At 37.2% G+C, this 60553-nt stretch overlaps 1 protein-coding gene across 1 annotated transcript; it reads right to left on the reverse strand.

The window, feature by feature from the left end:
• Nucleotides 1-9816: 9816 nt before the first annotated feature.
• LOC128247569 (uncharacterized) lies at nucleotides 9817-32923 on the reverse strand. The gene is made up of 3 exons (XM_052967001.2): nucleotides 32575-32923; nucleotides 30240-30452; nucleotides 9817-12432 (listed from the first exon to the last, which is right to left on the reverse strand). Exons 1-3 carry the CDS (start codon nucleotides 32651-32653, stop codon nucleotides 11108-11110), a joined length of 1617 nt encoding a protein of 538 aa, XP_052822961.1. The 5' UTR covers nucleotides 32654-32923; the 3' UTR covers nucleotides 9817-11107.
• Between the last annotated feature and the right edge of the window lie 27630 nt (nucleotides 32924-60553).

The following is a 60553-nucleotide window of genomic DNA, read 5'->3' on the forward strand; positions in this document are numbered from 1 at the left end:
TAATTTCCTGTAATTCAGGCCGCCTCATGATCCCAGCAGATGAAATGGAAAAGACGATGCCTCGGAGGATGGCGAGGAAGATGCGCTGGAACAGCCATTCTGACTCACAGGGCTTGCACTTGCAGATAACCATCAACGCTCTGATAGGATAGCGGTGTGCGGGGATATGGACTGGGAAGCCATATCCTTGCTCTTAATGATTATCATCAAATATTGATAGAAAGGGACAACTTAACACTTGCTGGTGATTGTTGGTATTTTAACGTCTGCTCAAAAGAAACCAATATTTTACTTTTATAGACGTATAATTCCCATATCAGCTCGCGTATTGACTTGGCTTCTCTGTCTTGTCCTATTCGCAAAGTTTGCTTTATTATGTTAATTCAATCCTATTTAGTTTCATGTACTCATTTGCAATAAAATCAACTTAGTTGAAATTCCGAATGGATTTTTTAACCCGTTTATAGTTCTCAAAGGGAAAAATAATGTATTAAAAATAAATGCTAGTTATTCAAATATTGCTTCAAATATTCAAAACTTGCAAAGACAACATAGTTTTATTTTCGTCGGATAGTCATAAAATATAAGAAGTAAACAAAACGTCTTTCATAGACGATTAGAATTACAATATTTTTATGCGTGCACGTATTTGTGTATGTGTGTGTGTGTGTGTGTGTGTGTGTGTGTGTGTGTGTGTGTGTGTGTGTGTGTGTGTGTGTGTGAAAGAGAGAGAGAGAGAGAGTATAGATAGATAGATAGATAGATAGATAGATAGATAGATAGATAGATAGATAGAGCTTTATTCAAGATAGATATAATTCTATTCATTGTTCTTACCAAAAATACATCAGAAAAAATATTTTCCAGTGATATATTTTTTTATTTAATAGCATTTATTACATTTTTATTCTTAGATATTGAATATTAATAATTCCAGCAGTTTGTTGCAGACTATCGAAAACTATTACGTTTGTTGTTGTTGTTGTTGTTGTTGCTAAGAAAGATATCTATTCGAAAACTGAGACTTATTGTTGAATTTTGTTGTTTTAAAGAAAGCTATTTGCAGCTTTGTTGTACTATCTTGTTAATAAACCGACTAACAGCCTCTGAGACTAGTTGGTTTTGTTAACTTTTCGCCCTTCGGAGTTGAATTTGTATTTTTGCTAAAAAAAAAAATTTTTTTTAATGAAATTTACCCATTTTTAAAAAGTAACAAAACATGGTGTCGAATTTTTCGGCAAATACTGAGGAACATAAAAATTAAAATTGGAAAAGCTGCTTCGACAGGTCAGTTGGGCATGTTACTCGAACCCGAGATGTGTGTAGCTTTTCAGCAGCACTTCACTCAGCTATTCGGAACGGGTATGAGGCCGGATTGCATTGACTTCAGTGCCTACCTCGACGACGTGTTATGACTCTCAGCAAAAGCAACGGAGTGTTGCGAAAAGCCGATACTCGCTGCGTAAATACGGGAAGCGATGGTGGCTACACGGCAGGAAAACCGGCTGGTTTGATGATTTGCGATTACGAGCTTTTCTTGTACATGCCAGTCTTATTTAGAGACCTCTTAGCAAACGTTTACTGCAACTGGTAACAAAATAGGAGAATCCTCCGTTCTTTGAGTCGAGGAACGGTGACACTGATAAGAAAGGACCCAAACAAGGGGTATCACATAGACAACTTTAGGTCATAACTTCGCTAGTCGCAGTTTTCAAAATTTTGTCTAAGGTAGCAGCTAAAAAGTTGGCACTTTTCATCGATGGTCTGATTGGGGATGCGCAACTATGCACCATACCAGAAAGATCAATTCACGACAACCTTCACTTCATGCGATACATCATAGAGAGTTGAGTAAGTAATCTGGTATTAGGAGCCCTGATAGATTTAGTTCATTCGGAAGAATTCAATAAGGTCGATCACCAATACTTGGCTGTTGTTCTCACGGTAACCCATTTCAACCCCTTCTTCTACAGATGGATGCCGCATTGTACAGCCATATCTGCTTAGTGGTTAGAATGAATGGCCACCAATCGAAGCCATTCAGTATCGTAAGTTCGATACGCCAAAGCTGTCCCGCCTCTTGCTTTTTGTATGCACTGAGCCTTGAGCTACTCCTGTGGAAACTTGAGACGTTAAAGATCATTTCGCGTGAACTGGAATGCGGAAGTATCATGCCGGTATACGCGGACGACATCACTGTGTTAGTGTCGGACACTAAGCACATGGAGGTGATCGACGTTGCTCTAGGGAACTACGAGGTGCGACAGGAGCAAAAGTTAAACACTAAAAGTCAGTAGGCTTGTTCTTCGGCACCTGGAGAGACAGATCTTTGTCATCCAACAGCGTCATAATACGTTGGACAGATGAATTGGTTAAATTGCTCCGGGCCTTTTTGGTCCAATTTTCCGAGCGGAGAAGGACTAGGACGAAGCGGCGAGAGGGTGGCCAGTCTCACTTGCAAATGAGCAGAGAGAAGGCTATCCCTGAAATGTCGGGCGGAGGTGGCGAAAGCTTACGTTGCCTACGTCATATACCACCGCCTGACCGCCCCAGTTTACATCTGACCGAACTGGAATGTCTGGTTTTCTGCGGCCTTTCTTTGCCTGTGAAAGACAGGAAGTGTCAGTTATTATAGGCACAACCTTTACTATTCTCATGCTCCAAATTCTTCCTATTTCAAACTTTCTTTACGATCTTGGAATCAAACGGGTATGATGGGTCGGTAAGTAAACAACTTCGCTTTTCCTTACCTACAATCGTTATATCTGGTCTGTTATTTTCTAATTTCTTGTCCGTTTAGATAGGAAAGTCCCACGAAGTCTTACATTTCTCCGACTCCAGTACTCTTTCGACTTGATGATTGTAGCATGTATTTCCAGCTTTGAATACCCATTTCTGGCAAAATTCCCAGTGTATAACTTTTACAATCTGGTCGTGCCTTCCATTTCTTATATTCTTTCTGTGCCAACTTTGGGCATTCTACCACAATGTGCACCACTGTCTCGTTCCAAATTCCATAGGGTCTACATTTTTTGACACATTCTTACCATTTATATTTTTTCTCAAGTTGTTTGTTTTTATCGTTTGATCTTGGGCTGTTACAATTAGGTTCTGTTTCTTTTTTTAATTACCCCTTTTTTACCAAAACCAAGATTTTGTTTCACATACGTTTTTAGTGGACCACCAAAATTGGCCATGCAGGGGTTTCTCATCGATCTGTCTGACGGGCTCTCTTTGTATTTCGTTCTTGTCCGTTTCTCCTATTACGCGCTTCATCATCTGTTCGTTATTGACTGTTTTTAGATTTTCTGTGCTTCTCTGTAAATATTCTACTAAACATTTTCTTTCCATCTGTACACATTCTTCTACTACTTTTAAGCCTCTTCCACCCAGGTCTCTCCTCAAGTAAGGCCGGTTGATACCAGCTTTTGGATGGTAGGCTCCATACATCGTCAGCAACTTTCTAGTTTTTTATGATCCTTGAGGCATGGCAGCGTTCGTCCACTTGTCATATAAGCAGGAACGTGACCTTGCTGCAGAGAGTCATCTAGTTGCGCAGCGATCCCTTCATGCAATTGTTTAAAGTTCTTCATCTGGGCCTGGTCCTTTCCAGTTTGTTATTCTTTTAAACATCTGTCTCGCTGTGTATAGATTAATCTTGATGCCCTTTTGCCTTAGTACATTTTCAAGTTGTCTTTCCACCTTTGTTAGCTGCTCCGCGTTTTCTCTATGTCTCGCTGGCCTGTTCCACAACCTTCCCCAATACTCTTTACTTTCTTCCGCATCTGGAATCAGTTCCTAGTGTTGGCCGCCCTCTATTTCCTCAAATAGACGCCTTCTATTTGATTCGAACAGTCTATTCTGTTCGACACCTTTGCATCTAGCATCATATCTTTTCAATTTGGCCTTTAATGTTGTCGCCTTTTGTGTCAATTCTTCTTGTACTGTTTAATTTCACCTTTCTTTTAACCTGTACTGTCCATTCAATTTTCAGATTACTTCCTTATTTTTGAGCTCTCCTCTCATTATCCTATTCAATTGCCTCAGTCGTTTCTGTGTCTTTTCCAGCTTCATTCGTATTCTTTTCCTCTAGTTTGGTTCTTTCTTTTCATTTGCTTTTATATCTTCAGTTTTTTGCTTGTAGTCTACTATGTTAGCTACGACATTAGCAGCAGCTATGATTAGCTGGTTTGTTTCACTGGCGTTTTGTTTTAATCAAGCTTAAAACGCCATTTACTTTGCCAGTGTCAGTTAGAAGTTCTTACGATCCGATAATCTTAAGATGAGCTTCTTAACAGAGAGGGATAGAGAGAGATAGAGAGGGACAGAGAAAGAGACACACACAGACAGACAGTCAGACAGACAGTGACAAACAGACAGAGAGATAGACAGATTTGCTGGAGAGTTAAGCAAGAACTCACTAGCAATACCCTCCTATGGATACACCGACATGAATATACATGGCTTACCCGTCCAACCAAAACCTTCATCAATAGCTCCGTACAGACACGTGCTGTTGACACTCATCACGATTCCGAATTCATGCCGATCACCTATTTCTTCATGTGAAATCGTTGATAATCTTGAAAGATAGTAAGAAAGTGTATCTTTTATACTGCTTCAAGTATAACTTTTAGATATGCAGGTATTTTATCCTCGAGGGGTTGTCTAGGTAAGATACAGTGATTGATAATGCTTGAAGCACAATAAAACTGCGTACTTTAATAACTCCAACAAGGATCGGGAATTGTAGCGGGCCACGCACTTAGATTGCTGTGAATAAAAAACGATAGAACGCTATGGCAATATATGTGTGTATTAGCAGTAAACGTAGTAATAAAATATACAGATGTCGCTCAATTATTTCATGTGATCTTCCCATTGTATTGAATACTGCCAATAATTGTCCAATGGGGATGAAAGCACAAATACCACTATACAATACCCTGTTGTTGGAAGTGAGCACAGTAAATGAGCGTTCGTTGTATGACAATACTGAGTTTAAATCCACCAATGGATTAAATCCGTGTGACCAAAAGTTTGATTGCAATAACAACGGAGGTAGTAGGAGTCTCGTATCAGCGTCTTGCCTCAAACTCTTATTACATAAAATGCAGCAGTACTAGAAGCACCAGGAGCCAGTGTGTTTTTTTTTTTTTTGCTTTTGTTTTTTGTTTTGATTTTGGGGTGGGGTTGCACATACACTAGTATTTTTGCTGTGAGCAAAGGAACAAATACTAATGATGTAGGAAGTATTGCAACGCCAAAACGATCTAATTTTAAAATATACTATTGTCTCTCTTTACAGACTAACATTCTATATCGCTATATCTTTAAATATACTGTAACACAGCATTATTTGATAATCTTATATCTAATTATTTTACAGAACTCTTTGTTTAACGAACACACAATAATGTCGTCTCGGGATATCTCGAGTGTTTTTCCAAGTATGTGTTTCACCAATAAGTGCCAGGCAATGACTCACTAAGTTGGTGTTTACTGTTTTAACTCTTCTATTCAACGTTCTCAATATTCAGGTGTTTTAGGCCTTAAAAAAAAAAATATCTTTGTCTTTATATTCAGTGTAATTTCTTTCCAAGTACCCGATGTTCAAAGACCAATGAAGTATGTGACAGAAGTGTATGATACAATACTGAATAAGACAATTTATATTTCTAATGCGGTTAAAGAGAACAAGTCATTTTCGTTTATCTTGATTTAATTTTTTTTCTTAACGTTTAATTCCAGATGTTTATTGGGGGGGGGGGGTTCTCTCAGAAACATGTCATTGTTATCGACCCTCTGTATCCACATCTCTAACAAAAGTACACCTACTCATCTTAAAAGGAGAATGACACATTGTATAATATATTCTTTGATGTATGCTGCTTTACAATACACGAGGTATTCACTGCTGTAATACTTTTGATAGGACTTCTCAGTGAGGTATGATCTTGAGCAAAACAACAACAATAACAACAACAGAGGTTTATGAATAAGAGACAAACAGGATTTATCCTAATCTTGAATTATCTTTTATATTTTTCACATTAATGTAATATTTAAAAAAATTTTTTTAGACATTAATCAATATTGTTACTATCGCTTTATGCTTTGTTTTATATTTATGCTTTGTTTTTTAAAGCTATTTATAGAGATTTGGTCAGACCAGAAGACTATCTGATGTAATTTTTCACCGTTATTATTATTATTATTATTATTATTATTATTATTATTATTATTATTATTATTATTATTATTATTATTGCCTTTGCACAGCTTCTAACGCTGGAGGTGTATTACAGTGTTAGCTGTTAACTACCAGTGAATTAAGGTAACACCTCTTATTTTTCGAGCACCATCCGGAGTATTCGAGCGGTTCCAAGCAGTTCTGTTCTCTGCAAGTGCTCCACCCTTATTGCAGCCCCTATTTGTTCCACGTTCTTCTCGATATTTTTGCTCACTGTTCCCAGGGCTCCGACAATTATTGGTATTACTGCTACCTTATTCAGCGACCACAACTGCTTAACTTCCCAAGCTAACTTGTCATATATCTCGACTTTTCTTTCTTCCTTATCGCATACCTTGTTGTCAGCTGGGCATGCTATATCTATGATCCAGCATAGTTTGTTTTCTTTCTCAATTAAGACTATGTACGACTTCCTATTCTCTATCTCATGATCGCACTGAATCGTAAAATTCCATAGGATCTTTGCATTTCCATTTTCGACGATGCCTTCTTTTTAGTGGTCGTACCAATTTTTTGCTCCGTCAAGTCCATATTTTTTGCAAAGTATCCAATGGACAAGCCTGGCTATATTGTCGTGGCGTCTCTTATATTCCTTCTCGGTTAGTGGTGTACATTGGCTGGTAATATACCATACGTTTTCACCGTTTTGCCCACAGATTCTGCACTTAATCACTTTCTGCTGTGTCATCTATTCTGTACTTTATGTAGTTTGTTCTTAGTGCTTGCTCTTGGACAACACAGATTAGAGCCTCCGTTTCCGGTTTTAAATCACTTTTAGTCATCCACAGCCATCTTTTTTTTCTGTCTGTCTTATCTTCAACATCCCTATGAAATTGACCATGCATTCTTTTCTTTACCCGCCTATTTTCAGTTTCATTCGTTTTCAATTTCTTGTATAGTGCTTTATCTTTGCAATCTTTCATTCTACACAAGCCTGACCTTCTTACTTCTAATAATAGCGGTTCTGTGGCATTTTATACATACCGTGCTATGTTGTTTTCTTCTACTCTAATGCTGTGCTCGCATCCAATAAGTCCTCTTCCCCCTCTTTTTCTTGATACATACAGTCTGTCTGTGTCACTTTTTGGGTGGAGTGACCCATATCTCGTTAGCAACTTCCTTGTCTTTCTGTCTAAGCTGTTTAGTTCGTCTACTGTCCATGCAAGTATCACTGCTCCATATCTAAGGATTGAAACCGCCCAGGTGTTGATAACTTCGATTTTATTCCGTCCGTTTAATTTCGACTTAAGGATCATTCTCTGTCTTCGCAAGTACTCCACCTTAAATTTTTCTGTTATTTCTTTCTCCATCAATTTATCCATTTTCAAAATCCCCAAGCACTTATAGCCCATCACTTCTATCTGCTTCATAACCCCCCCCCCCCCAACGGTATCGTTAGCCCATCCATACATTTGATTTTGTCTCTCTTCAAGACTAACACACCACACTTTCTCAGTCCGAACTCCATTCTGATATCAGCACTGAAGGTATAAACCGCATCAACGAGGGAACTGACTTGGGCTTCATCTTTACCATAAAGTTTGAGGTCATCCATGAATAACAAATGGTTGACTTTTTGTTGGCGGCTAGTGTTAGTGATATCAAGCACAGTACAAAGATCAATGGGGACAGGCAGTCCTCTTGCAAGATGCCCCTCCTAATTTCTACTGTCCCTAAACTTCTTCTGTATGCTGTCAGGTCCGTCCTCAAATTCGCCATACTTTTTCCAAGCAATCGCTCAACATTCGATGCAATACCAAATAGATTCATACACTCCATAATCCAAGAATGTGGGATCATATCGTACGTCTTACGATAGTCGATCCATGGCATGGCTAAGTTACTTTTCCTCCTCTTGCAATCTCTAAGTACAGTCTTGTATATCAGGAGTTGATCCTTGGTACTTCTGCATGTACGCTTGCAGCCCTTCTGCCCAGGTGGCAGGACTCCATTTTTTCCAGATGTTCATACATTGATTATTCGAGTCAATAACTTCCAAATAAGTGGCAAACAGGATATCGGCCTGTAATTGTCTACTATATTGCCTTTTTCGATGTTTTTCAGGCACAGCACTGTCCTACCCAATGTCAACCACTCTGATGTTACTTGGTCGGCATTTAACAAGGTGTTGAGTTGCGCAGCTGTTCGTGCATGACATTCACCGAATCTTTTGATCCAGTTGCCTTGAACTCCATCTGGTCCTGAGGCCTTCCAGTTGCTCATTTGAATGCTATTTGAAATGAGTTAATTGTTAGCTTTCTGCAATAGGTTCAAATACTACTGACCTTGCATTGGAAGTATCCATTTTTCTTGTGTTGACATAAAAGGTAAGCAAAACGTGAGTTCCCAATATTCTCCACAACACAGGCATCCAATTGAAGGACAATCATACTAGACGACATAGATAGTTTTCTAGTTATAAGATCCTAGATTTGGTGTCTTAATGTGCTTAGTTTCGCTACAAGACAATAAACTCTTGGGAGAGTCACTACACTCAACTAAGTCTTTCTTAAATTACGTCCTACCGTCTTAAAGAAAGGAAACACACACTTTCTATATGCTGTAGTCTCTGATATACAAAAAGACAGAATGGTCATAGCTATAACTCTTTTTGATCATCGGTCTGCTCGTTTACGAATGACCTGAAGCAAAACAACAACAGCAAGTAAGACTGTAAATGAATCATATATAACGTACTGTCGTTGAAACTTTATCAGTTTTAGAGAAAATACTATTTTATAGGAAACGAAAATATCATACTGTTTTCGATGGATGAAATATTTGACACAGCTTGATTCTGGCGAGATATGGGTGGGAAGTAGGAGATTATGAAATATTCCGAAAGATAACTTAGCAGATGTTTCTGTGAGACTTAAAGATAACATAGTCCTAATGATTTTTTTTTTTTTTTGCTTTAAAGATTATTTGAAATAAACTGCAGCTGCATGTTTTAGCAGTTGCATTAGTATGCTAGAGTTTATAAAAATACTTTTCTTTCAAGGATGCTTTCCTTCAAAATAAAACAAGAAAAGATAAGGATTTTAAAAACCCAATTGAACTGGTTTTCATAATACTGCTAGTTTTAAATATAATTAAGATAATAATGACCTTCATAAATACTTCTAATCAGTTTAGTTTGATGTAGATGTATGTGATGTGTATAAGACAAAGTTTTGTTGGACAGAGTATTGTTGGCCTCGAAGGGACGAATGGCAAATTAAATTCTAGAGATATTTGACTTGAGATCATAGAGAGATAGCGAATATCTTAAGACACTGTAAGACATTTTACATGGTGCTCCATCGTTTCTATATGCTCGGCACGATTATATACTTGTAATATTTTACCGTCCTTATATTGAGAGATCATTACAGGAAATAATTCGTAATGGTTTAGACAGGAAAAATGATATTGAATGCAGATTCATATGTTATCAAAAAGTTATTTATGCCATATGGCTGTCTGATTATCCTAATATTTAAACTTTAGATTAGAAAATTGGTTTATAGATTGTACTTAATATCAATGACTATAAAATATGAAGAAGAAAACAGGCAAGCAAAGAAACTGTATTGTCATTTATTAGAATTAATGAGAGAAGAAAGATAAACAGCTAAACTTTGAGAACATATAATCTTCCTCGATAATCAAATTAAATCACACTGAATCAATAGATTAGATAGTGAGACCTAAGCATTCATTTAAGGATTTGGATCAAATATCAAATAATTGATACCAAGAAAATTTGTATAAAAGTTTGTTGTGTCAAAATTTACAAAATTAATTTCTTGTTTGAAAGCAAAAATTTACTCCTGTTGCTCTGAGTAAAGTGAAGGGATTAATTCGAGAATTAAAACCCCAGGCTCGAGTTTAATCGTAAGGTTATTTAAAATATATTCTACAATAGAAATAGAATAAATATTTTTTAGAAAAAGAGAAGTGAAAGGCAATAAGCTCGAAAGAGCATAAATAGGGATCCCGAAACTTTGAGAAAAATCGAAATGAAATTCCATTTTTGCAGAATGCAAATGAAAACTTACTGCAATTTAGGTTCATATTCTACAGAATTATATTTCAAATAGTTCACTCAAAGAACTGTATGGTCTATAACATTCTGATGCCGTATTGTATAAAGACAAAAGAAACAATTGTTTTAAAATAGTGGTTGTATAAAATGTTTTCAGTATTTTATTACAACAGCAAAATGACAAAGCTATTTTATGGAAACAATATTCTCGAAGAGCTGGTTAATCATTCTCCAGTACAGAAAGAACTGGAATGCCATTTTTGGTTATGTACAAAATATATTATAAATTTACATAGATTGAGTGTAAACAGCAAATTAATATTTCTGTTTAATGGCTCACAGTTTGTTTTTTAATATTATTATTTGTTGTCTTTCTTTTTTTAATCATTCTTCTGGTCACAGGAATAAATAAGTTACTACAATAATTGTGAATTGTACTAACATGAGTTCGTATTTTTGGTATATTTATGCTATAATCGAAGCATTGTTGTATTCAATGTTAAAATAACTGGAACTTTAGTCCGCGCAGCTGTTGTTCTTTATGTTGCCGCTTGTTGTTGTTGTTGTTGTTGCCCTTATTTTCCACTATTTACAAATGTCACTTCCTCAGATGAAATTGTAGAAGATGTAAATCAGATAAGATATGTCGTTTCTTAATTGTAGGATATTGAATTCACATTGTGTGCGTTTGTGTGTATGTGTGTGTATGTGTGTGTATGCATGTGTGTGTGTGTGTGTGTGCGTGTGTATGTGAGAGAGAGAGAGAGAGAGAGACTGTGTCCTTGAGTGTGCGCGCGCATGCGAGTTTATTTTCTTTTTTTCCCTTTCTATCTGGCGTTTCCTGAACTTACTGCTTTGTTAATACTGTTGCTATTAATGTTATTATTGTTGCTTCGGCTGGCATTACTGTTGCTGCTTTTGCTGTCTTTCACGATACCGCCGTCGTCTATATTGTCGTTTGTGTAGTTTGGTTTAATTTGTTGGTTCACGAGGAAAATCTGATTGCTGACAGATGAATGAAAGAGAGAAGGATATAAACCTTTTTCTGTGTGGCTACTCCCTTTACTGGAATTCGGTTTCCACGCTGACTTTGAAGTGTTACTTTGGTCAGATTTACTCCAGATATCCCTGATCTCATTTGCTTTCAGATTTCTATTTCTCGGTGTACTTTGTTCTTGTTTTTCCTGTTGATGCTGCTGCTGATGATGATGATCTTCATTTTCAAGCAATTGTTGTTCTTTTTGCAGTTGTTGTTGTTCTTCTTTTTGTTGTGGCTGTTGTTGTTGATCTTGTTGTTTGTGTTCTTCGTGCTGCTGAAGTTGTGGAATTGATCCGTTTTGACGTTGTTGATCTTGCTTCTTTTCTTGTGATTGCTGTAGTTGTCGTTGCTGCTGTTTCTGTCTCATCATGAATAATTTCCTTTGTCGTAGTTGATGCTGCCTCAGTAGTTTTCTTCTCAGTTGTTGCTGTCTTTGCCACAGTTCTGATCTCTTCTTTTCCAGCTCTTTCAAAAACTTTCGTCGCTTTCCCTCTCTCGCAAGGTATTCTTTTAAATATCTATCTCTTGCTTTATTTCCATCGTTTTCATTATTCTCTTTCCCTTCCTCTTCTGCATTTTTTACATTTTTAACTTTTGCCTTTCCTATTACTGTTTTTTCTTCACCTCTAGGCCGTTCTGAATTAGAGTTTCCTTTACGTTGCTGCTGATGCTGCTGTTGTCCCTGCTTATTTTCTGTTAAATTCCCCATTCCAGTGCTTTGATCTGATTTATTACGCATCTGCTTTCTATTCCACTCAAACTCATCAATTATTCGATTTTCCTCCGTACTCGTTGGCAAACTAACACCATCCTGATTTCGTTGATGTTCATCTTTAGTAGATGGAACTAGCTTCTCCGAGCTCTTTTTCGTTGATATAACTCGTGATCTACGACTAGGATCGTTCGGTTTCGTATCAATATTGATTCCATCCCGCAAACTACTCTTCCAAGTCGGAGTACAATTGTTGTCTTTTTTCCAGTTACACACAACACCGTCGAATATCAAGCCAAATGGACATTTCTGACGAAAACCCCTTCCGTTAGCACACAAGTAAAAATGCTCACATGATGTCGGGTCGGTATATATCCCAATTGGGGTGGGACAAGTAAAACCTGTTTTAAAAGAAATCGAATATCAGAATCAGTAACAATTTTAAAATTAATGTGAATGTTGGTGTATTATACATTGAGTGTGTGTGCGTGTGTGTGTGTGTGTTGCGTATGTATGCGTATGTGTGTGTAAGTATGAATCTATATACAAGTATGTATACATCTATCTATCTATCTATCTACATATATATATATATTATATTATATATATATATATATATATATATATATATATATATGCATGTATGTACATAAATATATGAATATATATTATTGTATGTATATGTGTGTGTGTGTGTGTGGTGTGTGTGTGTGCCTGTTTGTGTATAAGTATACATAACGCACATGAATGTGCATATATGTGTGTGTATGGACGCGTATGTTTGTGTGCATACATAAATTTATACACACACGCGCACACACATCCACAAACACACACACACACACACACACGTATTCCCTATCAAATATATTTTAAAAGTCCCTAAATACAAAAAAAAAAAAACGCATCATTTAATTAAAGCAACCAAGTGATACAGCTAAGCCGTAACAACAAAAAAAATAATAATAAGTAACAAATCAAGTGACGCAGAATATCCCTTTTATATTTGTTTCCTTTAATTCAAAGGTTAATTCCAACAAGACCTAAAAATATTCAACTCCCGGCCACTTGATGACATTCTACAAAGGACAAGCGCAACCCTCATCAAAGAACTACTGATAAATCATAATCGGCGTTGATGCTACACATTAAACATCCTACACAGCATCCGCCCCCTACAAAGGCCATTAGCGAGCAACAAGGAAGCCCCTATGACATCACTCAACTTTCTAGAAATCACATTCAAATCCTCCTTCAGTGTTAAAAAAGAATGGAAGCTGTAGCGAAGCTAGGGGGCGGTTCCCGAATAGGGCTATGCTTTTATTCGGGTGGCAATTTTGAGTTTTCTGTATAAGCCTTTATAGGCTACGGGGCCAGTACAGACCAGTGGAGAACAGCTAAATCGAGCGCTGCTCTTGGCGGCACAAACTCTTGCTACGCCACTGCCGGGGAGGGCACATTAGATAATGGTTTCAAATTCTGACACAAGGCCAGCAATTTTAAGGGCATAGGGTGAGTCGTTTACATCGACGCCAGTGTTCTGCTAGTACTTATTTTATCGACCCCGAAAGAATGAAAGGTAGAATCGACCCCAGCGGAATTAGACACATTAGATAACGTAAACGCAGATATGCCCTTTTGACTGTCATTGCTCTTTTTTTTTCTTTACTTGACTTACTGCTGCTTTATATTTCCTTTTTTACCCTTTCAAATGAGTTCTAGTTGCACACCAGCCTTTATATAGATAACGTAAACGCAGATATGCCCTTTTGACTGTCATTGCTCTTTTTTTTTCTTTACTTGACTTACTGCTGCTTTATATTTCCTTTTTTACCCTTTCAAATGAGTTCTAGTTGCACACCAGCCTTTATATAGATAACGTAAACGCAGATATGCCCTTTTGACTGTCATTGCTCTTTTTTTTTTCTTTACTTGACATACTGCTGCTTTATATTTCCTTTTTTACCCTTTCAAATGAGTTCTAGTTGCACACAAGCCCCGTTGCAATGAGGTCAGTATCATTATTTCTTTTATTAAACACTCTACCTGAAAAAAAAAAAAGGGTGAAATGGTCACGGCTGTTTTGCTTTTGATCATATGTCCATTCTACGCATTGGTAACCGTTTTCGCAAAGTGGGCCGCTTGAGACAAGGTTCATCATCAGTCGAGCCGCACCACTAAAAAAAGCATTCTAAGTAATTTTTCGTGTTGGTGTGCCATTCAGAAAGTCCGCGGACTGCAGTTTGCCCATGACTGATCTATTCGATGAGGACTAAACCTGTCAAGAGGAAGGGATCATTGTAAAATTGAGGAGTGGTTCATTCAGTGAGAATGCTAGGTTTAGTTCCTTGTGGGTGTTGTCAAAAGAAAAACAGTCGTAGTGATCTGATTGGTTATTAGAGCTGATCAGCTCGAGATGAATGTCTCCATCCATGAAATGTCAAATGACTAAATATCAGCAAACAATACACGATTTGTCAAACATTCTTGCCTGGCATTCATGCGTCTAATACGCCAGGTTACTATTATTTTATAATTTACTTACTAGTCTACCTACTGTCGAAAAACATATTTAGTCTCTGACTCACCCATTCACTTACTCACACGTAGAATGTCTCTCTATTTGTTTTTCTTGCTTTCTCTTTCTCGGCCATTCACTTTCTTTCGTTCAGTCTCTCCCTGATTATCAGACATTTTATACTAACCATGTAATTCAAATTTTATTTCACCTATCTTTACAAGTCAGCATTATTTACATTTGACGGATATTTGTCCTCATCTTATTTGATACTAACACGTTTCGGCTGATATACCCTCCAGCCTTCATCAGGTGTCTTGGGGAAATTTCGAACCTGGGTTCTCATTCCTAAGATATTTTTCGATGTTATTATTATTATTATTATTATTATTCAGGTCAGTGCTTGGAATCGAACTCGGAATCATGGGGTTAGTAGCCCGCGCTCTTAACCACTACGCCATATGCCCGTGGAGTGAATTATGGAGTGAATTTTAGGGCTTATAAGTCTAATATTTTCCTATCCTTCCTTAATACCGGTTCCCATATGCTACTCATATCTACACTCGGTCTGCTAAGGAGGTTGTTGTGTCCTAGCATATGTGCTGCTAGTTTTCGTATTTTCCAGTAATGTTCTCTGTCTATTATTTTAACTTCATCCCACTGGGGGAGGTGGTCCGTCAAATGGATATAATGTATATAATGTACATAATTCCTCATCTCTTAAATATAGAACTGAACTCATAGTCAAGTTTAGGATTGTCTTTTTCACTAGCTTGCCGAAACTATCTGATATTAGTTGTCTACATTCTGAGTGTGCTTTATTTATGTCCATACTCGTTAAAAGAGAAAGAGAATGATGCAACGAATGAAACTGCTTTGGCTAGATATACGTTCCTACGTATACACATATAAATAGAGAGAAAACAAAAACTAAAAATCTTCAGACTATGAATATTCATGCTTGTTAACATCACACCATCCCCCTTAAATTTTCTGTCGTTCTTAAGTGTGTAAGTTTGCTCTATTGATAATATAAATATCTATATATCTATACATAAATATTCATCGTCTGGATATTTTCAGTGTTTGTTTTCTCACTATTTACATGTATGTCTGTATCTATATTTTGTATATCGAGCCCAAGCGGTTTCATTTATTTATTTGCATCATTGTCTCTATATCTGCTCACTTTAATTCCTCTTATAGCCACTCTTTACCCCGCGGACTTAGTCCTCAGTAAAGATTTCGGAGTGTAAGTTCAAATTATTTGAGCGCTACTGAGTATCTTCTATATTGGGCATCTCTGGATCTCATCTGTTGACTCTCTCTCTCTCTCTCTCTCTCTCTCTCTCTCTCTCTCTTTCGATCTCTCTCCCTCTTTCTCTCTCTCTCCCTCTTTCTCTCTCTCTCCCTCTTTCTCTCTCTCTCTCTCTCTCTGTACATACACACACGCGCACACACACACACACACACACACACATACACACACATAAATATAATTAAATTAGGCAACTGTTTAATAATGTATCACCAAAAAGGAAAATTATAATTGTCGTTAAATATGACAGAAGGTGTTAGAACACCTACAATGCTAGAAATAATAGCTAAAGTGCGCTGGTGCTGCAGTCAATGGACATAATTGTATACATACATACTGATAGCGACCGTAAATGGTCGAAAGTGGCGGTCATGATATCCCTGTACTGTCGACGGTTTCGAGTTTAAGAACGAAGCCTCATCAGCAGGGTCGTCACAACTCACCAGTTTCCGGACGAGATCACCAGCAGTATATATGTCTACTTCATAGAAATCTATGGGTCATTTAGTGAATCGCCAATGTATGTTGTTGTTGGCACTCCGTCGCTTACGACGTCGAGGGTTCCAGTTGATCCGATCAACGGAACAGCCTGCTCGTGAAATTAACGTGCAAGTGGCTGAGCACTCCACAGACATGTGTACCCTTAACGTAGTTCTCGGGGATATTCAACGTGACACAGTGTGACAAGGCTGACCCTTTGAATTACAGGCACAACAGAAACAGGAAGTAAGAGTGAGAGAAAGTTGTGGTGGAAGAGTACAGCAGGGTTCGCCACCATCCCCTGCTGGAACTTCGTGGAGCTTTAGGTGTTTTCGCTCAATAAATACTCACAACGCCCGGTCTGGGAATCGAAACCGCGATCTTATGACCGCGAGTCCGCTGCCCTAACCACTGGGCCATTGCGCCTCCCGCCGATGTATACACAAATAATCAAATTAGGTAGCTGTTCAGCAATGTATCACCAAAAAGGAAAACTATAATTGTCATTAAATATGACAGATCGTTAGAACACCTACAATGCTAGAAATAAGAACTAAAATGCTCTGATGCTGCAGCCAACGCACATAATTGTATACATACATACTGACAGCGACCGTAAGCGTGAAACTAATAATGTGTGTGTGTGTGTGTGTGTGTGTGTGTGTGGTTAGGGCGTTGCACTCCCGGCCACATGATCGTGCTTTCGATTCCTGGGCCGGGTGGTGCGTTGTGTTCTTGAGCAAAATCAAAACAAAAATCACTTCATTTTATGTTACTCTAGTCCACTTGGCTTTAAATAAGACAACGTGCGACGGAGTGGCGTCCCGTTCGGTTCTATACACAAGCTACACACGATAACTCAGTTAGCAGAGCGGAGGGCTAGAGCTGAATAATAGTAACCATCATTTTTAGCTCGATGGTTCGAATCCATCTTGCGAGAGAAGTAGTCTTTTTTTTTTAATGATTATTATTATTAAGGCAGCAAACTGGCAAAATCGTTAGCATGCTGGACGAAATGCTTGGCGGCATTTCGTGCGTCCTTACATTCTTAATTTGAATTCCACCAAAGTCGATTTTGCCTTTCATCCCTTTTGGGGTCGCTAAAATAAGTACCAGTTGAGTACTGGAGCCGATGTAATCGACTTACCTCCTCCTCCCGAACTTACCGGCCTTGTGCCAAAATTTTAAACCAATAAGAATATAAAAAGACATATAGTTGAACGCTTATACTTCCATGCGTACTTACACATCCTTACATGCATGCATACATACACATACATATGTATTTACATGCGTAACTGTAGTTACATAAATGCATATGTACACGCATACACTTACAAAACATTGTACTAAAACAAATACTTTAAACGGTGAAATTAATAATTTACAGTATAAGTATCGAGTTCTTACCACACTAGCTGTTCGTTACCTGTTATTTCAATTACTAAGATGCACTGGCCTAACATGTAGTTAGTGAAAGTAGATAGAACAGAGAGAGAGAGAGAGAGAGAGAGAGAGATTAAGAAAATTGAGTGTACATGTAAAAGACGAAGACAAAGTCGGAGAAAAGGAATGAGCTACAGAGAGAGAGGGGGGAAGAGGGAAAGACAGCGGGAGGGATTTCAACTTACTAACATGACGATGTGGTTAAAAACGTCACTTTACCCTGATTCCGAGTTCGATCCTACAGCGTTGTACCATGTGTCTTGAGAGTATATATATATATATATTTAATAAATTCAAAAAGGGATAAAACTCTTTTACAAGAATTTTATCAAGAAGCCAGAGTGTAAAAAAATTCATAAGGGAAATTTCTCTTCCCAAGAATATAATTATATGTTTATCAGTGTGTGGCATTATTATTCTGTAGTAATGCCCCTTATATAAATATAAACGTATAATTATATGAATATAAACGTATATATATATATATATATATATATATATATATATATATATATATATATATATATATATACTGTATATACAGGGTGTTCAAAAAGTCTCTCCTCAGTGAATTTTTTCATCCTGCGTATGCGCAACTTGCCTATCACTGCGTGGGCGGCCGGGTGTCAGCCATTGTCCCTCAGTCATCGTGTACCCTTCAACGTGTCGACATGCTAACCATTGAAGAACGTCCGTTTTTAGTTGAATGGGTGTTTCGAGCTGGAAGCAAATACACAGATACTGTGAAACAGAAGTTCAGGGAAACTTTTCCAAATACTGTTGTTCCACATTGTGACACTGTGCAGGATTTGATAAGAAAATTTAGAAACACAGGCTCAGTGGAAGACGCAGCAAGAAGCGGTAGGCCTACTGTTCTTTCAGACGAAACACTCTCCAATATTTCTGATAAACTGTTGGCAAGCCCGTCAAAGTCCTTACGCAAATTGTCACAGGAAACGGAAATCAGCCTAGAAAGTGCTCACACGGCAGTAAAAAAGTAATTAAATTTCTTTCCATACAAGAATTGAAGACTACGGATCATGCTAAAAGGCTTCATTATTGTCATTGGTTCCAAAATTTTGTTGCCGAAAAAGGCATAGAAGTGCTGGATGGGTGTTTTTACACCGATGAGGCTTGGTTTCATCTGTCGGGACACATAAATTCACAAAACACACGGTTATGGAGCACTGAGAATCCACACGCGACGCATGAGCAACCACTGCATCCCGAAAAAGTTGCAATATGGATAGCAATTTCGGGAAAGCGTATTGTGGGACCGATATATTTTAAAGACACCATCAACACTGAGAGATATTGCTCAAATATTGTATATCCATTTGTAGGACAACTCTCTGAAAGTGAAATTAATAATGCATACTTTCAGCAAATTGGAGCACATACTTCGCGCATCACCATGGCACTACTTCAAGGGTTTTTCGGTGAACGTATTATTTCGAAGGGACTTTGGCTACCAAGATCACCTGATTTAACACCGTCAGACTTTTTTTTCTGGGGAGCAAGTAAAAGATCAGTGTACAAGAATCGCCCGAAAACCGTTAATGAACTAAAAGACGCAATCATAACCTTCACACGTCCATACCGCGTCAGACTCTCCAAGACAGTTAGGCGATACAAGAAAGGCACAAAACATTCAGATAGACGATACAAAGAAAACACGGACAGGTCATTCGGAGTTTTCTCTCTTCAGTCGAGATCCAGATTATCCTTGCAATTTTGGCGGGTTATTCTCGATATTGCTCCAATCTGGCCAGCCTCAAGGAAAAACTAAGCTAAGAGCATTAGATTCCTTGGAAGAAAGCAGCGAATGTATACAAAAACAAGGACGGAAAAAAACGAACAATGTTACACAATTACAGTAAGAATAATAACAGGACAAATATATGTATGTATGTATGTATATATATATATATATATATATATATATATATATATATATATATATGGAGAGAGAGAGAGAGAGAGAGAGAAATTAAGTTTATCTCTTTATATCTATCCAGTTGTTGCTAGCAATTAATTTTTCCCTCCTACCAGAACTGTATTTTGTTCTTAAAACTGCCATCAATATGAGAGATATTTTGTGTAAATATCAGTAGCACCCCAGTGTGGTATAGTTGATATTTGTTGGGAGTGGAAGTCAGCATCTGATTAAGGATAAAGTGTTTCCTGACTATGCAGAATAAAGCCAGCAACGGTTTATAAGTGAAGTCATCATAAGATATTATCGGAGATTAGGAGGCATGGCGTTTGCAGCTACTTTGAATGTTATAATTGTTTGTTATTCGTGTATAGAGTGTTTGATAAGAAATTTGTTTCTTTGCTTTATATATATATATATATATATATATATATATATATATATATATATATATATATATATATATATATATATATATATGACGAAGGCTTTCTATCCAAGAGAGGTTTTTCACCCCAATAGTATATGCTATTAATTATGGCTTTGTATATGCTTAGAGGTTCAGTTTCAAACTTTTTCTTTACATTCCTTTTTTATATCCTTTTCATAATCATTCTCCCCACCCCCTGTTGCCACTCTCCTTTTTCAATAATCACGTGCTTTTTATATATTTCTTTAAATCATTATACTCTCTTCCACTCAGCATTTTTACATACCCTTTCACACATACAGTATATTTTTTGTACTTGTTATTCTCCACCTTTAACTACTTTGTATCTTTTCGTCTACCTTTACTTGCTTTATTTTTTGTCTTACTACACCGTTTTCTTCACTGTTTAACTCCACTCACCCCACCTAGCTACCTGCACTCCACACCGTTCACTCCTCTCATGTCCATCTCCTTACACAGATACTCTCCTTTATATGCATACAATTTCTGCTTCTTCCTATCTTCTTAACTCCACCCTATAAAACCGCATTCACACCCGGCCCGTAACATTTTTCTCTCCCTTCCTTCCTTTCAACCACCCTTCGCTTTTTTCGCTTTTTTTTTTTTTCTAATTAGGGACTCTATGTCCGAAATATCAAAGACCCTTTCTCCATTTTCTTTTCAAGTGTGAAACTAATAATACTTTTGCGAAAACTTGTCCCTCTTGTAATTTTCAACCATGTGGTTTCAGTTGCGCGGCTCCTTAGACAAGTATCTTCTACTATAATCCTGAGCTGAATAATGCCTTGTGAGTGAATTTGGTAGACGGAAACTGTGTGGAAGCCTGTCATGTATATGTGTGTATATGTATCTATGAGTGTGTGTGTATGTATATGTGTGTGTTTGCATGTGTGTTTGTGTTTGTATGCCACGGCTTGACAAATGGTATTGGTTTGTTTGCGTCTTTCTGACTTAGCAGTTCGGCAAAAGTTATAGATGTAATAAATACAAGACATCAAAAATTTTTACACTAGGATCGATTAATTTGACTAAATTTTACGAGGCGGTGCCCCAGCGTGGTCGCTGTCCAATGACTGAAACAAGTAAGAGAATAAACGGATACAAGAATACAAACACGCGAAAATGCCTCCTACATATGTACACAACATGGCTTTAAATGAACAGATAAACGAACACAGCGAATGAAATGAGGCGAGAGCATGACTGATCTCGAAAACAGTGGGGGGTAAAGAACGTAACTCATGACATATCATTCAGCGAATAAATAGGCGAGAGCAACAGTTAAAGGGATTACTATGAAGGATAAAGTCGTACACTGAAGTGTGCCGGGTAAGGGATGGAGAGAGTGAAATATGATCTACATAAAATGTTTATATTTTATTCATTTATACAATGGCAGACCAGTTTCAAAGTAGCAGAAGGTTGTCACGCTCCAGTAGAATGGGACAAAAAATGTTATGTACGTTTGTATGCAAGCTTGTGTAATACACACACACAATGTACCAATACAGCTTAGTTTAAAACGTATATGAAAATCGTATACAATATGTTTAATAAACATTAAGCCTTGATGTGAAAGCTGTGATACACATGCATAACACACATTGATATGTACATTGGTATGTACATATATGTAATATGCATATATACTCACACACTCACACATATATAAATATATATTTACATATATACATAAGTACACATACATACATACATACATACATACATACATACATACATACATACATACATACATACATCTTATTTGGTGTTGCCTCAAAATCGAGAATACTTTCAAAGTTTTCCTCTCACTCCTCATTCCTCAATGTAGGTGAGGCAAACATTTTTCATAGCTTTCCCTTCCAAAGCTTGACATGAACTTCAGTTCACAGACCCTACACTGAAACCGCAGGGGCAGATTTTCTTTCCTTTTTTTTTTTTTTTTTTTTAAGATGTTGCCAACCTTTTTCCTACGATCTGGCTGTTTTATCTTTTGATTTTATCTTTTTTCTTCGGCTTCTTGGCATCGAACAAATGTCTTCTCTACATGCTCACCTCTGCTTCTTACTGTCTTCCGCAACATCTTTCTAGTTGTCAAGTAAGGTGTTAAACAATGGCATGTCTTAATTGAATGACCGAAGTCTCCCATCCTTTGGAATGATGTCTTTCAATGCTGACGTAGATGCTCATGGAATACTAGCAAGAACAAAAACTTTTTGTCCACGTGAATATTTCATTGTTTATAACAAACTCATCACGTTTGATGTCCAAAATATGAAACCTCTCCAGCCGACATATTTGATTTTGATTCACTGGCCACAATTTGCTCCATTTTCTTGCGCAATTCATATTGTATTCTTTCCGTTATGCGTATTTTTTAACCTCCCATTCTCACTGACTCACACACGTACTTCATTATTTTCTCTCTCTTTCTCTCTCTCTCTCTCTCTCTCTCTCTCTCTCTCTCTCTCTCTCTCTCTCTCTCTCTTCCTCACATACATGCACACACACACAAACACAAACGCATATACACACACACAGAAGAAATCGCTACCTCTAAACCCTACAAAACCCGGCGTCCGTTCAGTAGGGAGTGTCGTGATCTTGGTCATCTATACGCCATGGAAACCAGGTTACCGGCCTTATGAGTCTTAGCTCTCAAGAAAAAGAAACATTTACATAACAGTGCAATCGTTGGCAATATGAATGTATTAATTACTAGTTTCTAACATAACCCGAAATATTGGATGCAAGGTAAGTCTACAGTAATTCATATATTTGTTTTCTTGTGATTTGCCTTGCATTTACTTCGCATTGTTCTGGCCTTACCCACGATCCTTTATACGGTTTATATATATATATATATATAAACATATATATATATATATATATATATATATATATATATATATATATATATATATATATATATATATATATATATATGTTTACATATATATATATGTATATATATATATATATATATATATATATATATATATATATATATATATATATATATATATATATATATATATATATGTGTGTGTGTGTGTGTGTGTGCATGTTTGCCACCCTGCGCCCGGACTGACAACTGGGGCTGGTTTGTTTACGTTCCCGATAGAATAAGTAGCAAACTTAAAAAGTGAGTACTGGAGTTGATTAGTTCGACTAAACCCTTCAAAGGGGTGTCCCGTCATCGTCATGGCCGCTGTTCAATGACTCATACAGGTAATGGATAAAAGATACAAATGCATGAATGCATGTATGCATACATATATGCGGTCATACATGTTTGCATACATATATGCGGTCATACATGTTTGCATACAAACATACTTATTTAATTTAGAGAATAAGCAGCATTTCAAGAAGAAATAAAATATACAAATAAGAAAAGATGGTAGGCAGAGAAACAATGAATACATTCTTTTCTAGTTTTAGTGCAAGGTTAGCAATTTTTGAAGGGGATGGCAGGTCGATTACGTCGACTGCCAGTGTTCGACAGGTAGTTATTTTATCAGCCCCAAAGGGATGAAAGGCAAATTGCACCTCGACGATACTTGAACTCTGAACATAAAGAGCGTGAAAAAATACTGCTTAGCATGTTGTCCTACGCGGTAACGATTCTGCTAGCTTGTCGCCTTAAACAGTAAATACCGTAAGCAGCTAGCTTTATTAGTCTGGCTTCTTGTGTAAAGAAAAGAGACACTTAATACGAGTTCTGCAAATTTAATCTGTAAGCGAAGCGTTAAAAATATACAAACATGTAATTCTAACGAGTTGTCATCATCTAAATTCCTATAATAGAGTTTTGTTTCTTTGTGAAAGAGCCACTCATTCTTTACTGGAAGAATTTGAAATGAAAAGTATTGTGTATGTCAACAAACATACAACACACAGCAAAGGAGCATGGTACCAAAAGCAAGTTTCTTCAAACCCCACATAATGATATTTTACAAAGGCACAAGACAAAATTTGTAGTGGGTGAAGGAATATCGATTATATCGATCCTAGTACTTGACTGGTACGTTATGTCTCTCGCCTGAGAATAACTTCATCCGTTGATATGCAGCTTCGTAATGCAGCAACCAATGACTCGAAGTCTCTCTCTCTCTCTCTCCTTATTAGTCTCGAAGGTCCTACAGTGCTCATAGGTATTTCCTTCCTTTCTCTGACTAACCTATAACAAAACAAGGAAAGCTGTTTCGGTTACGACTAAGTTGAAAGCCGTCTTATCCGAGTTCGTTTCACCTTGTCTCCCTTGCCCCAAAAAGTGCAATTACTTCCTATAGTCCGCTCCTCTCAAATATAAATAAAAAGATATGCAACTCACTCAGAAGGTTGTTGTTGTTGTTTAATTCCAAATCAGCCCTAATCGTGCTAACGTTTTATGAAAGGCATTCCAACTGTGGCAGTCAGGCACTTTTAGTCGTATCTAGGACTACACTGGCCAATGTGCCGTTTTCCGTTTTAGGACAATGGAGTATTATTATTATGCAGGAGATTTGGTTGACATTTTTAGTTGGCTCGTCACGCTAGAGATAAATAAGTCTGGCATTCTTATTTAGAAAAAGAACTGTCTCTTAATCTTTTATAGCTGTGAAAGTTGGAATAACTTCCCGTACATCTAATGAACTACAGAAGACATTATACAAAGTCCTGGTGGTATATCCAAGAGAATTCATGGTTGAAAGATCCTGCTCAAATTAAGTTCAATCAGCGGTACACATCAAAACCAATACCCACACACCTCAATCAAGACTTCTCAAAAACTTCCAGCATTCCCTATCCATTCATCTCCATGAATACTTTTCTCACAGTTCATAGCCTATTTATGTATTAAATATTGGTTTCAAAATTTTGGCACAAGGCTAGCAATTTCGAGGAAAGGCCTAAGACGATTAAATAGACCCTAGTGCTCAACTGGTACTTATTTTGTCGATCCCTCAAGGATGAAAGGCAAAGTCGACCCCGGCAGCATTTGAACCCAGAAATAATGGTTTCAAATTTTGGCACAAGACCAGCAATTTCGGGGACAAGTTGATTATATCGATCTCAGTGATTAACTGGTGCTTATTTTATTGACACCGAAAGGATGAAAGGCAAAGTCGACCTCGGTGGAATTTGAACTCTGAACATAAAGACAAACGAAATGCTACTAAGCATTTTGCCCGGCGTGCTAATGATTCTTCCAGCTCACCGCCTTGTTTGTGTGTTAGATATTAATGAATTAATAAATATATAGACGACGACATTTTAGATATCTATAGAAATTTCAAGAATGTATTATGCTAATGTTGAAGTAGAGCGGTTCCATTACAAATAACGGACTAACGTGCATGCATAATAAGCACAAAACAAGATGTTGAATATGCAATTAGAAATGATAAGACCATGTTTCTTTTACGTGGGTTAGATATTGTTACATAATAGGAAAAGCTTCCTGGCAATGTTTACGTTTATTTAAAGGAAGCTAAAAATGAAGGAAAGGAAAGGAAAACGGCCAAGTTGGTTTTTTCAAATGAAGAGAAAGTTACTAAACCATATGTGTTAAGAAGAAAATAAGATAATGTGCATATCACTCAGAAATAGTTTACAGGTGCACGTTAATATATATATATATATATATATATATATATATACATGTATATATCTATCCTTCTATATATTTATCTTTCTCTCTCTATTTCTCTCTCTCTCTCTCTCTCTATATATATATATATATATATATATATATATATATATATATATATATATCATTATCGTCATATATCATCATCATTCTTATACAAGCAAGCAGAAATTAATATTAAATTAAAATTCAGTTTCAAAACCATGAAAGATAACTTTTCAACAGAAATAGTGGATGCATTCCAAACAGCCCGGCACTTTTTTTTTTTTTTTTTTTTTTTTTCAAATTCTGAATTAGCCACCGCTTGAAATAGCTATTCCAAACCTCACTGCTGCACACGAGGCTTTGAAAATACACTTATGAACATACTTGGAGATCATGTCCCATTTAAAAAAGGAGGTTTCTGGAAAATGCACTCCTCCATGTTCTCTCCGTATATATAGTCAATATATAAGATATACTTTCTCGATAAACTAATATGTCATGAATTAACGACAGAGCCCCTAGTGGTCGCTCGATCAGTCAGAAATAACAGCAAAATTTTCCAAAAATCACCACCTACTGTATCTTAAACGGAAGGACCTATTGAATAATATAGTTTTCACCATACTATGTCCGGGGAAAAAAATAAAAGACGAGATGTTCGGTCAGGGGCTAAACCGCAAAAACGACTACAAGTTCGGTGCTGAAGAGAAGCAAGATATCATGTCCTGAAACCTTGACAAAGTTAAGTACAAAAACTTTTTCACAGAGAACAAGGACTTGCAATTAGAAACCAGCTGTCCAAATTCTGTAATAGAAAAACTCAAAATTCAATGAATACTAAGGAAAAATGTTGATGTATCTCCTCTTCTTAATTTAAAATATACGATGTACTTAATTGCATCACTTAAGTTTGCAGTCTACAGTAAAATAATTCAAATGTATCAAGTTTGCCTGGGAGTAGGTGGAAGAATTTGCTTTATCAGATTTCCATTAGCTCGAGAGAGATATCCTACGATGAACCGTAGATACTCGAAACCCAAATTTTAGTACTTCTGAAAGTGAAAACAGAAATGTAAGATAACTTACAGCTGTGTGTATTTAATAAACTCACATTTTAAGCTTCGCGCTGAAGAGTAAGTACTATGGTTAAACAATGTTTCATCTTTACTCTGCGACCCAAAAAAGAACATTCTAACCATTTTCAGCATTTTACTTCTTCATCTAATGTCTGCTACTCATTTTTTCTGTAGTCATAACATAGTTTCATTAGCACGACGGACAAAATGCTTAGCGACATTTCTTCCGGCTCTTTGTTTTGAGTTCAAAGGAGCAGGGGTGGCTGTGTGGTAAGAAGTTTCCTTCCCAACCACATGGCTCTGAGTTCAGTCGCACTGCGTGGCAAGTGTTTTCTCCTGTAGCCTCTGGCCGACCAAAGCTTTGTGAGTGGATTTGGTAGACGGAAACTGAAAGAAGCCCGTTGTGTGTGTGTGTGTGTGTGTGTGTGTGTGTGTGTGTGTGTGTGTGTGTGTGTGTCCAACCACTACCATTTGACATCCGGTGTTGGAGTGTTTACGTCCCGGAACTTAGCAGTTCGGCAAGAAACGACCGATAGAATAAGTACCGGGCTTAACAAAATTAAATACTGGAGTCGATTCATTCTACTGAAAATTCTTCAAAGCAGTGCCTCAGCTTGGCCGCAGTCTAATGACTGAAACAAGTAAATGATAAAAAACATTAAAAAATTCCTGCTGGGTCAGCTTTGCTCTCCACCCTTTCAGAGAAGATAAAATAAATACGTAAGTATTGGGGTTGATGTAATTGACTTGTACCCTCTCCTAAAAGAAATCGCTACCCCTAAACCCTGCAACAGCCCGGCGTCCGTTCAGTGGGGAATGTCGTGATCTTGGTCATCTATACTCCATGGAAACCAGGTTACCGGCCTTATGAGTCTTAGCTCTCAAGAAAAAGAAACATTTACATAACAGTGCAATCGTTGGCAATATGAATGTATTAATTACTGGTTTCTAATATAAGTACAACACCTGAAAATGGAACAGTCGATTATATCAGCTCCAATACTTGACTAGTATTTTATTTCTATCGACTCCGGAGGAAAGAAAGGCAAAGTTTATCTCAGCAGGATTTGAACTCAGAACATGAAGAGCCGGAACAAGTGTCGTAAGGCATTCTTCCCCACAATGGGATCTTTACTTTTTGATGGGCAACTCGATTTATTAATTTTCTTTAACTAAACACTTTGAAACTACGGATACTAGTAGAATGTGTCATATAGAACATCTTTTACTCTTAGCGTTGTTGAGAAAAGTTTCTATTTTCAAAGTTATTTCGTGTTAAGTTGTCGTATTTCGGTAATTTCAACCAATCAATGACGTATATTCAGCTGAATAAAATTACTGCTTTTGTTTGTCAACAACAACTATCGGCGGTGTATATTTCGTTTGTCACTGTTATTTATGATATATTTCATCTCTGTTACGTTCATATGAATAAACGAGTGTATCTGAAGCACGTTTACTTCATGACACCACCTAAATCGCTCGTGCTTTTCTACTCCCTTTAGGTTTTTTTATCCTGTTTCTCAGCTACTATTTTCGGAAAGACTTCCCACACACACACACACATTTTCTCGCAAATTATTGTTTTCTTTTTTTTCAGTTTTTTTTTTTTTTTTTTTTTTTTTTTTTGCCAAAAACCCAGCTTTTTGGATACGGAGATTCCGGAAAATTGCAAAAAATCGGAATTTTGAAATTTTTTGAATACACGTCATTGATTGGTTGAAATTACCGAAATACGACAACTTTAACACGAAATAACTTCGGAAATAGAAACTTTTCTCAGCAACGCTAAGAGTAAAAGATGTTCTATATGACACATTCTACCAGTATACGAAGTGTTTAGTAAAAGAAAATTAATTAATCGAGCTGATCATGGAAAGGAAAAGATCCCCAAAATGTAACGATTCCGCCACCATAACACCCTTATAATAATAATTGTTTCTAACATAAGCAATTTGGGGGGATGGTGTTAGTACATCGACCCTAGTATTTGACTGGTACTTTACTTTACCGACCCCGAAAAGATGAAATGAAAAATTTACCTTGACAGGATTCGAGCTCAGATAGTTAAACGCCCGACGTGCTAATAATACTGCGAATCCCACCGCCCTTGTACATGTATTAATATCTTTGTACATTCTGGCTTACAATACTAAACTTTGATCTTATACAAAATACTGGAAAGCATATATAAGCGAATGGTTTTTAAAACTAGTTTACCTACAAGTGATATAACTACACCAGTGAGTAGTAGAATTTTTGAAAATTTAGAGTCTGAATTCTTCATATCACGGCTATTTGTACAGAATCTAATGGCGGAGTTTCTACAATACTTTTTACATCCCCCCCCCCTCTCTCTCTCTCTCTCTCTCTCTCTCTCTCTCTCAATATTATCTATCTTTCTCTTTCTGCGTAAACTTATGATCATGTGTCAGCAAAATATCGTCTTCATGGCTGCTTGACCTGCTGCAAATAGTAGCCAAAGCTTCCTTCAAATCACTCTTCACCGTCTTAAACAGAAAATAAAGGTCACATCGAACAATATAGTCCTGGATATAAAAAAAACATAGTATGATCAGAGGTAGACCTGGGAGAGGTTTAAACTATAGTATCAATCAACGATCACTTTTATTCATCCCTCAGTTATTCATTTATATCCTTGAGCATTTTCCCTTTCTCTCTCCCTATCTATCTACCAACGTGTCTGTCTGTGAGACTCCTACAGAGTGATTTCATGCCCACAGTCAACAGTCTGTGTCATGGTTCGATATCTAACTGAGTCATTCCACCACACTTCTCTCCTTTCCTGCGATTTCCTACCATTATCAATATCCTGGAAAGAAGCTAAGAAAAGGAGTTATATAGCATGTACCCTAGATACATCACATAAAGGCAAAGCGTTCGATGGTGGACCAAGAATACATTAAAACTTACAGAGCGTCTTCGGTTATACTAATATTACTGTCTATGAATTGCCCATTCCTCTTCCTCCTCATCTCTCTCTCTCCCTCTCCCTCTCTCTCCCTTTCTCTCTCTCCCTCTTTCTCTCCCTCTCTCTCTCTCTCCCTCTCTCTCTCTCCATCTCTCTCTCCCTCTCTCTCTCTCCCTCCCTCTCTCTCTCCCTCTCTCTCCCTCTCTCTCTCTCCTTCTCTCTCCCTCTCTCTCTATTTATCTGTCTATCTCTAAATCATACACTTCGTCACGCTCTCTCTTCCTTCCACTCAGACTCTCCTTTTCGCTCTTTCTCCCTCTAAATCACACTCTTCCCTCTCTCTCAACCACATATCTTTCTTTCTCACTCTCCCTCCCATCTTCTCACTTCCATTCTATCACTCTCTTTTAAAACTAACAAAACATGCTTACCTGCTGTGAGTTGATGAGTCTCGTTAAAGCAGTGCACCTGTACGGAATGCCGGCAAACTCCAAGGTTGATATCAAACAGAAGACCGGTTGGACAGGTACGTTGATAAGGTATGCCGTAGTTGCAAACATAGAACATAGCACAGTTGTCCGGATACTGAAACATTCCAAACATTTCCGGACACACGAACTGACTTAGGGAAGACCTGATCAGAACTACAAACGAATAAATAAATAATTAGATTAAGTAATAAATAAATCTTTTCTTGGAACGACAGCTCTCAAAGCAGCAGATAAAGCAATAAATTTTGGCACAAGGCCAGCAATTTCTGGGATGGGGTAAGTCGATTGCATCGACCCCAGTGCTCAATTGGTAGATATTTTATCGACTCCAAAAGTATTAAAGGCAAAGTCGACCTCGAAGGAATTTAAACTCAGAACGTAAAGACGGGAAAAATGCAGCGAAGCATCTTGTCCGGCATGCTAACGATAAAACTAAAAATAACAGCGTGTAAATATTTGGCTAAAATCTCTTTGGACAGAAGAAGTGGAAAGCTGTCCTTTGGATCCACGGACGGTCTTCGACTTTTTCTATAACCTTATCTGCTGCTTCCCAAAAAGCATCATTTCACATTAATTTATATATTTTATGACATCAACAAAATAAATAAATAAACGACGATTTGTTACCCATTACGCAAGGCGTACAGTACAAGTTCGTACAGTACAGTACAGTACAACCAAGCGTCACTCGCGATCGAGTATGGTTTGGTGATATGTACACCAAAACATTTTACCTGATGTGTTTACTATTCTGCCAACCCATCATTTTTTTGTTTTTTAACAACGATTTCTGATTTAGACTCAAAGCCAGCAAGTTTGAGGGATAGGGGAGTCGTCTATAAAATCTATTTCAGTACTTGACTGGTACTTTATTATATCGATTCCAGCGGGATGAAAACCAAAACTGACTTAGGCAAGATCTGAAATGAGAGAGCTAGAACAAATACCGCAAGCCTTTTTTCTGTTTCTTTTTATTTTTTTTATTTTTTTTTTTTTGCGATACTCTATCGATTCTACTAGCTCGTCGCCTTTTTGTATGTTCGTAATGACAGTTTCTGATCTAGACACAAGGCCGGCAGTTTTGGAGGGAGGAGGAGGAGGATACGATACTGTAGATATATGTATTGCATGTTCCTACTATTTCTGAGCTGGTAGAATCGTTAGCGTGCCGGGCAAAATACTTAGCGTTATTTTATCCGTCTTTACGTCTTGAGTTCAAATTTCGCCAAGATCGGCTTTGCTTTTCATCCTTTCGTAATCGATAAAATAAAAAGTGCCAGTTAAACACTAGGGTCGATGTAATCGATTTACCCCATCTCCTGAAATTGCTGGCCTTGTGCCAAAATGTGAAATCAATATTTCTAATTCTTTTGGCATAAGGCCAACAATTTTGATGGAAGGGGAAATCCATTACATCAACTCCTGTACTCAACTGGTTCTTATTCTATCGACTCCGGAGGATAAAAGGCAGAGTCGACCTCGGTAGCATTTGAACTCAAAACGTAAAGCCGGAAGAAATGCTGCTAAGCATTTTGTTCGTTGTGTTAAGGATTATGTCACCCTACTATATGTTTGTAGCAATAGAAAGCGTTGACAATTGCAAAGACTTTGACTTGACATCAATGCATGTACAAGATGTTCAGTTGTTTTCTCAATAGGTTATTATTGCGCATGCGTTTACATTCATTGCCTAAATATCGGTGTCAAATTTTGGTAAAAGGGCAGAAATTTCAGGAGAAGGGTTAAATCGATTACATCGACCCTAGTAATCAACTGGTCCTTATTTTATCGACCCCAAAAGGATATGAGGCAAAGTTGGTCTCGGCGGAATCCTTTACGTAAAGATGGACAAAATACCGCTAAGCTTTTTGCCCGGCGCGGTAACGATTCTGCCAGCTCACCGCTTAACACATTGCCTAAATATTGGTTACAAGTTTTGGCACAAGGTCAGCAATGTCGGGGGATGGGTAAGTCGATTACATAGACCCCAGTGATTAACTGGTATTTATTTTATCGACCCCGAAAGGATGAAAGGTAAAGTCGACCTCAGTGGAATTTGAACTCAAAACATAAAGATGGACGAAATGCTGCTAAACATTTTTGACAGCGTGGTAACGATTCTGCCTGCTCACCGCCTTAGTTTCATTGCCTAAATATCAAGAATTATCAAGAACCAAGATATTCCTTCCTCAGTCATTCCTCTGTATTTCACAAACGAGACCATTTCTCAATAAAGTTATTATTAACAATCAGATAAAAACATAAATTAACTTACCAGCAATGATGATCATACAACTTGTCATAATAGTGCTCTGTGATACTGGCAATTGACAGATTTTGTGAAGAGATGTCATAATGTTGGTGTTGTTCTTCTTACGCTGTCCTCAAACTATATCTGTTTAGCATGGAAACTTAGAAAGTAAAATGGTTGTCTTACAAAAGAAATCCTCTTATTTATATATTATTTGGCGTATGGTCACTATCACCGACGCCAACGCCTGTGTCACAAGCATTCCAGCGTTATTAGAAGCAAACTCCCCGAGTTTCCCCACTACATAAATTCCAATGCTGAAGCTAACAAGACACCATCTCTGTCTCACTACCGACCCCACACTATACATACATACACGCACAAAGACCACCACTTCCGCCATTACCTCTCCCTCTCTCTCTATGTTTACCTATATGACAGCTGTCTTTACTACCCCTTATTACAAACACTGTCTCTATATTTGCTAATACCATCACTGTGGTACGGCCAACACCATCGCTATTATATAACAACAAAAACAACAGCAACAAGAAGATTGAAGGAAAAGAGGAGAAAGGGAGAGGAAAATCAGCTTTGCAAACAACGATGATGACTTACTGAACAAGAGCAAAAAATGACTAAATTAGAGTGATGGAGACGGTAACTATTTTGTTCAAGGATGCATAAATGAAATAAGGAAGTAGAATCGAAATCTAATTGATATTGATCTGCTTAATACGTCTAATACTTCTCACAATATTTCTTTATATTTCGGACACCCGACAATGAATTAAAACTTTGCTTATTACGTTTTTGACTTATTTGTTCAACCTGGGTCCTAGGGAAAATCTCAGAAAATATAACCAAAATATACTCGAAAATATATCGATTTCAAATTTTGGTACAAGATAGCAATTCCGGTGTGGGGTCGGTTACATCGACCCCAGTGATCTCCTGGTGCTTATTTTTTCAACTCCGAAAGGATGAAAGGTAAAGTCGACTTCGCTGTAAATTGAGCTCAGAACGTAAAGACGGACGAAATGCCGCTAAGCATTTCGCTCGGCGTGCTAATGATTTTGCCAGCTCGCCGCCCTTAAGGCAAGACTAACCCCTTAAACGTAGGAAAATATCACTAAATTGAAGATGTTTTCACTCAGCGGGAATAAAATGCAGGCAAGCCATATGTGGCATACATCAAGAACAATGTTAGTTCTATCAAAAAACATAGTATTCAAATTTCCACATTATTTAGTCATGACCTAATTATAAATTCAAAATGGTCGCCAGACGACCGACAAGGCAAACACACCCTTATTTTAGGTCATTTTTTCTACCAAACTATCAAAGATAATATGCTCTAACTTGGAATGCCAACAGATTTAGGAACAATCTAGATGCGGAATCAAAGACATTGATGAAGTTGACCTAGAATTCGTTGTGGTGCCGCTCACATCCATATGCAGTTCAAGCATTTTTTACCCCTGGGTAGTAGCATTTAAGTATCTCTGGAAGATGAACAAATGAAGTATATCTAATCACACTAGAACAACATCTAGGCAAGTATTAAAGTAATACATATACAAAATTTCAGCCTATTAAATCAATTATTCTCGGAGATGTTGTGACCTAAAGATTGCTACTCATAGTCAGAAATGTCATTTAGAGAAAAAAGCAAAAAACGCTGGAAATGGCTGATTTTACAACAATGCCCAACTACACAAGAATAATACCACATTTTAGTGAAATATTTGCAGTTTTGCACAGTCTAATAACACCCAAAGGCATATCCTTTGCTTTTTTTTTTTTTTTTTGAGATTTTGCTATCTGAGAGCATTTATATCTTGTTTTGATTATGAATTTCTGTCCAGGCACACATGCTTTTTTCAGTCTCTCCTCATCAACTTCATCTCAGACCCTCTCTCAGATGATGGCCATGGCTGAGGACAAAATTTTCAAACACAGGTATCCTTGCAATTTCTCCTTGATTGAAAACTATAATGGCATCATTGACAGCTAACTCCAGGCAAAATCGCCCGACAAATGTTGATTTAAGACACAATTCCCAAACTAAGTTGTGGAATGATCCATTGTAATTTTGTGATCCTCCTTGCAGGCACTTATCCAAGAGTTTGTCCTCAGATTAAGCTACAAACACGGGCTTCATTTTATCCAGCACAAATTTTGGCAGGGCGGTTTTGTTTGGATCCCTTTTGTCATCCACCTTTTCTCACTGGACACCAGTCACCACAGTCACCATGGTCCTTGGACCTGTGCTTGAAAAATTACTCGTATGATTCTTTTCATGGAGGCTTTGTCGTTTGAGTGGCTCCTGATGCCAGCTACATAATGACCCTGCATGGATAGGATAGCTTTCTGTGTGAGCCAACCTGTACCTCCAATACCAGTACAAGGGCTAAATTTGAAACTGAATGCAGGAGAATGTTCGGAGTCACTTTCAGTGCCCTCAGTGTCACAGGATCTACCTGTCTCGTATGAGTTTTGTCAGCCACATCCACTCCCATGAGAAGCAATGTGCTGGAGACGGAGGAGGATGAATGTTTTGGATCGATATTGCCATCACCTTTGATGGGTTGTCATAAGCAAGTAAGCAAGTAGATAATTATATAAAAATACAATGATTTTTTAAATAACAATTTAATAAACATGAAGAATGAATAGGGGATCCCACACACACAGGTAGGAACCCACTAGTCCGGATGGACCAGAATATCTCACAATATTGATCTACCACTTCTTGTAACTGATATACCCGAAGGTATCCATGAGCACCTTTGGCGTTGGATTGGGCAAGAATCTTCCACACCTTCTAGCAATTTGCTCGTTAGTTGCTCATCGATAACTATTGTGATTCTCACAACCAGTCTATTTGGGTGTTCCTCAACATCGAAGCCCATTACTTCCTTAGTCAATTCATTGCAACTCCCATTTTCATCCTTCACTTGGTTTAGCAGGTCTATCATTTGTTTTGAAAAGAACTGCAAACTTCAATGCAACGTGGTAGGGGAGTTGAGCTCTTCCTCTTCACACTCTTTCCTTGCCTTCCTTCTACTCACCTTCTACTCCTTATATTGAAATTTGGTGCACCCAGAGGTAACCATGACTATTTGGGGTCGACGTAGCATGATGCATCTTATGTCTTCTGTAGAAGCTAATTTGCGGTTATCATAGTTGAATACTGTAGTCTTTACCAGTATTCTATCTTTTGAATGTTTCTTGAAATTTTTTTGCCTTATTTCATCACCCAGCTGCGAAAAATATCTCCTTTGGAAGGTACCCCTTCTCGCATGATCACCTCGGCTTCACTTCGAGTAGGTCTTTCTTTGGAGTGCCAAGTCTTCTTTTTTGATTTTTTGTATTGACTTCTAAAATACTGGTCTATACTTGACCAGGATTCTCTCAAATTGCTCCTTTGAGGGAACTCTGAAAGCCTACTCTTTTGTGACATACCACTCGCATATTTCTTCCTCTGAGTGAATCTTGTCTATGCCCAGAAATTTTCTTGAAGACGTCACCTTCGTAAAACAACTTCCGAAGTTTCTAATATTTGTGCTCAACAAGATTTGAGTGTTTCTTTGTGTGTGTGTGTGTGTGTGCGTGCGTGTGTGTTTCTGTGTGCGTGTGTGCGTGTGTGTGTGCGTGATGCGTGCGCGTGTGTGTGTGTAAGTATGTATGTATGTATGTATGTATGTATGTATGTATGTACGTATGTATATATGTATGTATGTATGTATGTATGTATGTATGTGCGTAAATATTGTTGTTGTTTATCTTTTCACTGTGAATGTTTATGTCAATAAAGTCATTATATTTTTTCTCTGTATCTGACTGTTTGGAGGTGTTAGCTTCCTTTCTTCTGTTTTTCTTTTTTAAATTTGTGCCGATATTTTGTTCACAAATTTGTTTTGCCTTGAGAGCGTATTTGTTTATGTTGGTGCTACATGCACTGTAGTGAGCACCTCTTCCTCCAACTCCAATGCAAAGAATCATATTGAAACATGGCAAAGCAAAAAAAAATGTCTTTTTCCTTCTCAAACATAGAGAAAATAAATAAAAACAAACTTCTCACCTCTCTTTGTAACAATTCGGTACAATACGACACAGAGATTATCATTCAATTTTCCACAAAATCAACATAATATAATCCAAAATATTAGTATTAACACATGTAAACATGCTCTACCAGGATAAGAAATAACAACAACAACAACAACAACAACAACAACAATAATAATAATAATAATAATAATAATAATAATAATAATAATAATAATAATAATAATAAATAATAATAATGCAGTACCAGACAGTGGCTCTCATAGCTCTTAACAGTCTGGAAGTGTTGTCATGTACATTGGTTTGGCTTGGTATAAAAGATGGGCTACAGCAAATATTCTGCTCAATACCACAGATTTACTTGTCAGTTGTTTGACATTAACCACTTCAGCATGTCTCTTAGTGGCTGACGATATGTGCATCTTTGATCATGAGCAGAAGTAATGAGGGAGCATCATAGCCATGTGTTGAGAGGAATTCTTTGGGGTTTGAATGATTCACCTCTGGAAGCATGAGTGTTTCGCTCGACATTCTTAAACAAACCTTATTCAAGGACCTTTGGAGTGGGATGGGCTACTCGACCTAAAGAAACTTCTAACTGGGTTCCACCTGCAAGGTCATGCGCTGTTTATCTTGATATGAGATCACCATGTCGCGCACATATGGTTGTAATGCATGTGGCTTTATTATCAGATGGGTAGATATGATGGAATATACTGGGCTTCATATATTTTACTCCAATGTTAGTTTGAAGGCATGCGTTGTTCTCTCATTCAATAATAATAATAATAATAATAATAATAATAATAATAGTAAGGATTATCAAGATTACCTATCTTTTCGCCTTCTTGACTATTCGTGGGTCAAAGGGGCATGCAACATTAACTATATAGCGTATATGGTACACCTTGTTCACCACCACCAGGTCTGATCTGTTATGCTCTAGCACCTCATCTGTTTGGATTAGAAAATCCTAGAGGATTTTGCTAGTCTCCGACTCTGCCACTCTCTGCGGTTTGTGCTCATACTACGTCTTGCCTCTCGATAGCTCCCACTTTTCGCAGTTTCTAATGTAACTCTTTCGCTACCTGGTCGTGTCGCCACAACTTGTAGTGGTTGAGCAAGTCTAGGGTATTCGTTCGTGATGTGGGCAATGGTTTCATCCACTCTATTGCAGATGCGGCACAGCGGAAACACTTGCTCATTCCTAAGATTGACTCTCCAGTTCGTGACCAAAGCTTGGTCCTACGCTGCCAGTATAGGGCTCTCCGTATCTTTTTAGGGTTCCTTTCATCAGCCAATCCCACCTATTTTTCCAGCAACTTCTGTTGTGGCTGCATGGAATTGATTGTGTTGTCCTTTCTTGTGTAATTCTTCATGTCCTTTTAGTACTTCTTCCTTTGTTTTCCCTTTTTTTCTCTGCTCTCAATACTCCTTCGAACCAACTCGACTGTCACCTCGCTTCACCCTACTTTATCCTCGGTCTTAAAGGATGGGTATACGTTTCTATATACCTTTCATCAGTGGATGGAGATGACATCGTTCCAATATTTGGCCAAGCCAAAGCGGCAAGCTGGCAGAAACGTTAGCACGCCGGGAGAAATGCTTAGCGGTATTTTGTCTATCTTTGTTTTGATTTAAAATTCCACAGAGGTCGACCTTGCCTTTCGTCCTTTCGGGGTCGATAAATTAAGTACGAGTTGCGTACAGGGGACGATCTAATCGACTGGCTCCCTCCCCCAAAATTTCGTCTACAAGTGAGATGGTGTGCGCGAGTCTAGTGCGAATGAAAGTTATTCAGAAAATGATGATAATGATAATATAGTGCATCAACCGTGCTTTTTTTTCTCCTTTATCTGAAAACGATCTGTTCAAATCTTCTTTCTATTTGGACACACTAACGGCAGTTTTATTGAATTTTTTATTGCCCTCTTTTGTGTGTCCAGTATCAGGCATATAATAAATCTTTTAATTTTCTGTGTCTGATTAAAAGTTTTGAGTAGTTTTTGTTTTCGTCAGCGCTGCCACCTTTGAGGAAGTCTCCTTCTATTGCTGCCAAAGTGGATGTCATATTTACAAATTGTTTTGAAATTGTTAGGCGGCAAAAAAGAAGTGAAATTCAATGTAAAATAAGTTGTTTTTTTTTTTTATTTGGCCGCGGGGGTTGTCCTACAAACGAAGGGAAAAGACTAAATTACCCTTCTAACCTCTACCGTGGTCGATAAAATGAAGTGTCTATCTAACCGAATTGTTAGCACGCCGGGCAAAATGCTTGTCGACATTTTGCCCATCTTCACGTTCTGAGTTCAAATTCTGCCGAGGTCGACTTTGCCTTTCATCCTTTCGGGGTTGATAAATTAAGTTTCAATCAAGTACTGAGGTCGATGCATTTTTCTCGACACTCTAATGATTATGCAAGCTCACTAGCTAATAGTTTCGAATTTAAGCACAAGGCCGGCAACTTTAAAGAGATGGAGTTTGTCGATTAGATGGACCCCAGTATTTGACTTATACTTCATTTTATCGATCCGGGGAAGATGAAGGGTAAAAGCCACTTCGACGGGATTTGAACTCAGAATTTAGAGTCGAAATAAATGCCGCATGGCATTTTTTCCGACATTTTTACGATTCTACTAGTCCACTACCACCACCAACAACAACGATGATGATGATGATGATGATGATGATGATGATGATGATGACCATGACGTTGATGAGGAGGAGAAGGATGACGACGATGACGACGACGACGACGATAATGATTTTATTTGTCACAATAGCAACTCAAATACGAGAAATGTTAAAGCAAACTGGCGAAAACAAACATTTTGTGACGAACATATATACATAATGCAACGAAAGAAAAAAAATTATGACAAATACTAAGTGTAAACAGCATAAAGTTAATATATACATAACTCAATCCATCTCATGTATGATGGGCCCTGCTTACAGTTGTTTTCCACTTCGAACAACACAACTAACCTGCTCTAAGTGATCGAGTTCTCCGCAGATATTTGTATACATAATTCTTTCCAATTTTTTGCACAATCCCAGCAAATTTTTTAAGGAATGGAACAGGTCAATTACATCGACCCAATACTCAACTGGTATTTATTTTATTGACCACGGAAGGATAAAAGGTAAAGCTGACCTCTGCGGCATTTGAACTCAGAACGTAAAGAGCCGGAAGAAATTGCCAACCGATAATTCTGCCTCTGCCACCATTACCGCCATGAACACCAACGCAAAAAAGCCGTCCGCCAGATAGAAATTATTTTATCAACTCAAGAATTAAAAAATGAGAAAAGCATGTTTACAAGAACTAGATGAAACGTAGCCTTAAATATACTGGAATTTGTCCGACACGGAACCAACCTCAAAACTTCTGTCTGCAGAACAATAGGAACGAAAAGTCGGAAAATAGGACAACCGTTACAGCAACTAGTTGAAAAGTGCTTCAGACCCATCTGAAGCATCAAATCATATATCGCCAGGAGAGAAAGTATGACATAGTAGCGATAAGATTTCCGACAAAGGTCAGTTAAACACTCTCCCTTGGAGAGTCACAAACTGATACTGATACCAATCTGTTTCATTGTCATAAAAATAAAGATAAATCTACCTCCCGAAATGAAGAGAACAGCCACCACCAGCCAGAAGATGTTTATTTCGGGAGGCACAACTACAGAAGAAAACTAATATTTTGAAGGTTCAGAGGCTGCAAGGCCAAGGATTGGAACTACTAATCTATACTGGTCATCAAAGTATAGAAGTCATCCTGGACCTCAGAAATCTGCCAGACAACCAACAACTGTACATGGCCGTTGAGGAACGATTTCCGAAATGTCACTTTTGTGGTGACAAACATCACTTCAAAGTATTCTCTCCACAGCAAAAAGGAGAGAGAAGTCAGACCTACACTTCAGCAGACACCACCACCACAGCAACGGCAAAAACAAGAGTAGCTCCGACGGCAGCGTGCGGTTATTTCAACAGCAACAATGACAGCAGCCACCAAACAACAGCAACAGCAGCAGCAGCGGCAACAGCAGCAGCAGCGGCAACAGCAGCAGCAGCGGCAACAGCAGCAACACAAACAACAGCAATAGTGGAAACAACAGCAACCAAAACAATAGAAGAAACACCATCCGCAACAGCCATAACATCGCTGATAATAACCGTAACTGAAAGCCCCTGAACGGCAACAACAGGACAAAAATACAATGAACTTTAAGAAATGCCCTTCCCCACTTTGTTACCTTCCCACACGACGTGTGTGGGAAGGTAACAAAGCAATCAAATGGCAAAAAGTAAGAAATAAGAAAAAGAAAAGAGAAAATAACACGTTTGCCAAAAAAAAACTGATGGAAGAAGCATCTTTCTACAACGACACACCAACACCATCAACAACAACTCCAATACTACAATCATCACCACCATCAAAATCAGCCACGCTACAGATAGCCAACATCACAAACACTAACCAATCCATTCCGCCCCCGAACCAACAACTATAGCAAAGAAACATGGCGCGTAGAGTACTGTCAAGCGCTCACAGCGCTCTCCTTGTTGGGCAATGTGGTCGGTGGAGATAGAGGGTTAGTGACGAACAAGAGCGATGACGTTCTAGGCAAGGCTCTGAAGGTCGACAAAAATCAACTATCAAGTCTATTCTGGAGGACTTTCAGACTGGGGCTCATCGATAATTTCCTGAAATACCTCGCTTGGCAGTGCTACCGGTAGGCATTGCCAGTTCGAGATAAACTCCAAAGGCACGGAAGTGCCGTCAGCCGAGTCTGCCCGAGAGGAGTGCGAACAACGACAAAACTGTTTCGCACGCGCTCGTCTAACGCCCGAGCATTGCTGACTTGTGAAGTTATGTTGAACACCTGTCACACGTAAAGATGAAACTGGTTTTTAGTTGAGCCCAATGTGAAAATCATCCAGTCGCTTTCATTTAGCCGAGAGGGACAGGCATCGTGTATCTGTCTGGTGTTCTTACCGAAAGAGATTGTGTGATGGACCTGATTAAAAGGGTTGAAGACAGATATCGTCCTCTTTGATCAAGCTCTCATCAACTCATTCTAGTTTCATTTGAAAAGGACAGTGAAACAGAGAGAGAAGTACTTCCTCCCTGTAAATCTGTTGAAAGGGGAATGAGAGCAGTGAGCTTGGTCCGAGCCTGTAGATTGAAGAACAACATGGAGAAGACATTTCCCTTAGTGGTCAGGGTGACCGTGGTTTTGTGGGATCTCCACGAGTAGCCCTTTGAAGTCTACCTCCTTTTAAAGAATTATTCATTGTTAGAATTTATTGTCACTGTTATTCTGTTTTCATTCTCTTTCATGTAGTCCCACATTACATCGCCCTGTAGCATCTTCAACATTCTTGTGAACCCTTAGTGGTTAATAAAGGAACGTTATTGTTGTTGTTGTTGTTTGTGGTGGTGGTGATGGTGGTGCTGGTGGTGCTGGTGCTGGTGGTGATGGTGGTGGCGGTGGAGATAGTGTTGGCGGCGATGATGGTGGTGGTGGTGGTATTTTTGAATCAGATGACGTTAGCAAACATTGTCACAAGACTATTTTATGAATGTCAGTGTATTTGCGTGTGTATATGCTTATGTATGTATGTATGTATGTATGTATGTATGTATGTATGTATGCATGTATGCATGTATGTATGTATGTATGTATGTATGTATGTATGTATGTGTCTGATGTGTTTGTGTCCTTCAACGTTGTTTACATTTTTATATGTCAGTGTATTATGTTTTTGTCAGTATATGTATGCCTGTGACAGAAAGAATGAGTGTGTGTGTGTGTGTGTGCGTGTGTGTGCGCGTGTGTGTGTGTGCGTGCGTGCATGCGTGTGTGCGTGCGTGCGTGCGTGCGTGCGTGCGTGAGTGTGTGTGTGTGTGTGTGTGTGTGTGGGTGTGTGTGTGGGTGTGGGTGTTTGTGTGTGTGTGTACGTGCGCATTTGTCAGACTGACCTGGAAATTTTTCATTTTGGAAATTGGACGTTGGTGATATTTTGTGGTAACTTGAAGAATATAGGATCTGAAAGGTACTCCAATAAGAAAAAGCCTGTTAGAAAGAAATGTACTACAATATATTTAACAGATATGCTTCAATTTCGATGTGGAAGCATATTTAGGATTTTAAAAAATATAACAGAAAAGCAAGGACTGCAAAGTAAAATTGATAGTTATAGTTTGAAGCAATGGATTCTATTTAATGAGCTCTTGTGCGATGTTGCCTGCCAGCAAATTAGGCTTTTCTGAAAGTATTTTATTTTCTCAGTAAGTTAGACGCTGCCTAATGTAAAGACCGGCTGGAATGCCAAGGTATCAGTTCTTGAGAAGTTCGTATAGAATCTCTGATGCGACATTGTATGTTTAAACAATGTATTAAGACTTTCATGCCTTTTTCTCACTGCTCCAATGTAGAATGGCCGAGTGAATGTAGAAGTACCAGTTGACGGGTCTTCGATTCAAATCCGCTGCAGCCGTTGTCATCATTGTTGTTCTTGAAGCTGTTGCTCATGTTGTTGTTGTTTTACGACACCAGTATTCTTCAAACAGACATGAACATTACAACTTCAAATGAACTCTTTCTTTTAAGTTATAGGGGCTTGTAGCCAAAAGAAATCAACGCATCAACGCAACTAGTCATAACAGTAACATATCAATCAAAGAGTCACCAACGCGTATCTTGTTCCTGATATTATGCGTCGTTTATGGCCAGAGCATTCAATTTTTTGCTTACTTTATTCAGATATCTGTAAACATGTATTAGAGGAAGGAGTAGTTATAAAGCGCTAGGTCAGTCTTCGTCTGGCTTTGGACAACCCAAATATTTTGATTAACTTCTTGTATCTAGAACTACGTAAACCAATGTACCCCACCCTGTTCAAGACGGTAGAATATGGTTTGGAGAGATTTTGCTACAATTTCTAACAGGTCGGAAAATTACGTAAAATTACGTGTTTTTGAAGTTTTGTGATACGAACACATTCTTCCCTGGAGGAAGTGTGTCTTTCATTGACAGTACACTCAGAAACCTGAGCTATGTAACTACCTTTAAAATTCTGTGCAATAAGGTAAAAAGGAACGAAATATGTTGGTAATATAATGAGCAGAAATAAGGCGGCGAACTGGTATGATCGTTAGCACGCCGGGCAAAATGCTACGCAGCATTTCGCTCGTCTTTACGTTCTGAGTTCAAATTCCGCCGAAGGCCGACTTTGCTTTTCATCATTTCGGGGTCAATAAATTAAGTAACAGTTGAACATTGAGATCGATGTAATCAACTCACCTCCGAATTTGCTGTCCGTGAGCCAAAATTTGAAACCAATATAACGACCAGAACTTATTTCATCGAACAGTACATGACTGAACTTAAAATATTTAATCCAGACGATCGAAAAACGAGTAAACTTTATCCTAATGGGATTTTATTGCAGACGAACGGAATTAATACTATTAATCTACCACTTTAGTTTCTATAATTAATTTTGGTCTGGATTATATTGAAATCTTCCCACCTCCATCCTTGCAAGAGAATCAGAAAGGAGAAAACAAGGTGGTCTGATTATTTTTATAAATATATCATTGAGCATGTATTATTTTTAAGATTACTTTACAGAAAATAACATTAACGTTCAATAAATGTTTCCTGACTTCCGGAACAAAGGTAGTTGGCTTTTACTGGTAACTCTTTTCTTTATAGCAGAGAATGAAATAAAAAATAGATTCTGAAAGCAATTATATTGCTGTGCCTTTTTACATTATATGTTGTTTATTTATTTATTTATTTATTTTGTTTCAAGCCTATCAATTGTACTGGGTTCTAAGGAATTAATTATGTGACCTTTTGTTATGTTAGAATCACGTGCGAACACACACATCCTCCCACGCAAGTACAAAAAATACACTTGCGCACATGAGTATATAGACAACGTGTGTGTCAGTGTGTGTGTGTGTGTGTGTGTGTGTGTGTGTGTGTGTGTGATGTGTTAGTGTGTGTGTGTGTGTGTGTGTGTGTGTGTGTGCGTGCTTGTGTTTGTGTGCGTGTGTCAGTGTGTGTGTGTTTGTGTGCATGTGTTAGTGTGTGTATGTGTCAGTGTGTATGTGTGTGTGTGCGCGTGTGTATGTGTCAGTGTGCGCGTGTCAATGTATCAGGTCGGATGCGTGTGTGTGTGTGTGTGTGTGTGTGTGTGTGTGTGTGTGTGTGTGTGTGTGTGTGTGTGTGTGTGTGTGTGTGTTACTAATAACTGGGCCGAACCGTTAAAAAAAATAGTGCGAGATGAGAAATGCATTTTAGTAAAAAGCAAAATAATATTTAATTGTTCCATATTTTTATAAATCTCTGCATTACATTTTGCTTTGCTAATTGTAATTCCAGCTTGACCTTAACCTAGTTATACTTTCGATTGTATCTTGATTGTTTGTGTTATTATTGTTTAGTTATATTGTTGGAGAATCACAAAATAATTAAATCTTACATTCATCTCTAACGGCTTTGATTTTATAAAGTTCGTCTGGGTGGAAACAACTTAATGAAGCCTCTCTCTCTTTCCAAGGAATATAACTTGGAAAGCACTACTAGCTTACGACACACCCGTCAATTACACATAGCTGTTGCTTACAACAGTGGTCAACAGTACTTTCTTGTGATACTTATTTACAGTTAACTGAAATTAGTAATCAAAAATTTGAGTGATTTGCCCATAAACAACATACAATGTCGGGAACGAGATACGCACTGGTGACTCTTCGATTGCTAAATCATTAACCAGCTTTCTTTAATGTGAGGATTTCTTTTGATCAAGCCATTAACTCCTACAGTTTAGAAGGAGTTAAGTTGAAGCTGTGAAGTTCATGCCTGTCTGAAGAGCATCGGCGTCATAAATTAAATTAAATGGTTTTACTGGGAGGGGGTGGAGATCAAAGACTATCGCCAACCTAGTTCTCTAACAAGAACTTACTAGCGACAGCGTTCGATAGACTCTCTCTCTCTCTCTCTCTCTCTCTCACACACACACACACACACACACACACACACACACACACACACACACACACACTTTCCCTCTCTCCCTCTCTATCTCTCTGTTTCTCTCGGTCTGTCTCTCTCTCTCTCTCTTTCTAATATTAGTAATATGTTATTCCTTTTCAAACAATCTGCAATTATAGGTTTGTGATAAATTGTGGCAGTAATAAATATTCGATGTCAATAGACGTCTTTAGTACCTTTGGAAATGGTATAAAAGTCACAATTTTCCATTCTCCAAATCATTTTCAGGTTTCTTGCTTTGAAATATTGGATATTTGAAAACGGACGTTCAGACAAACAGACGATCAAAGAAAGCCTACATTAGAGTGTGCGTGTCTGTGCGCGCGCAACCAGACCATAAATGCATTAGTTGACCTCATTTACAGGCTTGCATCGTCAGGTACTACCCAACAAACACATCAATATGCAAGGCAGTCGTTATTATTATCATATTACTGTATTGAGAATTCACATAACATTCTGTGTCCAGGCCCAGGCGGAATTCACTCCTAAATCGATCAGCTTTCCAAATAACGACGTTTAATTTAATTACATTAAATTCATAACAGAAATCGGGACAAACTAATTGAAATTATGCTATGTTAAATTGTGTGTGGTGAGATGACCGTTCACTGCCAGTACCGAACAGATGTCGCTGAAATGCTTCAACATTTCAAAACCTGAAAACGGAACTCAAACCAACTAGCTAGCCAACCAACCGGTTCAAAGACGATTTCCAAGTGTAAATTGTCGGTTCTATAGAATACCATCTTTTGATCCTAAGAATTAAAGCCTCGCTGTGTGCAATTTCATAAGAGGTCGAACTTTTGCTAATTAGCCAGTCAAAGACTTTATAGGAGATTTCCAAGTATAGATTATCGGTTCTCTCGAAAAATTTTGTTTGATCCTACGAATTTAAACTTCTTTGGGTAAAAATTTATAAAAGCTGGAGTGTGTATGCTAATTAGATCCTTTCGGAATCGAAAAAAAGCACATTTGACTTCCGCTTCGTATCTTACAAGCTCCTTAAAATAATTCCAGAAAATATTATCTCGTCGTATTAAATATTTATTATCTAAGTTCAGTATTCTCAATCCTCATTTTACGTTCTGACATCAAATTCCACCGAGGTCGACTTTGCCTTTCATCCTTTCGGGGTCGATAAAACAAGATTCTACGTAATCGATTTAACCCCTCCCCCAAAATTGCTGGCCTGGCGCCAAAATCTGAAACCAATGTTTTATATCCTCATCAGAATGACTTCGAGGAAGAGCAAGTAATTACTCATCTTGATCTCCAACTTTTGACTGGCACTCCGTCGCTAACGATGACAAAGGTTCCAGCGATCCGATCAACAAGACAGCCTGCTCGTGAAATTAACTTTCAAGTGGCTGGGTACTCCACAGACACGCGTAATCTTAATGTAGATCTCAGTGAGATTCAGCGAGACACAGAATGTAACAATGCTGGCCCTTTTGAAATACAGGTACTGCTTATTTTTACCAGTTGAGTGGACTGATGTAACATGAAATAAATTTCTTGCTCAAGAGACACAACGCGCTGCGAAGTATCGAGCTCACGACCTTACGATTATGAGCCTTACCACTAAGCCACGCACCTTCACTCTCCTACTTCCCTATCCTACTTCGAGGTAAAATAACAAATGCTTGTAACTCCCTTGCGGAATCTAAAATTACTTTCACAATATTCCTAGACACCCAAAATGTTACTTACTATGGAAGAACATCAAATGCTTAAACTCAAAATTACAGATTTATGAAGTATAGAAAATAACTTGCTAACCTAACGGGTTAGATACAGCGTCTAGAGCTAGATGACATTTGATTTCTAGAAACTAGTATAAACAAAGACAGCCCCACCCAGGTTTCAACTAAAGTGACATTGGAATATTGCATGAGAAACTGATCAACGAACTTTTCAATGTGCTCTGTCATGGGAGAGTTTGTACAAGAGTTCAATAAATCCAGTTGTCGTGAGAAGTGAAGTATCTAACATTCCACACTACTACCGTTCGTTTGTAAGTGAGGAAGATAGCGAGAAAATTGGGGAGTCACTTTTTAAATGAAGGAGTTGAAGTGGAGAGAGGCGGTGAAAAGGTGAAAAATTTGGAGTACGATATAGAATCGGTGGAATGGAGACTAAAATTAGAGAGAGAAAGTAGAAGGAGCTAACACCACAGACCTTGCAGGAAAGAGATATGGAGTTCAAATCGAGATAGAGAAAACTGAAGCTAAATGGAGTAAGACAAACAACGCACACACTCAGAAGGTCATATCTTTAAAAAGTATTGTATGTAACTAAAAGCATTCATAGGCGCAGGCGTGACTGTGGGGGTAAGAGCTTTGCTTTCCAACCACATTGTTCTGGGTTCAGTTTCGTTGTGTTGCACCTTGAGCAAGTGTCTTCTGCTAGATCACCGGACCGATTAAAGCATTGTGAGTAGACTTAGTAGACGGAAACTGAAAGAAGCCCGGCGTATATATGTGTGTGTGTGTGTTTTCCCACCACCACCGCTTGATAACTGTTTACGTTCCCGTAACTTAGTGGTTCGGTAAAAGAGACCGATAGAATAGTACCAGACTTAAAAAATAAGTACTGAGATCGATTTATTCGACTAAACCCTTCAAGTCGGTACCCCAGCATGGCTGCAGTGCAATGACAGAAACAAGTAAAAGATAGAGCATAGAAAATCTTTAGTTAATACAGGTGTGTAAATCATATATAACATGTTCGTGTACACCCAGACATGGAAAGACATGCACTGAAGAAATAATCTCGAGAGAAAAATTCTTCCCTTTGAAGACAATACGAGTGAAAAACACCATTGGGTTATAAGTGACGTTATCGGACCGTAGGACGAATGCATTTCTGTCTGATACCGAGTCGTCATTCAGAACTGGTTGTTTTTATATCAAAACAGCAGATCGTACAGTTACTGATTAATGCAAAGCTTTGTCGCACTGGAATTAATTAGAGGCTTACTAAGAAGAGCTGAATGAAATATAGGCGTGTCTAATCATATTTACAGTATTCATGTACACTTGAATATGAAAAGATATACGCTGCATTTATTGTCTGGAGAGAAAAATTCTCTTTATAGACGATATCTGTTTTTCACACGTGATCGTACACGCCTGTATTTTATTCAATGTTACTTAATGTGCCTCTAATTAATTTAGTTAATAGTTATGATTATGAATGAGGGGAAAGCCAGAGAGATAGAACGTGAGAGGGAGGTCAGGCGAACAAAAAAGAGAAAATGAAGGATAGGAAAGAAAAGACAGAGGTAGAGCCAAAGTTTTTTTTTTTTAAAGACGAAGTAGTGGTCACAGGAAGAAAAGGAAAGGTGACAGAGTGACAAAGTGAGCTGGAAATAAAAACCTCTTGTTGTTGTTGGCACTCCGTCGCTTACGACGTCGAGGGTTCCAGTTGATCCAATCAACGGAACAGCCTGCTCGTGAAATTAACGTGCAAGTGGCTGAGCACTCCACAGACACGTGCACCCTTAACGTGGTTCTCAGGGACATTCAGCGTGACAAGGCTGGCCCTTTGAAATACAGGCACAACAGAAACAGGAAGTAAGAGTGAGAGAAAATTGCGGTGAAAAAGTACAGCAGGGTTCACCACCATCCCCTGCCGGAGCCTCGTGGAGCTTTAGGTGTTTTTCCTCAATAAACACTCACAACGCCCGGTCTAGGAATCGAAACCGCGATCCTGTGACCGCGAGTCCGCTGCCCTAACCACTGGGCCATTGCGCCTCCACTGGGCCATTGCGCCTCCACTGGGCCATTGCGCCTCCACTGGGCCATTGCGCCTCCACTGGAACTAAAAACTAGACTGTACCTAAAAAGTAATGGTGAGAAGTGACCCAAGAAAACTCTAAAGAATGGCGATATTATTTGGCCAAAACTACGACCCATACATTCTTAAATACTATCCTTTACAGACATACTATTGCATAGACGTATGTACGAACACACGTACGAGTAAGTATATGTACTCATGCATATATGCTATAAAGACAGCTGTGTCATTTACACAAATTATATCTAGGAAAAATCTTAATAAAAGGAATAGAAGGAAGGCGGACATTGGATGTGAGCTTGAAAAAGAGTAAGATGGAAGACAAAATAGTATGAGGCGTATATTGGTACCTCACAGAGAAGAGGTCCAGAGGATAAAAATGTAATGTTCTGCTTTGTCTTTGATGTATCTCGTTTGAACCATAATTTTGAAGAATACAACAGACTAAGTAGAGTACCTCGTTCAGCTAAGATGACGAGTTATATGGTGCGTTGTTAGGAACATGGAGATGTTCCCGGAAACGATCACCCAAATAACGTTCTCTCCCATCTAATTACAATATATTGCAAATTTTCTTATCCTGCAGTTTATAAGATTGAAGCTTAACTCTAACAAACTTGCTTCAAGCAATAAAAAAACTAAATCCCGCTTATTTGAATTAAGTATTGGTGCGATTGATGCAACAGCTCGCCAATGAATATATTTAAAAATGCAAAAATAATATGGGTATACCATTTGTCATCCATTTTCATTCAAGCAAAGATTAAATTTAATCAGAATCTTTAAATAATCAAACTAAAAAACGCAATCCATCTACATTTTAGTTTACGGTGATATATCTAAATCGGAGATTAAATCATCAGGGTACATTAGAAGGAAACCAATGATTATTTATCTTAAGTAGACAACAGAGGGAGCCACATGAGTATTAATCTATAAGAAACCCATGATTTTTTTTTTTTTTTACCCTTGCATTTTCTCATCAGACTAACTTCGTTGTGCAATCAACATCGTAACTTTTTTAATTGTTTTGTTTTATAATAATGTTCTGAAGGACTGGCTAAAAACATTAACTTTTTTATTGTCTTATTTTAACATCCCGCTGCTTGTATGTACGTAACATACTTCTGTATTTACTTTGTTAATTGTGTGCCGGAATGTATTTTCTTAGAATCAAGAACGCATAACTGCGCAACAATTTTGTAACGTAATATCTTTGATAATTAACTAAAAGTATTTATCTGTCTGTCTATCGACTAGAATACGGGGTTCTCAGCTGGGGTTATGAGAACCAAGGGCTGCAGATACGGGACTCCATCACAAGTATCATTTTCTGTAAGTAAATACCAACAATATCCCTTTTGATTTTCTTTCCTGTTTTCTTCCTGGTTATCCTTAGGTAAAGTAAAACCCATAAATATTGGAACTGTATGATACCTGTATGTAATAGGAGTAGTGATGATGATTTAGACAGTCTGGGGAACGGGGAGACATATTAGAACGACCCGTTGGGGGTCTGGAATCGTAAAAAGGTCACGAACCTCTGTACTAAAAGATAAAAATAAAATACCTTTCCATCAGGTCTATTGACTTCAGACAAGACGTATTTCGTAATTTGGTGCTTGATATATTTAGAGGAATGGAATTTTGCTAGCAATCGGTTCCATTATCAGTATTGCGTTTGGTCTTCCCTACCAACTCTAAAGCATGTTGTTATTGTTGTTGTATATCTTATTTATTTTCAGTTAATATATCCAGAAAAATACATTATTCAATGCGTCCTTTAGTTTAAGATGGTCAGGTATTGGGAGAAATTTGGCTGCTGTTTCTAGTCGGTCGGTCGGTCGGTCTATCATGTACATGCTCCTTCGTGCCTCAATTTAAATGTTTGTTCATATTATTGTTTGATTTTTAGAAATTTCTCATGAATAATGGTACAGCTTTCTTAGCTTTATTAGTTCAATGATTACCATGTACTTACATGTGTAGGGTGCAGATGTTGAAATGACAGGATGATTTATATATTAGATTATTATCCAATATGTTATGAGTGTAAACCTGCAGCAGATGTTGTGTCCAAGCAGGACACATAATTATACCTACGCCTGTAACATTTATATGAAAAGTAATAGAAAACCACACCAGTCTACTTTTTCCTAGAAAACCAGGTATTTGCTTATATCAACAGGACTACAAGTTGTTTTCGGCTTCCTGCTATACATACACAATTTCTTAACTATTACCTCCTCAATTCAAATATTCATGGACTTCGATCCAAACTTGATCCCACTCACCAAATCCTTTTAACAAGCAAACAATGCGTCCTATCTTTTTCTTTATGACACAAATCTCTGACCCTTTATCTCTATATAACTTGAAAATGAACACTACCTTCACCAGTCGCCATTACAACAAGCTAGAACACTAAATGTACGGATGTTTGAATACAGGAGGTATAATGGTTTTAAATTTTGGCAAAGGGCCTGCAGTTTTTGAGGGGTGGGTGAAGTCGATTACATTGAACCAGTATTTGACTGGTACTTATTTTATCGACCCCGAAAGAATGAAAGGCAAAGTCGACATCGGCGTAATTTGAGCTCAGAACGTAAAGACGAACGAAATGGCACTAATCATGTTGTCCGGCGTGCTAACAGTTCTGCCAACTCCCTGACTTAGCGGAGCTTAATAATCCTTTCTACAATAGGTACAAGGCCTGAAATTTATGGAAGGGGGTTAGTCGATTACATCGACTCCAGTGCTCAACTGGTACTTATTTTATCAATCTCTATAAGGTGAAAGGCGAAATCGAACTTGGCGGAAATTGAGCTCAGAACATAAAGACGGACGAAATGCCGCTAAGCATTTTGCCGGTATGCTAACGATTCTGCCGGCTCGCCGCCTTAGCAGAGGTAACAATAAAAGGTAGACTGGTGTAGCTTTCCGTTGCTTTTCATATAAACATTACGGCAACGTACTACCATCCGAAAAATTGTGCCCTGAATTTAAGTCGCACTGAAGTCACTTTTGCCTTTTATCTTACCGAAGTCGATAAAATAAAGTACCTGTCGAGTACGACTAATCTCTTTCTCTTAAAATTGCTGGCCTTCTGCCTAAATCAAAGACCGTTACTCATATTAAGGCGGATGGTGAAGAAGACAGATACTTCAGAGCATCATTCTAAACTAAGTTCATTCCCGTCAGTTCAAACTTCGACGACATTCAGTTTCAGTACAAATGAGTGTACATTTCCCTTCAAATCTGTGACTTCGTGCCAGTATATATTGTTATTCTAAAGAAGATTATGTATTAATTGTTATGTAATTTCATTTGCATTTAAAATTCCGTTATACCTATTAAAATTGTTTTCTGGCATAGGTTCAGGCGACATATATTGAGGAAGGGTACGGAATTAATATACAAGCCAGTGGAGGCGGCGAGCTGGCAGAATCGTTAGCACGCCGGGCAAAATGCTTAGCGGCATTTCTTCCGTCTTTACTTTCTGAGTTCAAATTCCGCCGAGGTTGACTTTACCTTTCATCCTTGCGGCGACCAATAAAACAGGTACCAGTTGAGTATTGGGGGGTCGATCTAACGATTTATCTCTCTCCCGATCTATTATATAAACAAGTATAATATATATATATATATATTTAATATATAATATATATATATATATATTTAATATATAATATATATATATATATATATATATATACAGCCCGTATAAATATAATATATGTGTGCGCGCAGGCATGTATATATATATATATATATATATATATATATATAGAGAGAGAGAGAGAGAGAGAGAGAGAGATATGCTATAAAATAGCGAATTGAAATAAATTGAATCAGTATGTTCAATACTGATTCAAGACAAGTCAATACAATGAATTACACTGAAGTAAATTAAATTACATCTTTATGCTTATTCGTTTGCGTTCACGTGATTGAGTAGGAAATATAATTTTGCTCGTTTTGTCAGTATATTTCCTTGTTAAGAATTCTAATTATTGTTTGACTATTCACAATAACGAATGGTTGAACATCGACAATAATATGCATATAACAGACCTTGTGTATGTGCACCTGATTAGAAAGTTTATTTTTATTATTCTAGTTTAAACATCTGTTGACATGCAGGCATGTCTAAAATGGCGGTTATTGGGTGGTGGTTTGGACTGTGGCAGTAATAGTAGTGGTGGTGGCTGTCGTGGTCATATAAGTGACACTAGATGTGTCTTTTTTTAGTGCTTATTTTCTAATCAGAATGCTGGAAGGGAACCGAATATATGCTAGCGACAAAAATATATTGTAGGGGTCAACAACCACAAGCACGGCTCAGGATGGACGAGTGCCTGGAACCACATGAATATCATAGATATTTTAGAAGCAAGCAATGCACTCTGTTACTTGGCTCGTCCATTTGTACTTTAATCGCCTGTGCGTTTACCTACACTTTATTACTATTAGTTTGGTTATTGTATTTTTATTTACTTTTCAGGAATCGCATTTTTATTGTTCTTTCATTTTTTTTAATTTGAGGTATACGTGTTTTGCAGACAACAATGTCGGCATTTCTCTTATATTTTCTTTGGTCTTGCTCATGTTATTGATGTTTTTTTTTATTGTATTACTGTTGTCGTTATTCTTATAGTTCTTTTCTGATTTTTTTTGTTTTTCTTTTGCAAATACTGTTGTTGCCTCTCTACTTTTTTTTGCCGCCCACAGCGACGATGGCAACTTTTGGCACCATACACTTCGTTGATTTTAGGATTTTTTAAATAAGTCGGAGCTCAGTGTAGCTCTCGTTGACACACAGACATATCTTTCTTACTGGAGGTGCCGCGTGGAAACAAAAAGTCATTTCTGTCAAAATAAAACTGCATTCACTCACTTCCCATCCAGACATTCTTTCTTTAGTTTACTTAGTTTTTTTTCTTTTCTATTTCATTTTCTTTCTCTTTGTTCATTCTTTATTTTCTTCAGTCAGTCTTCAGTTATAATAGAATCTTGAAATAGAATAACATTCTCTTCTGGCTGCTTTGTTTTACGTGGATTTTTTTTTTTTTTTTTGCATGTGCGTGTATAGTAGGTTTTGGTTGGGGTTTTGGGGGGAGGGTGTCTTTTTTTTTACTTAATAATCCGGTGCAAATCATTTTACATACTTGTATTTCAGGTTCAGTTGCAAACCTGCATCTCTGTCTCAGTAATGTAAAAGAAAAGCAACACAGAATTGTGACTATCTAAATAATGTCAATAAGTGCGACGTCGAAAATATTCACCCAAAGCAGAAATACTTTGTTGAAGAACACAAAAGATACCACTTTTCTACAACGAGTTTACTTACAACTAAATGAAGAAATAATTTCATGTCTTGAAAATATTCTATCTGAAGCTGGAGATAAATAATTCTTTTGTGTCATAGACATGAAAACTTACATATTTCATGTGGGGAGAGTTGAGAGGTTAATGCGTTTCTGTCAGGGCACTGAGTTTATCTCTATTTCTTGATACACTCTCTCATGCATTTTCGAGTGGTATATTGGTTGACTCATTCGAGCGTCAGACAAAATACTACGCTATATTTAATCTTGATTTTACGTTCTGAGTTCATTTTCCACAGAGCTCAAATTTATATTTCATCCTTCCGGAGTTGTTAAAAGTTTAGCGTGTAAGTATAAAGTCTCCCTTGATTTACTACGGAATCTTGCATACCATTATATAACATGCGTTGCGTATTCACTCGTGGAAATAATACAAGAAACAGACTTTAAAATAACAGCGAGACTTTATTCCTCTGCTGAATAACACAGTGGACAAAATAAACACATCACGGATTGTATAGTTTATCTATCGTTTGGATAATTCAGCTCTGGTCATCGTTGGTTGCGCGTGCTTCTTTATAACAGTAGGAAAATAACATGACTCCCCTTCATGAAAATCTTTCACCCCTCTGTTATAGATGTTTTGTTAACTTAGCATGTAGATAGAGATAGGCTCCAGAATAGATTCAGGTTAGTCGTTTTAGAATGTATTACACACAATGTGTACTTGACGCGCAGTACTTGAATCAAAGTACAGGACACAAGCAATGTTCCAAACTCAAATGATAGGTCAGACGACCAATCATTACAGATTAACGTGTGGAGCCTATAAAAGACTAGTCGACTCCAATATGCCATAATAGAAATTGGTCTCGCTACAAAAGTAAAGTATCAATCAAGTACAAGGATCTATATAGTCGACTGCCCACCCCTTTAATATGCTGGCCTTGTGCCTAAATTAGAAACTATGAAAGACGGTGAATTATCAAAATCGTTAGAGCGCCAGAAAAGGCCTTGCGGTAATACTTATTCTGGCACTTTATATTCTGAATTCAAATCTCGCTGAAGATTTGAATTCAGAATTTTTTTTTTTTTCGGGGTCTGTAAAATGATGTGCTAGTCAAGTACTGGGGTTAAAATTGCTGGTATTGTTCCTAAAATCAAATCATTGTTATTAATATCAGAAGATAAATGGCTATCTCTCAGAACTTTGTGGCATCACTCACTCGGTCCGGTGAAGTTGCTCCTGAGGCGCTGGAAACTTTACTGAAGAAGTCGGACGTGCTGCTGAAAGACATCCAGTTCAAAGTGGTATGCAGAAAAGCAGTGTCCGTGTACTCTCAAAACTTCAGGGCCGTAGTGTTTCGATACCTCACGTCAAAATCCAAACAGGAAACATATGAATGGTAACAAGATCGGGGATTTACTAGACCTAGTCTGGAGAGACGATGCTATGTCAGCCAAATTTTGTCATTTGGGCAAGAATCCACTCGAAGTATACGGCGTTTGCTACAGACTATACGCAAATTATCTAAATTTGAAGGAAAAAATAAGATATTGTATCGCTTACGCTTTCTCCAATAGTATTTGTGGTGCAAGCGTAGTCACATGAATTGAAGTATACTAACATAATATTAACAATGTTGAACTAAAACATTATACTTGTGTGTTGTATATATTTTGAGGTTAATAGTTACTGAATAAAATATTTTATAGTGGCTGGCAAATTGTTATTCTACGTCATGTTTTCTGAAGTGTCAGATATGAACACTTGGTGAGTTCACGGAAACAACGGAGACGGATTCTGAAATGTTTGATAACTACTGCATGAAAATGTTAACTTTTTAAGTTCCCATGACCGTATACGAACACTCCCAGATTGATAAGCTCCATGTTACTCATGTTCAACTTGAAATTCTATAGTTTGACGTATGTAGAGAGGCTTGGGCCAGAAGGAAGATTCAAAGTAATGTAGTACTGGGTAGAAAAGATGAAGAAACTTGTTCAGAGCTAGATTGGTATGAAATACAGGGGTAATGTCATATGTAAAGGATAGGCAATTGCATTAGATGTGCCTAAATAGAAATGGTACACGACTAAATATTTCAAAAGAACATAAGCTTTTATAATACGATAGAAGAGGCAGCAAGTTGAAGCACACTTCTGGCAAATAGTAATTGCAATATGTTTGCGGGATCTTTGTGGTATCGTTCACACTGTCCGATTTTGTTCAAATTTTCAACACTACTACAGTTTTGCATGCAAATGGCAAACGACCCATACATTTTTGTATACAAATTAATAATATGAAAAAGTTATGAATTTTTGAAGTTTGAAATTTTAGCCAGTCAGAAGCCTCCATTATCGAAATACCGGAAGTAGCATTTGTCTGTTTTCATAACAGCATTACCCGCTTGTCTATTTCCTGTTTTCAATCAGATGTTTGAACCAGTGCAAGCTGTAGGGTTAGGGTTTAGAGTTAGGGTAGGGTTTAGGGCTGAGGTCTAGAATTAGGATTAAGTTTTAGAGTTGGGTTAGAATGCAGGTACGAAAACTGCAACTCTTGCAAAAACTGTTTGGGTGTATAGAAGAATTTCATCATTGTTAATTTATTTTCTTTTTCTCATTTCGGAACTCTATGCTTTTCACAAAATTACAAACAACATATGTAACGTGCATTGGTTTTAAACGGAAATCTAAACTACTTTTTCGATCTAAAAAGTTATATGGTATTCATCAGTACATACTAACACGGAGAAGACTACCAGGAAAGATCCCATATATTACTGTTGTTGTTTAAATCCACATCGGTCCTGATCAATCATGCCTATAATCAAATGGCTTTCCAGCTTGTCTAAACTGTCACTTTTTTCACGCATCGTATATCAGATTAAACTATCTGATTTGTCATTTTTTAGATAATAATGTACAATTTTATGATAACTTAGCAGTTCGTTTATTAAGTCGAGTGACCATATGCAACTTACTTGATTAATAGGAAGTCCTATCATTTAAACACAGAAAAATTCTAAATTTTGATGTTCAAACCGTCCTCGAGAGATTTAAAAGAGCATCAACGAGGAATCGATATTGCCTTCTCCACCACAGTAAAGGTCATACTTAAAGAAAAAATATGAAATGCAAATAAAAAATAAATATCTGAAATGAATTTAACTTCTAACGACTTCAAAGTGAGCTGGTATTTAAAAAAAAAATGAATATTTTTGCACATATTCTTTTTTAAATGTGAAATGGCTAATACAGTTATATTTGTTTTTCTTAGAAAAAATGTTTAAGAAAAATTTGATCAATATAAACGTTCTTTGAACCAGGAGCAATTTTGTATTTGTTTGACTGTTTTATAAAGTTTTCTTTTCAAGTGAACATGACAGAATTTCATGTTCGTAAAACAGCATGTTAGAAAAGAAACGTTATCATACTATTTTACTAAGAAAGAAGAGGCTGAAGGAAGAATACAATGGGTTTCCATTCATAATAAAAGAGCAATAACCAATTCTCTTTCAAAGATATATTTTTTAATTGTGAACATGAACAACTGCATGACTTTCTGCGTATGTGACTGCATGTGTAGTTTTACAAAGGAGAGAAATAGAACTCAATACATAAAATTAATGCATACATACATACATACATACATGCATACATACATATAATCTTTTACGTATTTTAGTCATTAGACTGCGACCGTGCTGGGGCACTGCCTTGAAGAATTTTAGTCGAGCTAATTGATCCCATTGTTTTGTTTTGTTTTGTTTTGTTTTTTCACCCTGGTATTTATTCTATAAGTCTCTTTTGCCGAATTGCTATGTTACGGGGATGCAAACACTACATTTCCGGTTGTCAAGCAGAGGCAGTTATGCGGATAAACAAGTTAGATATATTAAATATAACAGTTTGGGTATGGAATACAAAATTTGTACGTATGTATACATGCAACACGAGAGAAAGCAAAAAGTGGAGACTTTCGGACGATGAATATTTAAGTGTACGTATATAAATATTTATATTAATAGATCTAAATTACACAGAGTACAAACGACAGAAAAAATTAAAGGAGTGGAATAAAGGTGGTGTAGGTCCAACAGCTGTTTCTGGGGGCTTGGAGATTCATCATAATTTTGGCAGATGTTGTTTATCACAATATACGGCTGTAATGGAAGCAATCGACATTGGATAAAACGAGCCTCCGTCATCAAAGTAGAAAAGATCTTACATTTCAGATCTTAATGCTGAGAAGTTTAAAGATGGAATGATTAAATGTGGAGAGCAAAGCCGTATTAGAGGGAGGAGGTAGCAGGGTCGGTGGGATTATGGGGAGTGTCAAAACGGAATGGTGAGAAGAGATAGGAGAGCTAGTTCAGGAGGAGGGAGGGGGTTAATAATGAAGGTATTAAGGGAAGCGGTAGTAGGTGGAGAGCTGGGAGATGAATGGAAGAGGTTGGATAGATAGTAACTGAATAATAATCAGTTGTGTTGAATTTGTCTATGGGTGTCTAAGGATAATAACTATTGAGTTATTGGAAGTTGAGATAGTGAGAAAAGGAATGGCAATTATTTGAGGGAGGGAAAGTGTCTTATTCAGTGGCAAAGGGAGATTACTAAGGTATGTAGAAAGGTATGAGAAAGATATTAGCCGCATAATTGCCTCTATATCCGCTCAACTTGATTCCTCTTACAGCCACTCTTTGCCCCGTGGAATTGATCCCCTGTAAAGACATCGGAGTCTAAGTTTGAATCTTTTGAGCATTAAGTGTCTTCTATACTTAGAATCTTTGGATCTCATATACATACATAAAATATATATATATATATATATTCTTTTCTACACTAGGCACAAAGTACGTAATTTTGCGCAACTGGTACTTAATTTACCGACCCCGAAAGGATGAAAGGCAAAGTCGACCTCGGCGGAATTTGAAATCAGAACATAAAGACAGACGAAATACCGTTAGCCATTTCGCCGGCGTGCTAACGTTTCTCCCAGCTCGCCATTTTATTTATTTATATATATATATATATATATATATATATATATAAATATTATATATTATATATATATAATATATATATATATATATATATATATACATATATATATATATATACATATATATAATATAATATATATAAATATATATATATAATATATATATATATATATAATATATATATCTATATATATATATTATATATAATATATATATATATATATATATAATATATATATATTATATATATATAATATATATATATATATATATATATATATAATATACATACATACATACATACATATATATACATATATATATATATAATATCATACATACATACATACATATATATAATACATATATATAATATATATATATATATATATATATAAATATATATATATATATATATATATATATATATACTATATATATATATATATATACATATATATATATATATATATATATATATATATATATATATATATATATATATATATATATATATATATATACTACATACATACATACTATATATATATATATATATATATATATATACTATATATATATATATACTATATATATATATATATATATATATATATATATATATATATATATATATATATATATATATATATATATATATATATATATATATATATATATATATATATATATATATATATATATATATATA

This window comes from Octopus bimaculoides, chromosome 4 (genome assembly GCF_046866305.1).
Source record: "Octopus bimaculoides isolate indiv1 chromosome 4, ASM4686630v1, whole genome shotgun sequence".
Lineage (NCBI taxonomy): Eukaryota > Metazoa > Mollusca > Cephalopoda > Octopoda > Octopodidae > Octopus > Octopus bimaculoides.

Coding starts and splice junctions, on each gene's coding strand:
- LOC128247569 (XM_052967001.2), bottom strand. CDS start 32,653: ATGACATCTCTTCACAAAATCTGTCAATTGCCAGTATCACAGAGCACT. Junction 30,453..32,574: donor TTGTATGATCATCATTGCTG/GTAAGTTAATTT, acceptor ATTCGTTTGTAG/TTCTGATCAGGTCTTCCCTA. Junction 12,433..30,239: donor GACTCATCAACTCACAGCAG/GTAAGCATGTTT, acceptor CTTTTAAAACAG/GTTTTACTTGTCCCACCCCA.